Source organism: Cryptomeria japonica, chromosome 2, assembly GCF_030272615.1.
Source record: "Cryptomeria japonica chromosome 2, Sugi_1.0, whole genome shotgun sequence".
Lineage (NCBI taxonomy): Eukaryota > Viridiplantae > Streptophyta > Pinopsida > Cupressales > Cupressaceae > Cryptomeria > Cryptomeria japonica.
This window is the reverse complement of record NC_081406.1, coordinates 672,782,886-672,854,974: the sequence shown is the minus strand read 5'-3', so window position 1 is coordinate 672,854,974 and position 72,089 is coordinate 672,782,886. Positions and strand designations below refer to the sequence as shown.

General features: G+C 35.3%; 2 protein-coding genes across 3 annotated transcripts in view; one reads left to right on the top strand and one right to left on the bottom strand.

Moving 5' to 3' along the window:
- The first annotated feature begins 38,849 nt into the window (after positions 1 to 38,849).
- On the top strand, positions 38,850 to 51,163 carry LOC131034009 (transcription termination factor MTERF9, chloroplastic). 2 transcript variants are annotated; one of them, XR_009103730.2, is made up of 5 exons: positions 38,850 to 39,386; positions 47,959 to 48,786; positions 48,932 to 49,648; positions 49,799 to 50,544; positions 50,661 to 51,163. XR_009103730.2 is itself a non-coding variant. In XM_057965338.2 (4 exons), the coding sequence occupies exons 1-4, from the start codon at positions 39,105 to 39,107 to the stop codon at positions 50,126 to 50,128; spliced, it is 2,157 nt and encodes a 718-aa protein (XP_057821321.2). In that variant the 5' UTR covers positions 38,850 to 39,104; the 3' UTR covers positions 50,129 to 51,163. The 2 variants fall into 2 exon arrangements, 1 of the variants encoding a protein (XP_057821321.2); XM_057965338.2 differs by having other exon boundaries at positions 49,799 to 51,163.
- A 19,150-nt stretch (positions 51,164 to 70,313) lies between these two features.
- LOC131034045 (transcription factor MYB82) overlaps positions 70,314 to 72,089 on the bottom strand; it is a 2,718-nt gene continuing 942 nt past the window's right edge. The window contains exons 2-3 of the mRNA XM_057965391.2: positions 71,298 to 71,427; positions 70,314 to 71,054 (exon numbers count right to left, since the gene is read on the bottom strand). Coding sequence (XP_057821374.2) covers positions 70,559 to 71,054; positions 71,298 to 71,427 — 626 coding nt within the window. The 3' untranslated portion in view covers positions 70,314 to 70,558. The remainder of the gene's footprint in view (positions 71,055 to 71,297; positions 71,428 to 72,089) is intronic.

Here is a 72,089-nt window from a genome sequence, read left to right as displayed (position 1 = left end):
TAGCCTCTCATCTTCACTTTCCAAAAGTCATAGTGGGATCCTTCAAAGATAGGAATAGTCAATTTATGTGCCATCAGATCAGGATCTACCTCAATTGGTTAAGCTCTTCTCCAAGGAACCAAAGCTTTGATACCAATTGTCGAATATTTGGGCAACTGAGCAGGGAAGTGAATCAGTTGATAACTAAAATCAATTTCTTAAATCCTTTCACACATCCAAAATAATCAACAGATTGAATAAGTGCAGATATAACATAAAAGCACATACACAACATAGATCACACAAAGGACACCAGATATGACGTGGAAAATCCACAAAGGGAAAAACATGGAGAATGTTAGTTCTCAATATAAACATCGGTTAAGGTGATTTTTACAAAGGGTGGCTCATTGTTAGAATTCTCACTGCAAGTGGGCTTATTGCCTAGAAAAAGGCTCACAACCGAAGAAAGAAAGAAAGAAAGAAAGAAAAGAAGAATCCACCATAGTAACACAATTTACAAAGTCAGGTCGCTTTTGGTGCCTCAATACCAACCACAGACTTCATACAACATCAAATATCAAATCCTTCCTTCTTAATCTCTCGTATCTTCAATAACAATATCACACATTTTTCATCCTAACACAATCAAATCATCCTCGTATAAATACTGTCTTCCAGGAAGCATAATCTTCCAAGTCGGCCAAGACAAATATCTAAGATAGGTCAACACTAAACATTTTGATGAGTGGAAGGGAGTGAGAAGTGGACCACATCACATCACACAACAACATTAGATCAACATGTTACATCCATTACAAATTCCGGACCCAAATCACGACGCACATGCTATGTCAATGTCACTATTCATCTTCGAATTCCAAACTTAATCTGGACCCAAAAAGCACTACCCAATACACCAAAAATAGGAATAGAATGAAGATACACATGAATACACTTGATCAATATCATATCCAATAACCAGAAATATCCAATCACCAATAACCTACTTAATCCTTGTTGAAACACAACTTCTAGAGCACCAAAGATTCTGAAGACACATCTTTTGGATCACGAACACTAAGGAAATAAATGACAACCATTATGTTGACATCAATGATAACCAATCATAATCATCAACATCACATTTGCAGCAAGAAGGATGTCTATAGTTGTATGGTCGATCAGAACTATGTAAGACACCACACCAGACTTAGATGACATACCTTGACCAATTCCCTTGTCTATACCCTCGTGAATAGGGCCACTTCCAATTGGAAGGTTTGTGTGAGATCGTCAATCTATGGTTGGAGGAAAAAAATTTGGATGATTCTCTTCCTCTTGTAGCAAATCGAGGCTCAAGCTACAAATCATTTTATCCATATACCAATAGGTTCTACAATCTTTATCAGTTGCTAAGTTATTTCATTTTCTTAAATTGAATGTATGCTATTATTTGAAATGAAAATAGCATATTTAGATTCATGATGAGATATTCATAACTGATTTAGAGTTTCTTATGTAATGCATTGAACCATATTGATACATGTTGAAAATTTATTTCATAAAGAAGAAATTTTTCATATGGAAATTTACATGCATCTTTTTACTTTACCATGTGGTGAAATATTTAATTTCCTATGTCAAGTAGAGTGAGATGTTACACTTCTTTCTTTTGTTTATGATAAAATATAAAAAGAAGATTAAGAATAATTAAATCACATCCCGCAAGTTACATAAAAATGTCAAAATTCATAAAGGAAGCATGAATATAATTTAGGGCAAAAGAGAGCATCCAAGTAAATCCCTTAAGACCACTATGCACATACAATATCCAATGATTCTTTAAAATAGATAAAAGCACATACTACTATGCCATAAAAACACAAATAAACATAGTTGATTTCCCCCGATTAAATCCTTAAACGAAAGATCATGCAATTTATAGATCTTAGAAAATTTCAATTTCATTGTGACATACAAATTCAATACTTTAGAAATATGAAATAAGAAGAATGAGATATAAGAGAGAACACACATATGTGTGGGGAAAACCCTTCGGGTAAAAAAATCCACACTCCAAAACATTGAGCCAATATGTTATTCAACAACAAGTTACAATATTTTTTCAGGTTCTAAACATAGAGTTTTAAATCTTGCTCTTCTTTGGAGGAAATCTGACAACATAAATCCTGTAAATGAACACCTCTCCTCTCTTCTCAACTCCTCAAGCAAACACTTGTATTTATAAAACATCATGTTGTAGATTAAGCTCTTCATGTCTCTTGATCTCATCCATATGCTCATTGTAGTATTGAAATATACTTTTGATTGATCGTTTCTCATCACCAAGGCTTTGCAATGTGCCTTTTATCTTGCTAAACTCTGAAGCATACTGATTTGGATCAAAATGACCTTTTTGAAGCTGATTGTAAACATGACTAGGTTGCCATGAGGACTGAGCGGGAATGGGTGGCTAGTAAGCATGATGAGCATGTTGGTTATCTGCTATTGTAGGGTTATTTGGATTAAAACCAACACTATGGTTGCTTTGATATGGCTTATAAGAGAGTGTAGGAGCAGTATTCTCATGATATGGGGGGTAATAATATGAATTTCCTTGAAATGAAGATAATTTTTTTATCATATAAAGCGCTGGAAATTTAAAATATGGAATTGTTTTGAAACATACCAGCACCTAGACTGCTGAAACCAATAGATTTTGAGATCAGAGTCACCAGTTGTGTGTAGATATTGCCTCCAAAGGCTAGAATAATTGTTGTTCACACCAAAAAAGTAGCCAAGGTGGCCTTCTATGAACTAAAATGGTTCAACAATCCCACCAGGCGTGCCAAAAAAGATGTCACCAAGATTGCACCTGTGATGATTAAGTTGAAACCTCGACAATCCTGTGAAACAAGAATGACATGAGTTGAAGCATGTTGTAGTCATGAATGTCAACATTGGTCAAAACATTCCTCATGAATGTTGAATTTCTGAAGGTCAATGCAAAGAATGATTAAAAGTAAGACTTTTCAATAGCTTGGAAGAAGGTTGGTTATCAGTCAAGATGTATAGTTCCACTAATTTTGAGCATCACAAGGCAGTCATCACAATTTCACTATCACAAGAAACAGTACCTTCAAACTCATAAGAAAATCATTAAAAGACAAAGTTTCAAGCCAATCCAATAAGCAGTGAAACACATGAATAGAATGCAGTCCTTGCTATCAAAGAATAGTGCCAAAGATGAAAAAGGCAGTGAGAAGATACATCTTCTTATGAACTTGTATACATAGTCCTAAAAGAGAAGACTGTGAATAGACTTATAGAAGCCCCAAAACAATCCTTTTCTCTTAGAGCATGTAGTGTCGTAAATTGTACACCCTTGCTAGGGTGGTACAATTTCACACTTAGTTAGCACCTGCCTTAGTGTGTTTACATCTTGCATTATTATTTCTCTTTAAGAAAATTAATTAATTAAATTAAATCTAAAGTCATATTTCATCACTTCATGCATCATAAAATTGGGCCCTTTACCCTAAGTGTGCCCCTTTTTATTTTATTCCTCCAATAAATCATTTAATCATAAACCCTAATTATGTCTTATTTCGACCTTTAAAGCTTGATTTTGCATATCAAAACACCCCAAAATCAGTTGTAACTTTGGGATTTGCTCTAATATCATCATATCTAATAGCCCTGAAAAATTTGGTGAAGAGTTGGTCGGACCGTGGCAGGAGTGCACATGGTCCTCAGCTTTTTTTTTCAAAATTTCAGGAGCACAATTCTATGATATTATAATGCTTAACCCCAAAAGATTGGTGGAAAATTCAATTCCTAGGTTGACCTAAAGACAAAATTAAGATCTAGGGTTTCATACATGAGAGTTCTCTTTCTTCATTTAAAGGGATCTTCCTAAGAATCTAAGAGCAGTTTTTTAGAGCACAAGGAGCCTTCTATGTAGTGAAAGAGAAGCCTATATGGAGTCTTCAATAACATTCAACAAAATTCATCAAGCATTTGTCAAGCATTCATCATCAATTGGGAGCCTTGAAGATATTGAAGAATAATAGGAGATCTAGTGGCAATATCTCTCCCTTGGGGATTGGTATGATTTCATGTCTTTGTATGAGCTTCTTTACATCAATTTGCATATTTACATTCATTCTTTAGATCATTTAAAATATTTGGTTTGAAGCATTGTTATTTACATTCACATTTACATTTAGGTTTTATTCTCATGCGTAGGGTAGCTCTAATTTCTTTCATTTTAGGATCTTGCATACACACAAGGTTCTAGCACACACATTTTTAGTACATTATTGACTATTTGTAGAGGTGGAAATCACCAACAGAGGGGTTTGAATAATGCAAAACCCTATATAGCCACCCAAACCTTCCCTTTTTAGTTGCAGGTGCAGAAACAGGTACCTAGAAGCAGTTTTGGATTAGGAAAAGGCATCGGAACCACCCAAAATCATCAGATTTGCCCTAATTTGCCCAGGACAGAGGCGTGGCACCCTGGTCTTTCCCAGGATAGGGGTGTGGTGCCCTGGTACCTCCACTTTGCAGTGAAATTTGATAGGTTGCAGCTTTAGGTCATCAAATTTGCAGTCTTTTAGTTGCAGCTCTCTATCAGATTCTCAGGGATAGTGGCATGACACCCTAGTCCTGGTTAGTTTGGCTTAGTTTTTAGCATCAGATACACATACAAAATCCTCCCCCTCTCATTCTTTCAGTATCTTAGTTTCATATCTGCAAGTTTGTGCAATTCGAGTTTATTTATGCTTCATTCTTTGTCTCATAATTTAAATGATCATTCAAAACCAAGTTTTTCTCATCATTTGCAACAAAAGGAATAGAAACCCTAAGAGATCATCCTTGGCTCTCTCTTTTTCAAAAGAAGTAGCCAAAGTGATCTATCTCTGTAGGCTCTTTCGTATTCCCAATGTGCTGGCAAAAGTGGGATTAGGTCCTAGTCACTCGATCTCGCCTTTCCTACCTCCATAGTGCCAAAAGCATAAAACTCAGTCATTATGATAAGAAATATGAATACAACTATAAAGGAAGACAACAATTTGGATAATCATCCTACGTGATGACTTTTTAGAGCAGCCTAAAAGCCAAAATAGTGAAAAAGGCTAGTAAATGGAGCCCTAATGGTGATCAAAACAATAGAAGAAGATGCTATGAACAATGGTCTCAGTCATAAATAGTAGAGAGATAGAGCAAACAATCCGATCATGATAAGCCATGATGGTCATGCATAAAATATAGTGAAGGCATCCTCAAAAGAAAGAGTGGGTGCTCACAGGGCAGTCACAAGGACCTAGTGCAGACCCAGAGATTAAAAGTTTAGAACAAAAACCTTAGTAGCAGTTAATGATCAAAGAGCAGTCAGGCCACAAGTCTCAAGGACAATATCAACATATGCAAAGGGTAGTCCTTTGACTGATAAAGTTATTGTTTCAAAAGCAGAGCAGTCCAGACACACAAGACAATCATATTGAGAAAATCTTGTGACAGTGATCTTATGCCTCAAGGACTTAGATCACTAAGACCCGTAGTAGCAACATCTAGGTTGAGACAACCAAATCAGTAAACAACCCTTGAGAGAAATGAGAACAGAGGTGACAATCATCAAGGAGACCTTGCTGCAATATATAGAAAGAGTCATCAAAATACAGTCCAAAAGGTAGCAACCATTAAGTAATGATACTGTGCTAGGGCAGTACAAATGGCTTGTCTCAGTCACAGTGTTCAAAAAAGTCATAAATGTAGAAAGTACAGTCACAAAGATTCTATTAGGGCGGTGACAAAATGAGTAAAGGCAAAGAATTATAAAGCCTATAAGAATATAAGGATAACAACATTCTACAACTAACAATGCAAGGTTTGGTGCATTGAAGCCATGATGATAAAGGAAAGGGGTTCATATAATATAATTCAAAGATAATCATGAGGTGTTCACATGTATCTAAGGTATACTCAGTATGTTAGAATATCTAAGACAAGTAAAGTGAGAAGGAGCATCTATACACAATGAGCTTTCAGTTTAGAAAAGGTTAGTGATCAAGAGCTTCACTGAAATATACATATCACAGTCAAAGATGACAAAGTGTACCAAAAATACAATCATAAGGCCAAATGACAGTGAAAGGACTGTTATGACAGTACCGATCTATTTCATAGCATTCAATCATAGTGACAAAGTTTTAGTGACTAGCATCATCTTCGGGTCTTTATATTGAACACCAAAACATTAAGGTCATCAAACACAATAGGGCAAATACAATCTCAGAGGCATAAAATGTAGTTATATATACAATTCACACAGTCCTAATGAACAATATACACTTGAATTCAAAGAGAAGATTGAAGAATAAGAGGGTCAGTTTCAACTAAGGCTACAAGTTAAAGCTTAAAGAGTGAGTTGTGATAGCTAAGGGGCAATTCCACCTTAGTTTGAGCTCCCTAACGAGTTTATCAACAATTTAAGCCTTAAAAAAGGGATTTTGGGTCAGTTTGTAGTAGTTATGGACCTCACATAGGTGGTATATCACTTGAGATGACTTTTCCAGCACTTTAACCTCAGTTTCTAATAACTCCACCTCTTTTATTGCATGTTATTTCTTCAATTTCAACCCCAGGGCTTCACCATGCAAAGTTGAAGATAGAAACAAAAAAGAAGAGTAGTTGTTCATGCTCAAATTAAGGAGGCATAGTCAGTTCAAGCTCAATCTCTTCTTTCAGTTAGGGATGCAAGCTCTTTTCTATATATTTTCTTTTCTATTCTTTTATCTTTTTCTAGTTCCTTTTTCTCTGTCCTTTGCTTTTCAGTTGGGCATGAAGATGGTAGCTCATTTTTTAGTATTTTAGCAACAACACTCTTTCATTTTTTAATAAAATAGCAAGAATTTCGCTTCTTAATACATTGTATATTCTACCATGGATTAATGATTTTACATTTTATTGTGATTTATGCTTAATCCTTTAAATATGTCTCATTCAAATATAGTTGGTGTAGAAAGATACATGATAGGTGCAAGTCTTAGGTTGTGCTAGCTGATTTTAGTAGCCTGTAGCTGTGAAAAAACATTATTTTTCTCCAAGAGAGCTTTGAATTCAGTCCTTTCTAGGAAATACTTATGCATCTAATTGTTTAGTTGAGCTGTGAGAGGTTCAAGTCTATTTTCTTGAAGGGTTTTGTGAGTTAAGCTAGTTGCAGATCTCAGATAAAATATTTGGTGTATCACCTCTTAGGATAGGTTTCAATTTAAGTTTTCTTCTTATCCCTTTTCCCAAAAAGTCAAGTTTGCAGGAGGTTTCATCAAAGAGAACCAACTCGCTCTAGAGATTGATTTCCATCATAAGCAACTCACAAGCTTGGAAATTTTCAATGTTTCATAAGATTATTGAGGTTTCAGCTTAAGCATCAGGGGTGCAATCTTGGTGACAACAACACTCACCCTCCATGTAGGATACCACATCACCAAGAGGTCCCACAAAGATGACATGACATTAGGAAGTTAGAAACTTAGAATATATCAAATAAGTTCGCAACAATTAATTAAATAATTCAACATGCTAGGACACTAAGGTTGAGACATCTTAACCCAAGGTTCTCCCACTTGTCGAAGACATGTCAAAAGTCACTGGAAAGAACAAGATTTAATCTGCTATGAGACAAATGATGAAACCACATCATCACAACCATTTTTGACACCACATAAATCTCAAACGTGCTCTCGTGCTCCAACAAGACACTTGCAACAACTATTGGAGATTATTGGTAGCATGAGCTTGTATGGTTGTCATTGATCTCAAACCTAGTTATTTGAATGGATGTTGGTTCAGATATACTCTTGGTTGGTGAAAAATTATATTTTGTGTTGTAGTTAATGTTTTTGGTTGTAATTATGTCATCCTATATTCAGGATGGTCCGAAAAGATTTTGTGCCCTTCGCATATGTTGCTAATTGTGTTGTGGTTTAGTGGATCATATTATTTTGGTCCAGATATGTGTTGGAAGATGTGTTGAGATATTGTTTTAGGCCTCACCATGGCGTGTTGAGATCCACATTGAGCATTTTGCATCAAAAGAGGTTATGTGGCCGATTGATTGTTATTTATATATGTTATGTTTGGTAATGGCTTTGGAGTATGTGTTAGCATGTGCGGATTGCTAGATCAATCATGGAAGGATGTATTGTAATATGTTTCGGTTCCCTCTTTCCCCTGGAGTGGACCGATTTAAGTATTTTTGGTCTAGGTTTCTTATTTTACGTACTATTGCTTATTATATTTTGGTCGAACCTTAATTATGATTTCAATGTCGTATCTCATATTTAAGATGTGAGGATGGATGAATTGTAGTGTAGATGAGAAGTGTATGCGAATGATTTGCAAACATATTTGAGTTTGTTATTGTGCGAAAGTCAGTTTGAGAAGAGCTTCGAAGGTCTACAAGACAACATGTTGTGACAATGAAGATTGTCAAATATGTTTGTTATGATGTTGGTTGCTTGATCCAGTTGTTCAAGGACAAGTTCAAGTTCAAGAGAATCCTTTTCAATTTTAATTCAGTTGTTTCATTCATTGTTGACTGATAGTGAGTGCTTCAGCAATAGTTTGTATCTTGTCCTTAAGAAGTGATCTTCAGTTGAGCAAGTCCTCTTTGTATCTTGCCTAAGGTTATGTGCCTTATTTCTGCAAGTCCTTCAGGTGTTGGTGCCTCTTGGCAATAAAACTAAAATGTTGCAAACATTGTTATTCATATTGTGAGTTAGATTCTCACCGTGGTTTTTCCTTGTTTGGGGTTTCCACATAAATTTGGTGTTGATGGTTGATGCTTATATCTAATGGTTAATATGTTATTGCCAAGTAAAATAATGTTGTTTATTAATAATCTATTTTGAAGTTCTGGACTGATTCACCCCCCTCTTAGTCCAATCAGGTGTTCAACAACAAAATCTAAGATGTCCACCATATCAAGCAATAATTCCCATCATCCTCCAACATGCCACCTATGGAAAAAGGAACAAACCAAGATGTAGATGCACTAATCCAAATAACATAAGTATCAAATCCAAGTGATAACAAAAGGTTATAAGATATTGCTATACAAAAGCATAACCAAATTCAAAACCCATGACTAAAACACAATTCTGAAGCCATAAATTCCTCTTATAATAAGATAAGATACAATTAGAACAACAACCAAATTTGATTGCTCACATCCAAATGATAAACCCATGTGACTGAAAATAGCACCCACAATAGATGCCAATCCATCCAATCATCCATACCTTAAAGGTATCTAGAATTATTAGCATAACTCATGCCAACAACATAACCAACCCATAAACTACAATTACAAGCTCCATATATCAAATTTGTTAGTGAAGAACATGCACATCCAAGAAATCCCACTGCATGCGTAATGTCGAATCTGAAAAAGATCAAGGTATGCCAAGTTTGATAATTAGAATCACATAGAGAGTACAACCCTATAGTACCAAGAGATATCCACAAAGATATGCAAATCCTACAAGCAAAACTGTTGCATAACAGTCTAACTTAACAAGTTTCTAGAGCTCCCCACGTTCTCCACATCCAACAGAGGAAAGAGATAAAGGAAGTTCCATGTCATCACCAAAAAATAATATAGTGTTGAGGTTAAAGTTGAACTCCAAAGAAATGTCCTCAAACTTGTTAGTCCGTCATACAGTATAAAAACGAAAGCTATAGGAAACTTAACTTCAACCAATGAAGTAACATGAAGTAAATGAAATAAACAAGATTATACCTTTCATGATTTACACCTCATTGTGTCCTAACTCCATTGTTCCTGGTTGCAAATGATTTTCTCTCAGACAAGCATTGGTAGCTTCCAAGATGGCATATGAAGAATGGACTGATAGTTAACTGAAACTGTGATATGCATATGCAAATGATTTAGGCTAACATGATATTAAGCTATGATAAGAATTCTAAAATTGCTAATTGCTTCAAACTCAAACTCACATATGAAAGATAAAGACTCCTATAATGACTATATGATTAGCTATTAGTCTAATAGTTTCAAAATGGCTTAGGAGACCTCTTTTTATAGATTTTTGAGTGCATGAGCTTAAGTGGTAGAGATCAATAGTCATGATCGAATCTTGAAAATTGGATGGCTATGAACAAGAAGTTGAAGGTTGAGAGAAAGGGGGAAGGAGAAGACAAGTGTCACTCATCTCACCTTGACTGAGTTGAACACTTGAGAGGATATAGGATAGTTGGAGAAGATGTAGGAACGAGAGGACAAGTGGACTCAAGTCCTCCTAAGATATAGGGATGTTGGAGAGAATATAGAAGAAGGCAGGCCTGGAATTTGACAGGCAAAATGGCTGTTTTTTAACTTTTGAACCGTATTTGACAGCTTAAAAAATTAGTAGAACGTATGCATTGACATGCTATTTTTTTCTAAAACCGTATAGATGACATTTCAAATTATAAATAAACCGTAAAAAAATATAGTAGGTAATATATATAAATTAGTTTAGATTGTTTATTATAAAATATAAATTTATTTAGAATATTTTGAAATGGAAGGATTTAGAATATGGAAGGATGTAGTTGTTTCCAATTTTATAATATTTTAATATGATTTTTTAGAATAGTTCTATTTTTTTATATGAATTTAGAAACTTGTCATAATTGAAATGATAGAATATAATTGATAAAATATTTTAATATGAATTTTTACAATATATTCTATTTTTTTATATATGAATTTAGAAACTTAGTCAATTTAATTTTTTAAATATATTTAATAAGATTATTATAGAAACTTTTCATAATATATATAATTTTAAAATTTTAATGTTTATTATTACTAAATTAGTAATTATTAATTGATTATTATTTAATGTTAATATATAATATATATTAGTGTATTAATTTAGAAACTTATTTAGTAAATTTAAGATTTTTGCATATATTACTAATTTATCATTATTTTCTCATTAAGACAATGACATTTTGGTGTGGCTTCATTCTTCTACTTTTATATTTTTTGACAGTTAATATTTTTCTTAAAACGTCAAATGAAAGGCATTGAAATGACTAAACCGTCATCAAAAATTCATATGACAGGTAGGGGTGACCGTCAAATTTCAGGCCTGGAAGAAGGTTAGGAAATATGTGTATGTACACAATATTTTATTTATTTTGACAGTTGGAGATAAGTAGCTAATTAATGATTTTATTTTATTTTATTTTGCTGAATTAATTTAGCCACATGATAGATGAGTTGGCAAAGTAGAAGTGATGTGGAGATGGTAAGATGAGTTGGAAAAGGGATTAAATAATTAACAAATTATTTAAAGAATGAGACTATAGGATAGCAGATAGAGGAATAATTAAATTGATTAGAAGAAAAGGATATAACGAATTAATTAATAAAATGTTTCAATTAAATTACTTAATAGAAGGACATGAAATGAATTAAATTAATTAATCTTTTCAAATTAACTATTTAATAGAAGAATAATTATTAAATAAATATAAATATTTATTTAAATGCTCATAGCCATTTTTATGTGTATACATTTTGCCCCTCTTTGAAATGATGTTGAGACAACATTGTTTCAAATATTAAATCAAGTCTTGATAATGTGCTCGATGGAGATAAAAATCCTGATTGTGTGCCCCCTCGAGAGATTGATCGTGAAATTGTTCGAAAAAATTGAATGATTAATCTCACGATAATTGAAAAGGTCCCTCAATTAAATTCATGTGTGAAAAATAAATAAAATTGCCCCACTTAAAAGCATTAATTACCTTTTCAAATGGTAATTATAAAATTAAAATTAACCTAGGTTAATTTTATCCTCATTTGCACCCTTGTCAGCTTGTGGAGTGAAATTTTTTTTCTTACTGAGCTGGCAAAATGGTTATCTTGTTTGAGAACCATCGATTTGAGCATGTACGACGTTATGAGCGACCTCCTGAGTATGGTTATCCGGTATGTACCTTATCCCGAGCTTGTTTGCAACTTTCTGTACAAATTTCCTTGTTTTTCGACACGTGTCAAGCTATTTTAATTTTATTTTATTTTTGCCATTTTGCTTTAGCGCTTTTGTCTTGTATGTTTGTGCATATGCATTTTATGTTAGCGCTTTTGATAGTTTAGTGAAATTGTTTATTTTGTTCATGCTTTTGTGATGTATGTTAGCGCTTATTCTTTGAGTGTTCGCACTTTCGTGAAATTTTTTAGCTCATTTGACTATTTTCACACTTTTACTCCAAGTGTTAGCGCTTTTGTGAAAAAGGTTCACACATATGTGTGTTTCAGCGCTTGTGCTTAATAGAATAGCGCTTTTGTTAAAAAAATGAATTTGTTTGATTTTGACTATGTTTAAAATTCATTTAGACGATTTGATTCGATATTTTGATGTGTGGATTTGATAGATAGGTATGTTGATTGATGTCTGATTGATAGAGAATTTGATAAATTTTATTGATAGGATAAATGATTGATTGATTTGATTGGTAGATTGATAGATTAGCTCTAAGAGACAGATTCAGTCTCTGATAAAGAACTTGATAGAGTTAACTGAACTAAGTGATTGATAGAAAATTATTTGTGATGATTTAAAAGTTGATTTGATAGCTTGATTTTCTTTGTAGAAAATATTTGACCGATTGTTGATGTGATTAATCATTTGTTTGATAGATTAGCGATCTGTTAGATTTGATAGATAGATAATTGATAGAGATCAAATTCTCTTGTTAAATAGGAGAAACTTGATGTTCTCTAGTGTCGGGAGAAATTCTTGGTCATGCGCCATTTAGTACCAGAGCTTATACAGGATGAGATTAGACATATATATGCCTGTGGATTATGCCATTTGTTGTACATGCTTGATATTACCTATAATAGGGGTTTGTTGACTGCCTTAGCAGAGAGATGGCATAGCGAGCATAACACTTTCCACCTGCCCACTAGTGATATCAGTGTTACACTTGAGGATGTCTACAGGATTCTACACATCCCCGTGACAGGTGAGTTAGTCCAGTATAATTTTTTAGGATCTTGGAGGGACAAAGGCTTGAAGAGCCATATTTGGTGATGAGAGCATTTCTAGAGGAGAGATCTGATAGGAGGATACGATCATGTACTACGAGACTCCCCCAGTTATTCTTACAGGACTGATTGGCGGATTCATCTATCTAGATAAGAGATCTCAAGGTTTCATTGTTGGTTGGGGTGAGATTATGCAGAGCATGATGCAGCATCGGACTCAATATGCACGGGGTGTTTGCATGCTTGCTCATTTGTATTATGATCTTCATCAAGTTGTCTTTGATGATGGTGCTAGTCTGTCTATAGGATGTACACTTTTACAGATCTGGTGCTAGGAGAACATTGTTGTTACTCGACTTATCCATCATAGAGTTCGTGGTGATAAGCAACCATATGTCTATTTATATGCAGGTATCCTTACTCAGCATAAGCTGGGTAAGATGGAGTATTGGCGCTGGGTTCTGGATTGATTGGATAGCATCATTTGGAGACCCTATATTGAGTGTGAGCCATGGATGGATGATGCACATACATTACCATATATTTTGCAGAGTAGATATTTGATTGGTCGTACTCCATACAATATTGAGCAATAGTTGACCAGTCGCATTTTGAGACAATTTGGTATCATTCAACACATACCTACTGGTGTCGCCATGTATGCACAACGATACAAGGATAGGCAAGAGTGGGGAACTTCTTTGTCTTTTGAGATAGTACGCATGGAGTTTTTGGCATCTCCTATGGTAGCTTATGATTTGAGATTACACATTTTGGATCCCGAGGTCAGTGCGGATTATGCTCAGTACATGCTTGCACACCCTTTTCCTTGTATCACTGATTCGACAGACCCTCCTCCCAGCTCAGGAGATGAGGAGGATGACTCAAATGATCCCATCATTAGGAGACAAAGACGGAGACAAGAGCTTAGAGTTGCTCGAGAGGCCAAAGATGAGGGAGATGAGGGGGGAGATGGAGGTGGTAGGAGACCTGGTCGGAGAGGAGGTTGATTGAGAGTACGTGGAGGACCTTTTGGACCGATTGGCAGGGTTGGGAGACCACTTCCCATGGGAGGGAGAGATGCAGGACATATTGGGAGGGATACAGGAAAGGCATGTATGAGATCAGCTAGAGGATTACCCTCTATAGGAGGAGGCAGGAGTACTGGATTGGACAAGGGTCGAGGGAGGGGCATTGATTTTGGTCAGATTCGTCTAGATCCTAGGGTTATTGCAACTCATGGCAAAGGGGATGAGGCAGAGGAGGATTCAGAGGATCATATTCCTCTCATTAGATGATGGCTCTTGAGGGCTACTCGGGTTGAGGTTCTAGCAGGTGGAGAGGGAGGTGGAGATGAGGGGATTCAGGATGCACCTCAACAGGAGACCTTGGATGGTCTTAGAGCACAGATAGATCAGCTTAGGGCACAGGTGCAAACACTTATGATAGAGAGAGACAGGGCTGTTAGGAGCTAACTGAATACTCAGGTCCTTCTTGATCACATTCAGCAGGTTGGATCTGACACTCTCTCAGTCGATACCATCAGAGCACTATTTCAGGTTGGGAAGGAGACAACACACTGGCGACGATTACGAGGATTTAGTATCAAAGAGTCAAAGAGCAGGGAGCTATCAGACTATTGTGAGGATGGATACTAGCAATGGTGGGGTCATGGGACCTCCTCAGAGGAGTGGAGATCAGGGGGAACATCCATCTGGAGGATCTTCTCACCCACAACCACATAGATGAACAAAGTCAGGTGGTAGTGGCACATGACAACCTTGACTTTTAGACGTGATTTATATTGATGAGGCACTTGTATTTTATTATTGATCTGATATCATTGTATAATTGGACTTTTTTTTGTTTTATGATGATCAATATGTAGACATGAACTCTATATGATGATGATATATGGTTTATTATTCATATATGTAGTGATTAGATGGATGATGTTATGATGATCTTTTCTTTCCTTTATTTTATGATGACGATGTTCTATATGATGCAATGATGATGAAATCAAAATGCATTTGATTTTTGATTTTGATGATCATGGATGCAAATGAAAATGATTACTAACTTAAATGACATGCTTTATTTAAATGATGTAAATGCAATGATCTATATGAGAATGCTTCGAATGATTATGCATGCAAATGAATGTTGATTTTTTATTTATTTTTTAATGTGTATGCTTATAACGATTTAAAATGCAAATGATCTACATGAAATGTTTTTGATTTTGATGATTTAAAAATACAAATGATGATTATGAAATGCAATTTGTGGATGCTTATATGTAATGCTTATAATGATAAATAAATCTAAGTGAAAAGATGCAATTAAATGACTTTAATGGCAAAAAATGAACTAAAATGATAATGAACCTAATGCAAGTAATAATGATGATATACTACACGATTACGAAATGCACTTAATGGAATGCAAACTAATGCAATGATTGAACGTAACTAAATAAAATGAATGATGATAACTTAAATGATTCCAAAGATGAATGAACCTACAATGATCAAATGCAAATTGTTTTTGTTTGTCCAAGTATATTCAATCTTTATTTATGACCGTTGTTCTCTGTATGAAATGAAATGCTTATAATGCAACTGACAATGAATTCTTATAATGCAGATGAACAATGAGCTAATCTAAAATGAACTAACTAAAATGATACTTCCATTCTTCATATGTTGTCTTATAACAGTGCTTGATTTCATCATTGAGCTTTTGATGTTGTAAGAAAATACAAGCAACTTGACATAATGATTCAAGTTGACCTGAGTATTTCTTACATGGATTTTGATATAGCAATTTTATACAAGAAACTTGATATGATGAATCAAGTTGATCTAAGTATTTCTTGCAGAACAGACAAGGATTATCCCCTTTCATGCATGACTCGGAACATCCTCGTCGATATTTTGCCGATTATATCCTTAGACAAGTACATATTTTAATAAGAGATAAACCACAGACAACAAACAAAAGAAAAATAATCATGCCCCATCATAGCTTCTCTAGTCATGGGCATCCTTGAGTCGCATAAAGTACATGATTAGCAATAAAATCAAGATATAAACACTAAATCTTGTATGTCATTCACATGTTCTTATCGTCATTAACTGATATAATCATCTTGATTAATGATCATTGATGATCCTTCATTACTTGTTGGTTTAATCCTTGTATTCTAAGTTTCACGATTCAGTTGTTACAAAATGCCTTGATCTTTGTTGATTTATTGCTCATTATCTATTTCAAAACCCTAGGTTTTTTTTTTTTTTTTTAATAAGTTTTCCGAATGTTTTGGATTTTCAAAGATTTCAAAGATCACCTTAGCAAAAGGAATTAGGATTTTTCCCCTAGAAGAAACAAAACTTTATTATGGATGTACGAAGAATGATCCAAACCATGGTAGGATAAATGCAAATTGATCGATTATGATAAAATCTAAGATAATGACTACACTAAGTATGTCAAAGATTGATAATTGTTGGTAAGCTGCATATTTCCTGCTAAATGGTTCAGAGTAATGGATACGAAAGATGAAATGGATAAGCTAGGATAGATGGAAGCAATATATGCAATAGGATGGATAGATGGGATAAGACAGATAGATGCACAAAGCCATCTCATAGATGGAAGAACCCACTTTTAGATAGCACCTGTTTACCAGGTTTTCACTATCTAAATTTATTGCATTTTTTCCATATTTGATTTTTTTCTTCTGTTTTCATTGTTTTATGCTTTTTAGGGATTTTTCTGCTTTTCTGATTTTTACTGATTTCTTCAGTACTTTATATTTCAATCATAGAACTTCTTGAGATAGATGGAATTGATGGGCTCATCAAACCAATCACCTTCATTGGTACATAACTTGTATGCTCCTGAGCTATATATTGCTACTATAACAAAAGGACCTAACCAGTATGGTTCAAACTTTCCCTTCTTTTCTCAGTCTTGTTGATTTCTCGGATTTTCCCTCAGAACTATATCTCCAATCTGAAAATGCATGGCTTAACTATGTGATTATAACTTCTTGCCATTCTCTGTTGATATGTCTTCAAATGATTTATTGCATTTTGGCGATGTTCCTGAATAAACTCAAGTTCTTGAAGTCTAGAGACTCGTTCTTCTTCTTTTGGTATAAGACCTTTCAAGGACACTCATAAAGAAGGTATCTCTACTTCTACTAGTAAAATGGATTATGGTCCATAGACTAAGCAATATGGAGTTGCCCCCATTGGTGTGCGAATGCTAGTTTGGTATGCCCAAAGATCAGGATTTAGCTGAATGTGCCAGTTTTTACCAGCTTTGTTGACTATTTTCTTCAGGATTTTCAAGATTGTTTTATTTGATGCCTCAGGTTGACCATTTCCCCGTGGATAATATTGTGTAGAAAACCTATGTTGGTTATGGAATCTCTCACATAGTTCCTTCACATCTTGATTCTTAAATGGTCGTCCATAATCGGTGATAATGGTCATAGGGACTCCATAGCGATAAATTATATAATTCAAGATGAATGATGATATTTGTTTTCCTGTCACTTTTGTCAAAGGTACTGCTTCAATCCATTTAGTGAAATACTCAGTAGTAGTTAGAATTAACTTGTGTCCATTAGAGGATGAAGGGTTTATCTTACCTACCAAATCAAGACCCCATTGGGAGAATGGCCATGAACCTGCCATAGGATGCAATTCTTGTGCTGGTGCGTGGATGAGATTCCCATGGATCTAGCATTGTTTGCATTTCTTGGCATATATAAATGAATCTCTCTCCATAGTAGACCAATAGTAACCCAAACGAATAAATTTCTTAGCCAACATTAATGTACTTGAGTGTGTGCCACAAATACTTGCATGAACTTCGTTAAGAACTTTCTCAGATTCTTATTATTCGAGACATCTCAATAAAGTTCTATCTAGACCTCGCCTATATAAGGTATCAACAATGATAGTATAACATGATGATAGATGGATAAAATTTATTCTTTGATTGTGGGATAGGCCAGGAGGAAAGATATTCTCTTTTAAGTATTGATAAGATTGGTTGTATAAGGATTGATCAGTTCTAGATATATGTCAAATCATGTGGGTATTTTGGGATTCAATGGTAGGATTCAAGATATCTTCCACTAGGATCATAACGTTGTTGATTCTCCTTATTTGCAAAAGAGATACTATTGTAGTCATTGCATTTACTACTTTATTCTCGTTTCTTGGGATACGAGTGAATGATATTTCTTCAAAATATTCTTGACACTCTTCAACCAACTGTTTGTAAGGCATGAGATTGTCATCCTTAGTTTGATAATCATCATTTATTTGGTTGATTATAAGATGTGAATCACCATCAACATGTAATTCCTTAATGTTCCATTCAATAGCCATTTTGAGCCCAATAGTCAATGCTTCATATTTTGCAGTATTGTTTGTGCATGGAAATCGTATATATGATTTTGGAATTGTGTGTCCCTGAGGCATGATGAACAAAATTCCAACGCCTGATCCATATTGTGTATAGGAACCATCAAAGTACAACTCCCAAAATTTTATGCTTGTTGTCAGAATATCTGCATCAGGAAATTCAATGTGCAATGGTGTGTCATCTTGTAAGGGTGCTTCAGCCAATTGATCAACAATGACCTATCCTTTGATAGCCTTTCGATCAACATATTCTATATCAAACTCACTTAGTACCATAACCCATTTTGCCAGTCTGCCTATCAAAGTTGACTTGCTCAATAAATACTTTAGTGGATCTACTTTTACTATCAGTTTCACATAATGAGTCAGCATATAATATCACAATTTCTGAGTTGCAAATGCAACTGCTAGGCATGTCTTCTCAATTGATGTATAGTTCAATTCATAGCCTACAAGTTTTCTACGGATGTAATACATTGCTCTTTCTTTCCCTTCTTCATCATGTTGTGCTAAAAGAGTTCCTAGTGATACATTTGTTGTTGAGATGTAAAGCAACAATGGTTTCCCTTTGATTGGTGATACAAGCATTGGAGGATTCATCATATATTATTTGATTTGCATAAAAGCCTCTTCACACTTCTGATCCCATTTGAATGGAACCTTTTTATGTAAAAGATGAGTGAATGGATGACATTTATCTGCTAATTGAGAGACAAATCTTCTAATTGATTGCAATCTCCCTGGTAGATAACACAATTGACTTATGTTCCTAGGTGAATCCATTTCCAGGATGGCTTTGACCTTTTTCTGGATCTACTTCAATTCCACGAGCTGATATATTGTATCCAAGATTTTTTCCAGAGGTTACTCCAAATGCACATTTTTTTGGATTCAATCTTAACTGATATTGTTCAAGCCTATCAAAGATCTTGCCCAAGATGTTCAAATGTTCTTTCATTGTATGAGATTTTGCAAGTATGTCATCTACATAATCTTCCATAAATGTATGCATTATATCATGGAAAATTGTTGTCATGGCTCTCTGATAAGTTGCTCTTGCATTCTTAAGCCCAAATGGCATAACATTCCAATAGTAAGTACCCCATGCACAAGGGAATGTTGTCTTTTCTTGATCTTCAGGGGTGATTCTTATTTGATTGTTCCCCGAGAATCCATCCATTAATGAAAACATCTCATGTCTAGCTGATAAATCTACAATTATATCAATGTTGGGTAGTGGGAAATCATCTTTGGGACACGCCTTGTTCAAATCTCTAAAATCGGTGCAGACTCTTATGCTTTTATCCGGCTTTGACACTGGCACAATGCTTCAAACCCATTCTGGATAGGCAAAAGGTCTTATGAAACCCACATCCAATAGTTTCTTTAGCACTTCTTTTACAAGGAGAGTGATGTGTGGATGCATCTTCCTTAGTTTTTGTTTAACCGATTTTACTTTTGGATCCACATTGAGATGATGAATGATAAGTTCTAGATTAAGTCCTGGCATGTTTGCATATGACCAAGCAAAATTTATCTGTCTTTTTTTTAATAATCCTATGTATTCTTTCCCCTCTTCATCTGATAATGATGCAACGAGATGAAGGACCTTGGGATCCTTTGTTGTGCCAATGTTTATTGCTTTTGTTGGCTCTATTAAAATAGCAGATCTCTCCTAAAAATATGCAGGGAGGGTGTCAAAATTTTCATCTTCTGGCGCCTCAAAGAGGTTTTCACTATCCGATACGTCCTTTATTTTTCCTCTTGATTGATCTAGTGTTGCCATGAAATGGTTTTCAACACGAGGTCTTTTTCCTTGTTTTATTTCAGTTTTGCGACTGGAAAGTTTGGCATTCTCCCGACTGTAAGAAGCGCTACTCGATTTTGCACTGGAAGATATCTTAGGTGTCATGGGTTTGACAATATTAAGATATATGACTAAATCATGATCATTGGAAAAGACATCCATTTCAAGGTTTTTTAGGTTATCCCAATCAATTAATTATGGATGAAGCAAGGGTAAATCATAGTCATCATCATTATTAGATGTTTCAAGGTTCATGATGTAATAGTCACAATTTGGCATAGAGTGGGTAATGGCATAGATAGAACTCTCTTGAGGATAGTCTCTCCCAAGTGCTCTCCAATAAGCTCTAATGAAATTAGGATTGGTATTTTGTGATTCACAATCAAGTGACTTGTCATCTGACATTTGTCCCTCAAACGAATGGATTATATCAACACATACATCTTTGATACTACAAGTTCCTTCTTGATTAATTTTAATACATTCATTTGTGTCTTGAAGTTGGCATACTTGTGCACATGACATAGAGAATTCTTTTGCTATCTTTTGTCTTCTCTTGAACTCAGCTTCTTCTGGACTAATAGTCAATCCTGCTTGACTATCTATTAGTTCTTCCATGGTTCTTCCATGTCTTGGTATTTCTTGGTCAACATTTTATAGAAATCTGATATTTTGTTGAGCTTCTGATATTTGATCAATAACTATTTGTGTTTCTTGTGGTGTTACTTCTTGTTCTTTTTCATCCTCTTTCTTTTGTTTTTTTGCATATGCCTCTTTCCTCTGAATTCTGATTTTTCTTGTCTTCTTTCCAATTCTATTCTTTGTTTTGTGAAAGATGAGTCTTCATTTGTAATAGATGCTTGTTCTTCATCCTTTTCTTCACTTGATACACCAAATGATAGATCTGGACCCTATTCATATTCGTTTGAATCTATTTTTGAACCATTGTCTAGAATTACACCACTATATCTAACAGGAATATTATATGGTGAGAAAAGTTCTTTGATTTTGGTCATCTGTTCTTTCACTGCTTATGGAATATCTTGATCAGATTCAACACTTGTTTGTTTTACTTGAACTTGTTTACAAGATTCTTCTTCTCTTTTGATTGCAATTTATTCCTGTTGTTTCTCGTATTCTTCTTGTTTTTGTTTGTTGGCTACTATTTCTGCTACTTGGTGTAGCTTTTCTTGCCATGGTTTTTCTTTGGGACTGCTTTCTTTCTCCACCTTGGATGTTGATAATTGTGTTGTTTTTGCTTTGATTTAGGATATCCAAGCCCCGATTTATCTTCTTTAGATTGTGTGTGAGGACAAATAGGTTTCGAAATACCTTCTTGTCGCTTACCAATTGGTCCTTTTCCTTCATATCCCATTTTTGCATGATCTTATAACCATTGCCATATTGTTCTATGGGAATATTAACTTCTGCAGATGTTGCTATAGTTTCATTTTCATCTTTGTATAACCAACTAAGAATGTCTTTGTCTTCGGTTTCTTCTGCAAGTGTTCCAGCTCTAGCAAATGCTCCATCAAACATTTCTACTAATTTTTCTGAGATCCGTGGTTGAACATTTGTAGGCTTTCCATATGATTTAGGTGAAAGTGGCAAGCTATGTAAAGAATATTTTCCCATTCATTCATCATTTAGTTTGAGCTTTTTCTCAAAGTTTTCCCATGATTTTTCTTTATTTTTTTTGGTGGGATAGACTGATTCTCTGTTATGTGGGACTCTTGTATCTTGTGTTGGTTTCAGATTATTGCAATATTGACTGGAGTCTGCAACTATAGTGACTTCTTGTCCCTCATGAGGAAACTTTACACACTGGTGATATGTAGAAGGAACCGCTTGCATGTCGTGAATCCATGATCTTCCTAGAAGAATGTTATAAGACAGATTCAAGTCTGAAACCTAGCATAATGTATTCCTTTCTATAGGTCCTATTTTAATTGGTAACACCACAATTCCTTTATAAGAACACTCTTCTTCATCATAAGCCTTAATAGTTATCTTCTTCTTTGGATCTACTTCATTTTCTGAATATCCCAAAGCCTTTATTAAACTCAATGTACAAATGTTTAAGCCAACTCCACCATCTATGAGTACGCGTTTGACATGAGTTTTATGAATGGTGACTTCAACATGTAAAGGAGCATTGTGAGGATCTTGTAAGGATGCGTCATCATTTTTAGAAAATGATAAGCAACGAGGGGCTATAAGGTGTTCCACCATGTTTTGGAATTGATCCACACCCAGGTCTTTTGAAATTGTTGTTTCCGTTAGAGCTTTTTCAAATATTTCCTTATGCATAGGTGAAACTTTTAGGAGCTCTAAAATTGATATTTGAGCAGGTATCCTTTGCAATTGTTCCACTATGTTGATTCATTTGTTATATCCGGAAATGTAACCTTCGCTTTGCTTCTCGTAATGACGTTGATTGGTTCTGAAGGTGTGCTATCTTTAACAATGATGACATTTACCACATCATCATATGTATAAGTGTAATTCACTTTAGCTTTGCCTTTGTCATCTTTTGATTTAGATTGTTCGTCTTTTTCATAGTTTGGACGTTGAGTTTTGAATGCTAGATGTGATTCGTTCATCTTATGACTATCCACTGTGATAGTTCTCTAGACACCTAAAATTGTCTTGTCTAATTAAATAATTTTTTTTATTTATTTAATTATTTTATCCTAAGTCTTCTATTAATTAAATAAATCTTTATTTAATTAATTAATTTATTTATCCTTTTCTAGCCTTTTTCCTCATTTAAATAAATACTTTTATTTATTTAAATTGTCCTTTTCCTAGATTAAATAAATACTTTTATTTATTTAATTGATCCCATTTCTTTTATTAATTAAATAAATCTTTGTTTATTTAATTAGTTCATCAGCCTTTTCTACCCATGACACATGTCATTCATCTCTTAATTCTTACATTACCTACCCTCTCATTATTTTCTTATTTCTTCTACCTACCCTTTAATCCTAGCCGACCATCTATCTTTTACACCTCTTGATCTTATCCCTCCATTTCCTACAATGTCTTCTATATAAGGAGATGCTTCCTTCATTATCAACCTTGAACTACACATTCATAACTTTCATATGCAATCAAGCCTACTTGCAACCACATTTCCGTTCTTTATTGAGCTCTTGTGCACACATAAAATCTGAGAGCAAATATATCAAGCAAGATCAATGGAGATAGGAAAAATAAAGATTCAAACCCTAGTGGACATGTGATGGTATAATCTTTGTGATTTTGTTGATTTACATTGTCTTAGCTAATATTCATATGTTATGGTGGATCTTTGTTGTTGTTAGGCTAGGGTTTTATGGTTGAATTCATTTAGTCTTTCAATATTGTTGTTTTCATCTATCCATTTTTACCATATACAAGTTCCATTATCGATTAAATCTTGAATAAGGTGCTTTAATCTTTGACAATAATTAGTTTGATGTCCTTTGTTTCGATGGTAATTGCAAAAATGATTGTCATTCCACCAATTAGGTTTGACTTGAGGTTCATAATTTCTTGCTTCTGGTAAAGTAATCAATTTATTTGCAAGAAGAGTTTTCAAAGCTGATTCCAAGGGTTCTCCAATGTTTGTGAATTTCCTGCGAGGATTGGAGAAGAAAGACTTGGATTTACTGTTCTCTTGATTGTTATTGCTTGGTATTTGAATTGATAAGTTGAAGACTGGTTGTTGTTTGGTAGCATTATTGTCGTCATATCCTCCATTGGTAACATTCCTATTCTTTGACCAGAATTTAGGTTTGTCATTGTTATTGTTATTGTTGTTATATTTGTTAATGTAGGAATTGTTATAAAGTTTTAACTCTCCTTTCTTTACCATTGCATCTTCTATCTTTAGACCATTTTCAACCATCTTAGCAAAAGAAGGAGGACATTACATTTTAAGATGATAACTCATTTCACTGATAAGGTTGTCAATGAATATGTCCATTTTCTCTTGACCGGGTACATCTCTTGGATATCTATTGAACAATGGTTTCCATCGTTGTAAAAAGACCATGAAAGATTCACCATTCTTTTGCTTGACATTACATAAATCTAGCATTGTTATCTCATTTCTTACATTGTAGGAGTATTATGAGATAAATCTGTTCACAAGTTCTTCAAAAGATTTAATTCTAGATGGTAGTCTTGAGAACCATTCCATTGATTGTCCATTTAAACTCCTAGGGAATAGACGCATCAGGTAAGTTTCATCATGTGCAAATTCCATACTCATAGTGTAAAATTCCCTAATGTGATATTGAGGATCAAATTTCCCATCGTATTTATCATATTTAGGGATTTCACAATATTGTGGGAATGGTATCATGTTTAAAGTTTTGTCAAAAGGATATGGACAGATGTCCTCCAATGAATATTTTTTGGAACTCGTTCCATTCTGCATATCCTATATTTGTTGTTGTAAGATTTGCATTTGTTGAGCGAGAGTTAACAAAGGATTATCCATACAGGTTTTCCTTGTATCCTCATAAGTTACTCTATCACCACGCTCTATTCTCATATCATCATGGTTTTTTCTTGTTTTATCTCCTCTCATTTCCTCATGATTTACTCAATTTACATCCTCGTTAGTTGGATAATCTGTGTTTAGATTTTTACTCATCTTTGCATCTTGTTTCAAACTTTATAGGTTAAAGTCTTGTGGCAATTTAGCTCCTAATTTTTCCAACATTAGAAGGTATTTTTCCTTTTGTTTCTCCAATAACTTATCCATTAGTTTGTGAAATTTAAAATCTTGTTCAAAGTCTCTAAAGGTGTTATTGACCGCTTCTTCATCAACATCTATGTATCCAAAAGTTTGAAACATTGAATTATCTTCTTCCATTTATTTTTATTATTTTCTGAATTGCTCGTATTAAGCTCTAGTCCAAACTGGCATGTGATTGGTTTGAGAACTTCTCAAATTTTTGGCCTTCTAAATATAACTCAATAAGTGATTATTGGTTTAGGAAGATAAGATTTGTTGATTTTACCACTGTTATTGGTGTGTTGTGATAAAGCATCTTGTTGTTGTGTTGGTGTAAATAATTATTCATCTTGGATATTATTACACCTTACTTAAGTTTACTTAGGTACATGCATTTCATAGTAGTTTGGGTATGAGACACATGGGTGTTTGTGCCACATTGGGATGGTGTGTGTAGGAGAATTTTCACCTTTTATGGTGTGATATTGTTGTTACACTCCACATTCAATGGGTGATATTCCACCTTATGTGGAATATTATATTGTTTCTCCTACCTACCCACACCTATTTCCTACCTACCCTTGTTTCTTATTGAGCCACATGTCATGTTTTTGTGCTCACATATCCATATAGCCTTGCCTATATAAGCATGCTCATATTCATTGTATGTAACGATTGATGATCCAGTTGATCAGTATTTTCATCTTGATAGAATATAGTTTATTCCTATCATATATTTTGTTCTCTCTTATTTGTGCTTTCCATTGCCTCTAGATCTTGGCAAAATCTCACATGTTGAAAGGCACGTGCTTGCAAAAGTTCTCCGTCAAATTTTGTTCCATAACCACGTAAATAGTGATGAAAATAGTGTAGGAATGTCTTATGTTTTAACAAGATTTTGCGATTGATATACAAGAATCTTATCCTCTTCTGAGTAGCCTTATAACTGAGTTTTCTTTTCTTAAGGCAATATTTAAAAGTCATATAAGCATATGATGGTTTACAAGTTTGTTTGATTCTAGTGTGAGTACAATTCTGATTTTGATATAACTCGGGTTCAAAATATGAACAATATATGCAAGATAATGAACAAAAGGTGGATATGATCAAGTTTCGTGATAGAGGATTCGATATATCCTGATGAGAAACTGATAATGATGTTGATTTTTTTGCACTTAAGGTGGTTGAATCACTTAACTTGTTGTGAATTGTATGCTTATGAAGCCTTTGGAAGTAGCCTATTTGATTGATAAAACCTGATTATCAGACTAGTTTGAAGATCTGTGATAGTTTAAAGAAAACTCTACTTGAAAAGGGTATCTGAAACTAGTTTTGAAATTTTGGTCTGATATGTAGAAATGCCCTCTGTCTCAGATGCGAGAAAACATTTGCGCTAACCTTTTTGTCAAAAGCGCTAACTTATGGGACAAATGTGTTGGCATTTGTGCAGAGTATGTTGACATGATGATATTATGTTGTCATTGATGTCAATATGCTGAAAAGTGAACTGGTATAATGTGGTGAACCAATATATGTGCAAAGAAGTGAATCGGTATATTGGAGCTAAGCTACTGGCAAAGAGAACCGGTATGGTGGTGTAAATCGGTATATGAGCAATAGGTGAAGCGGTATGCTTGTCCAAGTGAACCGGTATGATGAAATGTGAACCGGTACATGAATGTGGTAGGACTACCGGTTGGTAGTCTTAGCTTTGGGGTTTCTGGTTGAAGTGTTCCAAGCCCGTGTGATTCAACCGATGACATCATGGGAAGAGTTAGCATTATAATGAAGATCAGCTCATGTTGCCATGTTAGCCTTGTGCGCATGAAGGATCTTGCATGAAGGAGATTGATCCTATCTATCTCGGGAATGTGCGAAGTCCCTATAAACGGTGGAGAGCGCGTGATGGGTTACTGCCTCCATGAAGCGGTGAAGAACGAATGATGGAGAATGTCTTGAGATATGTTCAAGACCATTGTATTCAAATGCAAAGTGTTCAATGGTTAGGATTGAACCGTTCAATTGCTTAACCTAAATGTTTAGGGTTTAGGGTTTATGCTACCAACCTATCTGTTTCCTATAAGGTCGACGTTGTGTTTCATGCTGAGGTTGTTGGCAAATGGTGTGTGTGTATCTAAGTGCAGAGATACATGATTCTTGCCAGACCAGATGAGATAAGAGGATTGATACCTGCATAATGTGTGTGCAGAAGGAAGGAACTAAAGCGGATCTGCATTGACATTAAGTGCTATTATCAGATCATTGTTATACCTGTTGATCTTTAATCACTTCAACAGTTAGAAAATCCCTTAACCGGGTAGCTTTAACCAGCTTGTTGTAAATCCTTTAACATGGTGACTCAAATTCATTGAATTCTTGAAATCCTCTAACAAGGTAACCTCTAACAGGGTTTAACCCTTAACCGGGTATTTAGCCATCCCTTAACCTGGTGATCCCTAGTAGGATCGGTTCGTAATAAAACCTGTTGTAACAGTCTTTAATCGGACTAGGCTCCTAACAGAGCGGACTTCTAAAGAGTTCAAAAATAGCTTGTGGGTATTCATCCCCAATGTGGTTTTTCCCAGTTGGGTTTTCACGTGAAAAATCTATGTTATATGTGGTGTTTTTCATGTGATGATTTAAGTGATTTGTGTCTAAAGGTAAATCATGCTGAACTAGTTGTTATTATATTTCTGATGATAGATTACTTGTTCATGCATAAGGGTGAAATGGATGTGTAGTATTAAGTTGAGTGGAAAGCTAAGTGATCAACTAGTTAATGCTTGTCACAATCATTCTTAGCTTTACTGGTTGTACTTCGTTTCAGACAGGTGTTACTGTTTGCCAGTCATTTGCAGTGTTTGCTGTCTAACCAGTTTTTGGAAAGTGTTTTTGACTGTACTGATTCACCCCCCTCTCAGTACCAATTTGGTACTTACCGTTCATCATTAAGTTATCAATTGGTATCAAAGCCTCCTCCAGGTCCTCTGTGTTGTAAGCTTAACCGCTTGAGGGAAAGATCCTATTGTAATGATGAAGAGGGAAGGTCCAAAGTTCAACAGAAATAACTTTAAAATATGGAAGGACATAATGAAGATTTACATCAGAAGCATGGGTGCTCAACACTGGAGCTATGTTGAGAATGCTTTTGTTATTCCTACAGGTACTCTCACCGATGATCAAAAGAGAGAGATACAAGAGAATGGGCAAGTCATGGAAGCCCTAATCAGCAGCTTATCTGACATTGAGTTTATTGATGTCTAGGATAAAGATAATCCCAAAGATGTTTGGGATACTCTCAAGAATATCTATGGCAGTGATGAGCATGTAAAACAAGCTAATTAAGAAAGCCTTAGAGGGAAGTTTGAAGACATGCAGATGGTTGAAGGTGAGACCATTCAACAATATGGAATAAAAATCAAAACTATTGTTGGAGACATCAAGAGTGTGGGAGGAAAAATGGAAGATTCTATTGTTATTAGTAAAGTCCTGAGGTCCTTATTACCAGTCTATGCAATAAGGGTTGCTGCTATTCAAGAGTTGAGATCAATAGACAAGACTAAGGTATCCCTAGACTCCATCATTGCAAAGTTAACAGCCTATGAGCTAAATAGTTTTGATGATAGTATTCAAAAGACTGAATCGGCTTTTAGAGCTTCTGCTACACCATCCAGAAAAGAAAAGAAGCAAGCATCAGTGGTGAACCAAGACAAAGCAGAGAAATGGATGATGAGGAGATTCTTATGGAATTTGAAGCTCTTCTTGCCAGGAGATTTCCTAAGGGAACTGGTAAATACAGAGGTAAGCTCCCTTTGAAATGCTTTTCTTGTAACCGGATAAGACATATTGCTATAAACTGTCCTAATGGTGACAACAAGGACAAACCGGAAAGGTTCAAAAAATTCAAAGGAGGAAACCGGAGAAACTGTTTTGTAGCAGTTGATGAAGGTGTCACAGATGAGGAATTAGAAGATGAAGAAAATGAAGATATTGTGTTTGTTGCAGTAAAGGAAGATGTGTCAGAAAAGAAGGCTCGTCTCCCGCTTTGATAATTCCAATGAGTGGATATTGACTGTGGTTGTTCTCACCATATGACTAGTGACCAGAGCAAGTTTCTATCTTTGGAAGAATATGATGGCAGTGTGGTTCGCTTTGGTAATGATGCACCATGTATGGTCAGAGGAAGAGGGTCCATCTCTTTGAATGGAAAGAGTAGTGCTGACAATGTGTATTGGGTGGAAGGTCTCAGACACAATAAATTGAGTGTTGCCCAGCTGAATGACAGTGGACTCACTCTGAAATTCAAAAATGGAGTATGTAGAATCAAAGGAAAGAACGGTGAATTGGTGGCCACCGGTATGCAGACCAAAGGTAACTTGTTTCAACTAAATGCAAATATAAGTACATGTCTTATGGCTAAGATTGAGGATAGCTGGATATGGCATAGGAGACTCTGCCATGTAAAATTTGATAACATAATAAAGGCCAGTAAGATCAAGGCAGTTAGAGGACTGCCGATGCTGAGCAAACCGAAAAATCCTTTGTGCAGAGAATGTCAACTGAGGAAAATGTCTTCCTCAACCTTCAAAGGTAAATCTTTCATTGCTGACAACTTACTTGATCTTGTGCATACTGATTTGTGTGGTCCTATGAAAACTAGGAGTGTGCAGGGAGATAGGTATTTTATGATTCTTACATATGATTTCTCAAGAATGATGTGGGTCACATTCTTGAAGGATAAGTTTGAAGCCTTTGGAAAGTTCAAAGCTTTCAAAGCATTGGTAGAAAAGGAAAGTGGTAGAAGAATCAAATGCCTTAGAACTGATCAAGGAGGGGAATTCACTTCCGGCGAATTCAACAAATATTGTGAAGAGAATGGCATCAAGAGGCAACTGTCTACCCCCCGGACTCCACAACAGAATGGCTTAGCAGAAAGAAACAACGGGACTGTGGTTGAAGCGGCTAGAACCATGTTGATCCAAGGAAAATTTGCTCGCACCTTTTGGAGAGAAGCGGTGAGCACTGCAGTCTACACAATGAACCAGGTACTCATCAAAAAGGGAAAGGATAAGACTCCTTACGAGTACTGGACCGGTAAGACACCAGTGGTAAGATACTTTATAATGTTTGGTAGCAAATGTTATATCAAGAGGAGTGAACATCAGATCAAGTTTGATGCAAAATGTGATGAAGGAATATTCCTATGATATTCCACCAAGAGTAAAGCTCTCAAATGTTTCAACAATAGGACTCAGAGAATTGTTGAAAGCATCAATGTTAGAGTTGATGAAAACTCTGGGAAACCTGAGAAAACTGGGAGTGAGCAAGTAGGAGATGAACCGGTAGTAACCTTCTAGGAACCGGTTGCAAATCAGCCTAGTACCAGTAATTGTGCTCCTACACCGGTGGGTGTTGATGCTGATGAAGATGAGGATGAAGAAGAAAAGCAAGAGGAATCTTTTAAGAGCATACCCAGATATGTCAAACTCAATCATGATCCAAAGCAGATCATAGGAGACAAAGATGCAGGAATTCTTACAAGAAAAAAGGTCAGAGAAAGCTCATGCATGATCTCTGGATTTGAGCCTAAATCATTCAAAGAGGCACATAAAGATGAAGACTGGATCAAGGCAATGGAGGAGGAACTTGACCAGATAGAGAAGAATGGTACATGGTCTTTGGTACCTAGATCGAAGCATAAAAATTCATTGGAACCAAATGGGTTTTCAGAAACAAGCTAAATAAGGATGGCACAATGGTAAGGAACAAAGCCAGACTAGTGTGTAAAGGATACGCCCAAGAAGAAGGAGAAGATTATGGAGAAAACTTTGCTCCAATAGCAAGATTGGATGGAGTGCATATGCTTCTTGCATATGCAGCTTTTAAAGGATTCAAGGTATATCAAATGGATGTAAAATCTGCATTCCTAAATGGAATACTTGAAGAGGAGGTGTACATAGAACAACCAGATGGGTTTTCCATATCAGAAGACAGTGACATGGTGTGTAGACTAATAAATCCTTGTATGGACTAACGCAGACACCTAGAGCATGGTATGAACGCTTGCACTCCCATCTTGTGAAGATTGGATTTGAAAGAACAAGTGAAGATAGCAATATCTATTTGAAATCAAAAGGAGATCAGATTCTGATATGTGAAGTATTTATTGATGACATCATCTTTGGAGGAGATGACAAGATGAGTCATGATTTTGCGGATGAGATGAAAAAGGAGTTTGAGATGTCACTCATAGGGAAAATTAAGTTCTTCATTGGACTGCAGATTCAGCAAATGAAAGAAGGAATCTTTATTACTTAGTCCAAGTATGTCAAAGAGGTGTTGAAGACCTTTGACATGGAAGACAGTAAACTGGTTGGTACACCAATGGTGACCGGTTGTAAATTATCAAAAGAGGATGACTCGACATTGGTAAATGAGAAGGATTATCGATCAGTGATTGGTAAGTTGCATTATGTAGTGCATAACAGATCGGACATTGCACATGCAGTGGGTATTACCGCTCGGTTTCAACAAAGCCCAAGAGAATCCCACTTGGTAGCAGTCAAGCGGATTCTTAGATATTTGAAGGGAACAGTTGACTATGGGTTATGGTATCCATACAATAATGATTTCAACCTGAAAGTGTTCACAGATGCTGATTGGGCTGGTAATGTAGATGACCAGAAGAGCACAAGCGGTGGTGCATTCTTCCTCGGTGGTAGACTGGTCTCATGGATGAGTAAAAAGCAAAGTTGTATCTCTCAGTCTATAGTAGAAGTGGAGTATGTTGTAGCTTTTATGAATTACACCTAGACTATTTGGATGAAACATGTATTGAATGGCTTCAAAGTTCCTGTATCTGAACCGGTAAGCATATTTTGTGACAATACAAGTGCAATAAACATTTCCAAGAATCCGGTTTTGCATGCTAGAACCAAGCACTTTGAGCTCAAGTATCATTTCTTGAGGGAGAAGGTTCAGAACAAGGAGGTTGTATTGGAACATGTTTCCAGTGAGGAGTAGTTAGCAGACATATTCACCAAGCCTCTACCAAAGGCTATATTTACCTATTTGAGAGGTGAATTAGGGGTGCTACCCCTTCAAGAGGTGAACTGAAAGTATGTGCTCCACATCAGTCAGGTATTGCAGTGTCCAATATTTTTCAGGATTGATGTGTTGAAGGATGCTACTCCTCAGGGGGAGGAGCATAGTGGAATAGGAAAACTTGTGCCTCCACTTTGGCATTGTTGTCAAAGGGGGAGAAGATGTGAAGTGGAGAAGATATCTGCAGTAGAAGATGTGATGCTAAGTAATATCTTTGTATATTGCCATCAATGCTAAAGGGGGAGATTGTTGGAATTTGTGCAGAGTATGTTGACATGATGATATTATGTTGTCATTGATGTCAATATGCTGAAAAGTGAACCGTTATAATGTGGTGAACCAGTATATGTGCAAAGAAGTGAACCGGTATATTGGAGCTAAGCTGCTGGCAAAGAGAACCGGTATGGTGGTGTAAATCGGTACATGAGCAATAGGTGAAGTGGTATGTTTGTCCAAGTGAACCGGTATGATGAAATGTGAACTGGTACATGAATGTGGTAGGACTACCGGTTGGTAGTCTTAGCTTCGGAGTTTCTGGTTGAAGTGTTCCAAGCTTGTGTGATTCAACCGATGACATCATGGGATGAGTTAGCATTATAATGAAGATCAGATCGTGTTGCCACGTCAGCCTTGTGCGCGTGAAGGATCTTGCATGAAGGAGATTGATCCTATCTATCTCGAGAATGTGTGAAGTCCCTGTAAACGGTGGAGAGCGTGCGATGGGTTACTGCCTCCATGAAGCAGTGAAGAACGAATGATGGAGAATGTCTTGAGATCTGTTCAAGACCATTGTATTCAAATGCAAAGTGTTTAATGGTCAGGATTGAACCGTTCAATTGCTTAACCTAAATGTTTAGGGTTTAGGGTTTATGCTACCGACCAATCTGTTTCCTATAAGGTCGACATTGTGTTTCATGCTGAGGTTGTTGGCAAATGGTGTGTGTGTATCTAAGTGTAGAGATACATGATTCTTGCCAGACCAGATGAGATAAGAGGATTGATACCTGCATAATGTGTGTGCAGAAGGAAGGAACTAAAGCGGATCTGCATTGGCATTAAGTGCTATTATCAGATCATTGTTATACCTGTTGATCTTTAATCACTTCAATAGTTAGAAAATCCCTTAACCGGGTAGCTTTAACCAACTTGCTGTAAATCCTTTAATAGGGTGACTCAAATTCATTGAGTTCTTGAAATCCTCTAACAAGGTAACCTTTAATAGGGTTTAACCCTTAACCGGGTGATCCCTAGTAGGATTGGTTCCTAACAAAACCTGTTGTAAAAGTCTTTAACCGGACTAGGCTCCTAAGAGAGGGGACTTCTTAAGAGTTCAAAAACAGCTTGTGGGTATTCATCCCCACTGTGGTTTTTCCCAGTTGGTTTCCACGTGAAAAATCTGTGTTATATGTGGTGTTTTTCATGTGATGGTTTAAGTGATTTGTGTCTGAAGGTAAATCATGCTGGACTAGCTGTTATTATATTTCTGATGATAGATTACCTATTCATGCATAAGGGTGAAATGGATGTGTAGTATTAAGTTGAGTGGAAAGCTAAGTGATCAACCGGTTAATGCTTGTCACAATCATTCTTAGCTTTACCGGTTGTACTGTGTTTTAGACCGGTGTTACTGTTTGCCAGTCATTTGCAGTGTTTGCTGTCTAACCGATTTTTGGAAAGTGTTTTTGACTGTACTAATTCACCCCCCCTCTCAGTACCAGTTTGGTACTTACCGTTCATCATTAAGTTATCAAAATGCACTATTCTGTTGCTTGAAAGCGCTACTCTACGATACTAAAAGCGATATACTGTGTTACAAAAGTGTGATTTTATGCTTAAAAGCGCTAATCTGCTGATCAAATGCGTGAACCTATGACATAAAAGCACTGTACTGTTGTTTAAATGCACTGTTTTGCGCAACAAATGCGTGATTTTGCGCAACAAAAACGTTGTTTTGACTGTGTTACAAGGATTTTTCAATTTTTCCAACAAGTTGTCAGATTTTTGCTCATTTCCAGATGATGATTTTTTTTTCAAGTTTTTGACCATGCTGAGCATGTTATAGACATAAAAGACACAATGTTTGAAAAAAAAATGCACAAGCAAGCACGAATCCTATGGTAGGCGGGGATAATAATTATCCAATCTCACATGGGGTTTCCCTCGAGGCTGCGCTATTCAGAGCGGATATTTAGATGCTTGACCCCACTGGCTCCACCCTCGACACTCACTTCTCTGGGGTAGCCAAGCACCAGTTTGCATGAGAACTCCCCATGGAAAACTTCATATCTCTACTAAGAACTGTATGTGTGTGAGCCGCTTTAGAGGTCCGACCTCCTGTGCCAACAATTAGAAGGATTTTGGCAACTAGTACAAGTAGTTTTTAGTAAAGGCTTCCGATCATGTGACCATACATGTGGCACTCTACACTCTGTAAATACTGAAGGTTCCCAACCTATAGAGGTTACGCTCCATAGGGTTTATGGGGAAACATAGTGTCGGTATGAACTAATTAGCACATGTTGTTTATGACTTTCATCACAAACATGATTTATTTAGAGTGGATTGGAAGGACTTGGTATTAGCCCGTTTCCACTTGGGTCGTTCTCCTCTCACTGGCCCCTTCAAGGTAGCTCGGGAAGACAAACCCTCTAAAGCTTACACATAAAAGAAAGTAGGTCTAGTTTTCTGATCACCATATGAGGGTGAGAGCATACTTGCCTACTACTTCAACCAAGCACGAAAGACAAAAGTTTATTTTAAGCCTTCTAATAATTTATGTGCCACTACTTTAAGGAAAACACTCAAATGCAAGTTGCACGCTATTGATTTATCCTCTTAGTTAAGCTAGATGAGCAAGTTTTGATGTTTTACTTTCCAAAATACTCCTAATTAACTAGATGTGAATAAATGCATGAAATTTGCTTCAAAAATAACCCTGCACACACAAATGTCAGTAGTTTGCAAAATTTTAAGTGTTGGACATTCAAACCTGCAAAAATTGTTAGTTTTGAGTTTTTAAAAATTCAAATTTTAAGCACTGTCAGGACAGAAAGCGCTAAAACAACAAAAGTGCTATCCTAATAAGCAAAAGCGCTAGCCTGAAAGGCAAAAGTGCTATCTTAGACAACAAAAGCGCTAACCTATGCAACGAAAGCGCTATCCTATTGCTTAATTGCGTGAATTCATGTTTAAAAGAGTTATTTTATTTAACATAGGCGTTAATCTAAGCAACAAAAGCGCTAACCTATCTAACAAAAGCGTTATCAAATTTCATAAATGCGTGAAACTGATTTACAAAAGTGTTAAACTAGCTCTGCGAGAATAAGACAGGATATTAGAAAGATAAGTTCAAGGCCTGAGCCCCACGGTGGGCGCCAAAAATGTTGAGGTTAAAGTTGAACTCCAAACAAATGTCTTGAAACTTGTTAGTCCATCGTACAATATAAAAATGAAAGCTATAAGAAACTCAACTTCAACCAACGAAGTAACATGAAGTAAATGAAATAAACAAGATTATACCTTTCATGATTTACACCTCATTGTGTCCTAACTCCACTGTTTCTGGTTGCAGATGATTTGCTCTCAAACAAGCACTGGTAGCTTCCAAAATGGCATATGAAGAATGGACTGATAGTTAACTGATACTATGATATGTATATGCAAATGATTCAAGCTAACATGATATTAAGCTATGATAAGAATTCTAAAATTGCTAATTGCTTCAAACTCAAACTCACAAATGAAAGATAAAGACTCCTAGAATGACTATATGATTATCTATTACTCTATTAGTTTCAAAATGGCTTAGGAGACCTCTTTTTATAGATTTTTGAGTGCATGAGCTTAGGTGACATAGATCAACGGTCATAATCGAATCTTGCAAATTGGATGGTTATGAGCAAGAAGTTGAAGGTTAAGAGAAAGGGGGAAGGAGAAGACAAGTGTCACTCATCTCACCTCGACTGAGTTGAAGACCTGAGAGGATATAGGATAGTTGGAGAAGATGTAGGAATGAGAGGACAAGTGGACTCAAGTCCTCTTAAGATATAGGGATGTTGGAGAGAATATAGAAGAAGGTAAGGAAATATGTGTACGTACACAATATTTCATTTATTTTGGAAGTTGGAGATAAGTGGCTAATAAATGATTTAATTTAATTTAATTTTGTTGAATTAATTTAGCCACATGATGGATGAGTTGACAAAGAAGAAGTGATGTGGAGATGGAAAGATGAGATGGAAAAGGGATTAAATAATTAAGAAATTATTTAATAAACGAGACTATAGGATAACAGATAGAGGAATAATTAAATATTAGATATTTAATTAATTGATTAGAAGAAAATGATATAATGAATTAATTAATAAAATATTTCAATTAAATTAATTAATAAAAGGACATGAAATGAATTAAATAAATTAATATTTTCAAATTAACTATTTAATAGAAGTACAATTATTAAATAAATATAAAATATTTATTTAATTGCTCATAACCATTTTTATGTGTATACATATAGTATGAGTGACAACACATGACCACAAACTAGTGATCAAAATAGCTCTACCCAAGATCTCAAAAAACAATGTTACATGAACCCAAACATCCGAGAAGATAACCAATATCAAAGAGAGAACTTGCAAAACACAAGCATGCAACATTTAGTTCTCCATACACCTCTGAATGCAAGATGTGTTAAGCATGATCTCCTTTCCAACCCTAAAAGAAAAGCTTCACAACACTCAATTCGTTCAATCTCCAAGATCAAACACAACATACAAATCATTTAACCAACATGGATGTAAGCCTCTCAAACCAAAGATCAAACTAAATCCATTTTCCATATCAAGAAATTAGTCGGACACACCATCTACTATGATCCTCGTAAATGAAAAACACACACCCAAGGAGATAAACATGCTGAACACTCCTCAAATGAACCCTCCACAACTAGTAACTATAGTTGAAGATCCATTTCCATGAGAAGACGAAGCATAAAAAATAATATATTTGAAAAACACAATGGGCTATACTTTTCATATGATTATCTATCAATAAGACCAAGAGTGGGGAATGAGATTGCACCTCCATGATATGCAAGCCATCATGACTCATCCAAGAACAATCTTCTCTTAGGTCTATCATGAACTCACGTCCACACTTGGGTGAAAAAGCTCCACAGGCTTTTTGATAAAATCTCAAAAGAGTAATTGCGTCAACAAATGCCTCACTTGAATCTCCAAGTATCCATGAGCATCGACAATTAATCAACCCATGCTAAGCTCCAAATATAACACTGCACTCTCATGAAGCTCTCAAGCACATGGCCAATGCACTTAACACCGAGAGAACTAACCAAACCATTGCCAAATATCCAATCATGAATTTAAGAACATAAACATGACAACATGATCTAACCATCTCCAAATAGTGGACATGCAAATGTGAAAAAACCCTTATGCAACAACAGGATCTAAGAGCTCCTCCAAAAACATATACAACACTAAAGAAGATCATCCATCACTAAGAAAAGAATCCACAATCATTGCGAAAGCTCCCACCGAATCGTGATACCGAGCTCTCAAAGCATCATGATAAACCATCTCCTAATCTGAAGATCATATAGGCTCACACACATGCAATTGTAGTGCTCATAACACTAAGTGGAATCAAGATCTCCAAGCCAAGGAAATAAACAATCATTGTTAAAAAACTCACACAAAAAGTGTATCCAAGTTATCCATGACATCATGATAAACATGCTACATATCCCCAAAACTGACTATCCAAGTTCTCAGCCATCATCCATCTTCTCATTTGAAAGCAACATACTAATGCACAAGTGACCAACAAAAAGGCCAACTAACAAGTCTGCATCAACACCAAATCAATCACTTGGATATAAACAATCCACAACAAGTCATTCCACTGCAATCAACAGGTTCTGAAAGCCTACAAATCACATAACTCATAGATACAATCACTAAAACATGCAAACTCATCATCACACCAGTAACCTACAAACCAAGACATCAAAGAGAATAATCATGTAGACAACGTAACTCAAACACCAGATCAAGCACATATTTGACTTGCTAGGGAACAAATTCTCTTAATCCAGTTCCTCAAAAGTGTCAATGATCAAGAATAGCAAATGCTTCTAGGATGAATGGGTAGATTTAGGTTTGTTTTAATACACCAATGAAAGTGTTCCTAATGTACTTTTCTCCTTGAATGTAAATGATATGTAAATTGTTCTTGGATAACCTTATGACCCAACCCAACTACTTAACCACACCTTGCTTGGGTCTTTTTTTTGGTCAAGTTTTGGGATATGGAGGCGGCAAATTGAGACGAGAATCCCTCCACACCCAGTCGACAAGAGTTAAACCTTAGTCCTACATGGGAAGAACCCAAAGCCTTAGCACAACCTTACCAACTGTTTGAGCTATGGGCTGAAGCCCTACAATTATTTGACCTTAAACACAAGTACATAACAATAATTTGTATAAAACATATATTTGATTGACCTTTAAAAGAAATGAATGATCATTATTCATTGAAATCATTACACAAAAATTTAAAAAACATTTTAGAAATAAAATATTATTAACTCTTTCCTTTCCTCTCATGATTCTTTTCCTCCATATTTAATGTTTGAGAAAATCCAAACACAGTAAATTGCATTTTTGTGAAGCAAAACATGTGTTTGGGAGGGCCTGGGCAGTAATTTTTTTACTCTCGCTATGCTCTCTGTGCAATTAAATTTGATGTCCGGCAAAAACAAAGTGCTTTGCTGGCATTTATGTTGGGAAGCGATTGAGATAAGTTAATGGTTTCGGACGCGGCTTGTTTTTCCCCACTCGATAATTCAGAATGGATAAGGTTCTGGTTTTGTAAGATGGTGAAGACAGTCTAATTATTTGTTTTTATGAGAGGAGAAGATCGTTGAGGCGTATGTGTATTTGCATAACGGAGGAAGACATATTTGTTCATATGTTATCTTATAACTGTTGCCTCTGCTTTGGTCCTGCGGTGGTTATTAGCAAGTACAGGGAAGCGGGATCATTCATAAGGAGGAATCAGAGCAATGCCTTTATTTGTTTTCCATACAAATTCAATCTTAGAATGGTCAAAAGTTATGGGCGTTATGACTATGAGTACGATTATAGCTACGACAACGACGATGATGATGAAGAAGATTTGGATATTGATTCCGATGGATATTGCAGCGAGGAAGTAAGTTCAATGTTCTGTGCCTGCAATTTACATTTTCTATTTTCCGTTTTTTAATGTTATAGATATTGTTGAATTTATAGTTTTGGGTTACTGGGTGCTTTTATTTTGGTGTGGTCAGGGGATTTGAACTTGGGTTTTAGGTTTCGTACATTGTTTGAATTTTGTATGAGTGAGTTATTTTGAGTTATGTTGCCTTTGGGGGATTTGAACCTGAGTTACGTGTTTTAGGGGCTTGTTTTATAGTGTTGCGGGTTGGCTTTATAGTGTTGAATGAATGCGTTACTTTGGGTTGCGAAGGGGATTTGAACTCGAGTTCCGTATTTTGGTGAATAGGTTTTATGCAGCTCGGCTAACACAGCAGACTGGGGTTACCGTAGTTTTCGGAGTTATTAATTTTTTATATATTTATTGACATTTCTCAGGAAGGGTGTCACATTTTATCTCCAGTTTGATTTGTTTCCAACTATTTTTTCTGAAGTTTATATCTGTATTTATCTTATTTTCGGTATCTATCTAGTTGTCAATTTTTTTTGCTGCACTAGGTTTAAGTTTTTTCTTTGTGATGAGTCCAGTAGTGAGTCCTGAAACATCTATTTTTGAAGCAAAATGATCCTGTGGCACATTGATCTTATAGCTTTTAGCTGCAATTTTCCTGGACACGGCATCGGAGACTAGGAGTAAAAAATTTTATCAGAAAATTAGTTAAAATCTTTCATTTTCTACTACTCCATGGACATACTAACTCTTTGGTCTTACGTTCTTATTATTTCATTTTATTTCAATATAAACTTCTAGCTCTATCATTCCCCTGCCCCCACCTGCCACTCAAAGTCTAGTGCCATTAATTTTATTATGTATCTCGATGTGCACCTCTTCATAAGGCCACTGTTAAATCTCGGTAACCTCTTCAACCGTCTGACATTACTGTGAGTTGAAATTATTGTATTTACCCAGAGACACAGGGTTGTGGGTAGATATGCCATTTCAAACGAGGGTGCACGAGGAAACAAACATGGACATAACTATATTATTTACAAGTTATTAAATACTGTTCCAAGAAGATTTGTGCAGTACAGGAATGGGGTCCTTGTCCTATCCTGGGTGTCGCAGCTGATAATTGCCCTGCCGGCCGAAAGATTCAGAAAGAATTAACTACTTGAACACAGAAAACAATCAGGGTGAATCTGAAACTTTCATTGTTGGTGCAGGCTTTACATAAACACTGCATTTAGCATCCACATACTCTTATGAACTAACATTATTTATAGAGAATCCGTAAGAAATGAGTTGAATCTCATTATTTTCTAGCCTCAAACAAACATCAAGCTAAAGCATACCACCTTGAAATTGAGGTTAACCGAAATGTTTGATTTCAATGCTTGTTCGTTTTTCTTGCATTAAGAATTTATACAAAAGTAGGTGAAATATTTATTTTTTAACTTATCTCTAGCAGTCATCTTTAATCTCTCAAGTTTTTCATGCTTGCTGTAAATTGGCCCATCGTTATACTGTCGAACTTGAATTATACCAAAAATGATAGAGATAGTCTGTAGGCTGTGCTAGAATTAGTTTTATGGAAGTGCTGGAAGTAAAATAAGTATTCTAACTCTACAGACAAGGTGGAAGCAACTGTGAAAAGAACAAGGTATGATTACTACACAAAGTTGGAGCGTCACCATTCAGGAATCTCATGGCAGAGTTGTCTCTTCTTCGCCAAACAAAGAGAAAAGAAAATTGAAGATTTTTTCACCTCGAGTTGGTAAGCTGAGAAGGGGATTCTCATACTCCCAACTTTTTTCTCCATGTGGGTGATAGCTTGCTGCTCTCTTCTGCTTCTTGCAAAAGGAACAAAGAGATCTTGTTGAATCTGGCAGCAATCTTACTAAAGAGAGATCCACTGTTGGTTTTCAGAGCTCATTGGAGCTCTTTGGATTCAAGTTGCCTTGAATGGCTAATTGATATATCTGTTAAGTCTCAGCTACTTGTTTAGGAGATTTTCCCCCCCTCGAGCTGGTAAGCTGAGAAGGGGATTCTCATACTCCCAACTTTTTTCTCCTTGTGGGCGATAGCTGGCTGCCCTCTTCTGCTTCTTGCAGAAGGAACACTAGAGATCTTGTTGAATCTAGCAGCAATGTTACTAAAGGAAGATCCACTGTTGGTTTTCAGAGCTCATTGGAGCTCTTTGGATTCAAGTTGCCTTGAATGGCTAATTGATATATCTGTTAAGTCTCAGCTACTTGTTTAGGATGGTTTATTTGGTTTATACCTGGTGGTTTATTGCAGGTGTGCTTTTGAATTTGCATTGGCTTCATGATTGTTGGTTGGACTGTATTGCTATATCTGTATACCTTGTTGTAAAAGGGTTTGGGCCCTTTCAAAAACCCACCTTTACCCTCAATCAAAAAACATTATGATACAAGAAGCTTTAATCTGATTTCATTAAATATTTTCAGTTGTCTCTTTCAATCTTCCTCTCCTAGTTGGACTATTGATCACCCAATTAGTGAGTGATTTCTTGTCCCTCTTGTTTAATTTCACCAGGGTGGTCATTCACCATGTCTTTAGGGAGTGCAATCAACTAGGAGATTTTTTTGCAAACCGTGGAGTTCAAATTGAGGATATGTAAAGATGGATGTTCAATGATTACTTTCCCCAGGAGGTGGCAGCTATCTTCCTTCGCGACTATGGAGCCTTCTCATGACAATAGGACACTATCTGCTCATTCTTTGATGACTTTATTCATCATGCTCTGTTATGGTGTAAGGCAAGCAAATTTGACAGCCCTGAACGAGCTTTGATGTTGTGTCCTTCCTGTTTTTGTTTCTGGTCTTATATGGTTTTTATTTCTAGTTTTGCTTGAGATTGTGGTCTGCTGTAATTATGCTGAATCTATGCTGTTTGACAGCTGCCTTGTATAGCTTTTTGCTAAATTGGCTGTAAAAATGTTTAGGCCCTTTCAAAACCCTTCTTTACCTTTATAAAAAAAAAGGCTTTAATTTAGAAAATCTAGTATGAATAAAATCAACCAGAAGTGGCAATTCCTGAGCTGCCTCTCCTTTACAAGGTCAAACAGTTACAAAGAATTATAGTATGCAACAACAATCTCTCAGCTACTATGCCCATTCAAACTACTCTCTGTATCAACGAGTCTTACAACCAGTTGAACTCCCTTATGCTTTCTCACACTATTGCCCATTCAGGTCTTAAAACTAGGCTTATGCTTCTTACATATTGCAGTGTTGGTGGTGTTCTGTAATGCCCGCCAAAATACACTAGAGAAATAAACTAAAAACTACTAACAATTTTTTTTTTTTAAAACTTCCATTACAATATTCCAACATTAACATACATCGATACAGCATTATCCATTTGCAATAACACATATAACATCAAATAGAAACATTGTAAACACATTCTACACAAGTGGAATAAACCTTCTAACATACTCATATTTCAAATATTCTCTTGCAACACAATTATTTCCTAGGGTATCTTAATGTCACAACCTAGCAACATACTATCATAACATACATTAATCAAGAATATCAAATTCCTAACTACTCAAGTGAAGCTTCAATGCAACTATTCTGTTCTTTCCATCAATCATTCTAAGGCATGACATAACTCAATTTTCAAAGCATGAATATATATATATACAACACAAAATCACATGTTTACTCCATTTCACAATCACATAGATTCCATAAGCACTTTTTACGTATTAATCATTCTATACATTAAAGAGACATCGAAGCATTCTTCCTAACCTCTACAACATATCCTTCTACATTTATATACAGAAACCTATCACCAAGAATGCATATTCTCTTACATAATCAAATCATCATTATTATCTTATACAAAGTCCCAAACACATAATATTACACAAATAATTTAACCTTTAGTATCCATGAACACCTAGTTACTCAAGTATAGATAAATGCTATCCATTTCATCTATCTATCATTCATTTAATAACATAATACTATCCATCTCATGAATGTAATACATCTCAAGTACAAATAAATCAATCCATTTACATGATTACTTTTAAACTCCTACAAGCATCTACTACAACATGAATTATCTATAGATCAATACTTATTCTAACAACAAGTCCTATTGCAACTTCTTCCTCAAATACATGATAGTACAATATAAGAATACATCATCTATTCTACATGCATATTGCATTATGATACAATGTCTTCTTTTCACGAATCATAGGAATCCATTAGCGCAATCTCATGAAGAATCCAATCCACACACGCAACACAAGGAGAGCATCCCAATGGAAGAAGGCAATCAACCACCCGACCATGTGGAACCAATGAAGGAACCACCCCCCATGCTAGGAGATGACAAAGGTTCCAACTCACACTCGAGACCTAAGCTGACACCTATCGACCAAAGGATACAACATGACTTCAGGAGACCCAAACACAAGGATGCAATACCGAAGTACAACAAGTGCTAAATCAATGCAATCATCCTCCAAAGGGCAAATCAATAAAACAAGGCATATGGACAATGGATACATGTGGGGTAGAGTGTCATCACTTTCTAACCTCATGTGGAATTTGTCTCCAGCTTGGAGTAACTCAAGGGAGATTGGGTATACCGCTTTAACGGTCTTCCCAACCTAGGATCCCAAAAACATCTCCCTGGGTTCGTCCAATTGGGGCATATTCTTTATCTTGATTAGATGTATTCCTAATACCCAACCCTCTAATCAATTATTATTATGTTATCACTTGCAATTATACCATCAACTCTTCATGTGGTATCGTAGGTTTAGGCCCCCTTTCTAAATGTCTAGTACTCTCAACCTAGAATCAACACATGTAAGAGCCCACTCCCCCATCCATGAACGAAGGCCATAGGGTAAAGATACAAATCAAATGAACAAATAACACCATCATGAAATCTCAAGAAGGTACAATAGCCACAACAACAACTGAATACAAACTGAGCAACAAGGACTCAAGGGTCAACTCAAGGAAGGAGACCTTCACAACATCAACATAAGCCAATCATGGATGCAAATCATAAAAGAGGTACAAATAACATCAAATCCCCAACAGTGAGGCATAGCACATCCCATTGGAGTCATAAACTCAATCCCTCAACAGCGAGGCATTCTCCCTCTCGCCGGAGCGTCAAATCGCATAGGAATCACCTCATCGGTAAGGCATGAACCTTCTTACCAGAGAACATGAAACAACATAAGGGATCAAACATCATCATAATCAACTCTGAAAATTTCAATATATACTGCGCAAGCCTCTTGAGTACTCACACAGACCAAAGATGCACTCAAACAAGCTAAAAACTGACTTCCGAAAACCTCCGGGACAGCTCAGCGTTCCTGAAACCAAGGGTAGCATTCTTGGCAGTTATGGTAACGTTTCTGGCATGTATGGTAGCATTTCTGGTCAGTATGATGGCGTTTTTGGTCTCTAGGGTGGCGTTTCTAGTCAATATGGTTGAATCTGCAAATCAGGACCTCAGCTCTCCTAGTCAGTTTGACAGAGCATATGGTACAAACAGTGGTGTTCCTGGCATGTATGGTGGCATTCTTGGTATGTAGGGTGGCGTTTCTGGTAGTTCCCATGGCGAATTTTGGGTGTTTCCATGGCGTTTCTAGTAAAAGTTCAGAGACCAGTTCATTACAAAGGCATATGGCTAAGGAGGGGTCTCAGGAAGACTCAGGGGTATAAAACGATCCTCATACCAAACACAAGAGGTCTGAAACATCAAAATATCATCATAGACCATCAACATATTCATCTCATGCTTCCTAGTAAAAAGATGCAGAAGAAAATCTCTCTCCCACTGATAAAAAACTGAGAAATGAGAGCCAAAACCACAGAGGACAGAGGAAGGAAAGTAACCAACAACAAGAAGGAACTCAAACAAGATAGACAAGGTCCGTAAACATGTAAGACAAGTGAAAGGAAAGATCCACACTTCCACATAACAGTCACAGTGAAAACACAGTAATTCACAAGGAACCCAGAAAGCCAAATCTGCACTTCCCCCATTCCAGACTTGCACAACAACTGAAATTCACTAATGAAGATCATTTTCGCAATCAAATTAAACTCCAAGAGCAAATAAAATTCAAGAATTCCAGACACGGAGAAGACAAACTGTTCTGGAAAGAAAATGTAGAAGTAAGAGCCAACCAACCTGCAATTCGCAAAACCAAAATTGAAGAAGAAATTTGAAAATGCCAAGCCTTCCAAAATCCAAATTGCAATCCAAATTCCAAATCCAATTCCCAAATTCCTCTTGCAAAGATTTGCCGAATGATTAACCCGTGCGCAGATCAGCAAGCCAAAATAAATAGAAAAATTAAATTTTAGACTATAGTTTTCTCGACCAATAGAAAAATTCCAAAAACCATATATCATACTTACCTTTACAAAATTCGAAAAATGCATAATATAAATATATATTTCTTACCTACCCAATCAAGCCGACCAATCAAAAATAGAGGTTAAATCAAATTCAATTACTTAGTACAGGTCAGACAATTAATTGGGAAATACAAATATTTCCTGAAAATTAGATGGTAGGTAAAAATAATATTATTCACCCATACCTTATTAAATAATTCCCACATAATGATTTATAATTAATTATCATTATTAATATCAACACCAATAAATAAATAAATAAAATAAAATACAATAAATAGAACTCAAATAAATAATTAAATTAAAAACAATAAATAAATAAAAATCATCAACAATAAATTAAACAAATTAAATATTTAAACAATAAATAAAGCTCAATTAAATATCAATAAATTAATTTAAATAAATTAATTACTAAATTAAATTCTTAATTAAATTAAATAATCCAATCATGCAATAAAGCCAATAATCAAGCCACGACTGATCAAAATAAGAAGCCAGAGAGATTTGACTTCAAGACCTATGAAACAAAGATAGAAGAGACTTAACTAATACACCACATCTCTTAGTTGACCCTAAAGGAAGATCGACCAAGAAAGAACATCAAGATAAGCTAACAAGGTATACATCTTAGACCAAGAGTGTGTGAGGGAAACTATGTCATCTCTGACAACTTGCCATTGGGATAAAGACACGCTTAGATCTGTGGAGCCAGGTGGAGTCGATGTCTGGTACCTGCAAACCTGCATCAAAAGCCAACACGACATATACAATGCATATACCTTACAAAATAGACAAGTGATAGAGAATCGCGACGACATATCCCGCTTGCAATGAGTGATATGGCATCGTCTCTACTCACGAAGACAGTCACGCAATACAATATCAAAACAACGCATAGAATCATCACCATGAAGCAGGGTTAGTATCACCATCAATCTCTTAATACATATAAATGATAATCATATGTGAATCCATGAATCATATAAATCCATCCTTCTAGGAGATACCGAATCAACATCCACAAGAATCAAATATCATATAATAAGTCTCGCATCACCGATCATAAAAGTAACCAATCATAAAGAGTCATCACAAATACCATGAGTCCACATAAGGTCCTAGTATCACAAATACCATCTCAAAATAGCAGAAGAGTCATAAACATCCATCCAAATAACCATCAGAAGTCTAAATAAGTCTATCAGTATGCAAATCAAAATGCAAGTCTAGGAGGGACACTACATGTTCTCTCGTGCAAACGAGTTTATCCTCTGATTTTACTTAATCTTTTTGTTTTAAATGGTCCAAACCATCATGAGACATAAAACGAGACTATCTTCTGCTTTTCCTCTATCTTTTTGTTTTAAATGGTCCAAACGGCCACAAGTATTAGTATGTAACCACCAGGAAATATTTGTATGGTTGCTTACTCATGCAAACCTTGTCTCTATCTCAACTACCTCTAGCCATCTTGAGACATAAAACGAGACTACCCAATTCTTTTACCATCTTTTTGTTTTAAATGGTCCAAACGGCCACAAGTATCAGTAGGGAACCACCAGGAAATATTTGTATGGTTGCAGACTCATGCAAACCTTGTCTCTAACTCAACTACCATATTGAATCTGGTGATTTTGTCACTGTACAAAATGCTCTCACATTCAGTTCTGTTTGTTTGGGTTAGCAGTTTTTATGGATCCTTATGGATCAAGTAGTGCGGGTAAAAGATCAATGACAGGTTGTTTTGAATGTTTTTCTTTTTCTTGCATTCGAGAGTATAGAAGGAAAAAGTAATAAGTGTAGGGATTCTAATGCTTTTCTTATGACTGTTTATTGAAAGTATGCACAGGTGAAGAATTTGAATGCTAGGGCTAGTTTTACTTTGGGAAGTTCAAATTTTCATAGAATGTTTTCAAATGAATATGCTCAGCCTGTTTAACAAGAAAATTAGCCTATTTACTTATAAATTTCATCACATTTTTCTTGGGTTGGAGATGGAATGAGTAAACATGTAAGTTCTTGCCTTTCGTCAGATGCATCTCTCACAGCATTGAAATAGCATTTTTCATGGCAATAAAATATGTCATAAGTTTTGTTTCCTGAACAATGTATTTCTTTTTTCCCCTAATTTGTTTATCGTTTTTCAGGATCTTCTACCAGACCTCAATAACTTGAAATCTGAGAATGCCAAATCAGTGGGAAAAACCTCTGATCCCAGGTATCTGAGGGCAGTTAAAGGTCCACCTTGCCCCGAAAGAGAGCTGAAGCATGTAAATGAAAAGAAAAATGTTCTTCCAATGCATGAAACAAGCCTATCTAGTAGTGTTCCATCAAGGGCCGATTCATCACTCCTGCAACACATGTCTTTGAATTTATCTCGGAAGGGATGGGAAAAGAGAGCCATCAAGAACATCCAGCAGCAGAAACTAATAGGTATTGCAGTGGAAAAAAAGAAAGCCAAGCAGAAAATTATGTTTAAATCTTCTATGCCCAAAGATGTTAAAACTCTTGCAGAAAGTATTTCAATGGAAAAGAAGAGAGCTGAGCAGACTGTTATGCTTAAATCTTCTAAGTTTGAAGATTTTGGCCCCCTAATTGGAAGGATTCCAGCGGGAAAGAAGAAAGCTGAGCAGAACATTATGTTTAAATCTTTCAAGTCCAAACATGTTGACTCTCTTATGGAAGGTATTGCAATGGAAAAGAAGAAAGCCAACCAGGAAATTATGATCAAATCTTCTAAATTAAAAGGTTTTGACCCTGTTACAAAAAGTATTGCAATGGAAAAGAAGAGATCAAATCAGAAAATTATGCTTAAATCTTCCAAGTCCAAATGTGTTGAGCCTTTTACAGAAATTATTGCAACGAAGAAGAATACAGAGCAGAAAAATATGCTTAAACCTTCCGAGGCTGAAGATGTTGAACTTACAGGAAGATCTAAGTTAATGCATTCCACAAGTGCAATCATGGATGCCGAGGTATTTCTTAAAGCTGCTCACCAAATATGATAGATTTTCATTCTTGAATTTTTCTTTCAGTCATATGGAATCTCATTCGAATATTTTGTTGGCAATTCTTGCTTGTTGTGAGGTTGAGGATTGCTTTATCTTTTAATATGAGCAGATTAAAACAGTCAATTATGAGCAGATTAAAGCAGCAAAGGTTGAAGATATCAGACGTTATCATATGGCAAAGCAATTAGGATATGAAGCGAGAGGTGGACCCTTAATTCAGTACTTGAGGAGCATGGGCTTTAAGGAGTCTCATTTGGCTCGAATTTATGATAGGCACAAACCTGCCCTACAGATAAAAGTAGAAGCTGTTCGGAAAAGATTAGATTTTTTAGTAAGTGTGGGGGTAAAATCTGAAGACTTGGTGAAAATTATTACAAGGCATCCTCAAATATTGGAGTACACTATTGATGGAAAAATAAAATCACACATTGAATTTTTGCGAAGCTTGGGTGTTCCTGCTTCCCGATTAGGTAGAATACTTACAGCTGCTCCATCCTTGCTCTCATATAATGTGGAGCTTTCTTTGAAACCAAAGGTAAGATTTTTAACTGAGGAAGTTGGCATCGAAAGGAAGAAATTGGGAAAAATTGTGGTCCTAAGTCCTCAAATACTGATTCAAAGTGTGGAAGATTCAATGAAATGTAGGTTAGATTTTCTATCAAAGGAGCTTGGAGCTTCGAAGGATAGTTTAGTGAAAATGGTCACAAAACATCCACAGCTTCTCCGGTACAACATTGAAAACGGTATAAAGCCAAGAATTGATTTCTTAAGGAGCATTGGGATGAGTAATGGTGACATTGTGAAAGTTTTAACAAGACTCACACAGGTAAGTTTTCAATTCCTTGTCTATTTTGCCTGAATTTTTCAGAGGGAAAACTATATAATCCAATCTTGTAATGTTTACCTATTTACATCAGGATTGCATGATTTTATTTTTTGTTAACCCAATGTTGTCAAAATGATACCTGCTTTGCAGATTTTGTCTCTGTCAGTGGAGAAGAGCTTGCGTCCCAAATACTTATATTTAGTCAAAGAACTCAACAATGGAGTTCAGTCATTGATAACTAATCCTGCATATTTCAGTCTTTCACTTGAACAACGCATCTGGGCTCGTCACAGATTCTTGATTTCCTTGAACAAGGTGCCAAGAGGCCCTTTTCCACTCACACCCTTGCTTGTTGCAGATGATTCTTTTTGTGCACAGTGGGCTAACTCAACTCTTGAAGAGTATGAGGCATTTCGAAAAGAGTTGATACTAAGCAACTTGAAAAGGCAGGTTTTACAGAAGTATGGTTCTTGTCTGTAGGGAAATCTATGGCAAACAGAGTGTTAGTTTGGTGATGTGACTATCCAAGCTCAGCTGCCAAGAGTTGACAGAAACAATTGCAAGATTACTTTCTGAAACACAAACCAAGGCAGAATGTTGCTGCTCATTGGAAATCAGGAGATCATTTGCATTTTGGATTGGTCCTAGAAACAAAAATATTCTAAATATGTTCCTTTGCAAAAATGACGATTCTTAGTGGTAGTTTATGTGAAGCCGCAACTTGTTATGCTGATGGGAGTTGCTATGCTTATTGACAGTCTCATCACAAAATTCACAGTTGTTACATTTACCCTGCACTGCAGTGTGCACAAAAGGGAAATGTGGGCCATGCATGTTCAGTACCACTTCAAGTGGCAGATGGACGTAAGTTTGGATGTGCTGGTGCTGGGGTTCTGGTAAGGGATAAATCGTGGTTTCATATCTAGTTGATGATTTTCGCTGAAGTGCACTGTTGAGTTGCTTACTTGCAGTTTTATGTCTTCAAGAAAATAATTCATGGATTGGTATCCAGGATTGCAAGCAGTTTTGTTTCTCATTTCTCATTGCAAGAAGTGAACTGAGCCAATAATGCAGAGTATCCAGGATTGCAAGCAGTTTTGTTTCTCATTTCTCAATCTTAAATTCAGATGGATGCATTTGGTGACCACCACGTGAGTGGCATATCATTTTAGATGACCAGTAATAAAACTGGTTGGCTGTCAACTCTTTTTGAGCAATATCAAGAGTGAGTCTAGAGTAACTTCTACAAGGGATTTCTCATACACCAAATAGTTACCTTTACCTTGTCTTTATATCCTTATTGCTGTAGACCTCAGGGATCTAGAACTGAATTTCCATAGACGAGCATCAAGTTTATAATTGTAGAACTGAATTTCCATGGACGAGCATCAATTTTATAATTGTAAGTTCTGTAAAAGATCGATTTTGAATGATGTGAACACAATAAACCTCTATGAGAAATGCTCAAACTAGCCAACACTTTTATCCAAGTTATGACAACATTGGAATTGTTTAGAGCATAGTTGAACTACTTGCCAAAAGCAAAAACTCACCAAGCCCTGAAAAAAAAACTCGGCAACTTAAAAATTTGCTTAAATTTAATTAGAAATGCATTTTTTTGCAAAATTCAATGAGGAGATGCATCTAATTAGTCAATAAATGAGTACACAAAAGAAACAAGCTGAGCCTAGATATATTTGATTGATTTAAATACAAATTGGGTACAAAATGACATTCTCTTGTGGAATGTTGATGGTCGATAGACTGAAACAAAATGAAATAGCAAATTGTTTTTGTAAAACTAAAAGTCAATATTACATCAAAACATTTTACATCTTCCTCTTCCCAACTCTAGTAAAAACTAGGGGAGAGATAGAACTAGAGGGTCTAGTCCTAGGAGTTGGATGTAGTTCCTCCACCTTGCCAAAATGAGGTTGAGGGTAGCACCCTTCGTGGGGGTCTGAAAGTGTGAGAGAGAGAGGTAGAGAGATAGGTCTAGTTCTTGGGGGAAATAGGAGAGAGTGAGATAGAGAGTGGTAGAGAGAGGGGATAGAGGAAGAGTGATAGGGAGATAGATAGGTCTAGAATTCGGGGCAGATATAGTGGGTGAGATAGAGAGAGCGAGAGAACGCTGACAAAAGCCTATTGATTACCGAAATTTGTGTAAGTTTGAAAATTTAAAAGATCTTCTAAAACCTAGAATTTGCATTATAACTCCTAGAGATTTGAAACCACTCTCAAATATCTTGCCAATATATACATAAAATATAACTTAAAGTATAAATGTAACTTATATTTAAATGTTATATTTCATGTATATATTTTGATGAAGAGAATGAGACTGACTTGAAAAAAAAGAAATTTAGATAATTTTTGATGTGTTTGGGCCTCTGTTTTTTTTGTGCAGCCAGAGTTTTTGCCGAAGACTCACTCGACAAGTTTTTGTGCGAGCTAATGGTGTAAATACTTGCCAAGCAAAAAAACTCGCAAGTTTTTCAAAACTCGCCAAGTACTCTGCGAGTATTCCATCTACTTCAGAGAAATATTGAGAGGTTCTGTTTTAGATTACCATTTCTATCGGCTGGCTATCATAACTATAAAATGCTAAGTTTCTTTCAATTATATATCTTCTATTTGTTGGAGATTTGTTGGAGATTTGGTGAATGTTGTGTTAGTATTAGGATCCAATGCTGACAATTGATACCTATGTAGACTGATGCAAGCATCCAATCAGTCTGACAAAAATCGATGACACAGCTAGAAAAGTAAAAAGAGTAGATCTATTATATGACAAAATTATATCCTCTAACTCTGCTCTGCGTATACAACATGGTCTATTTGATAGCGTAGTCTATTTGATAGCGAGACTTGAATAACTTTTAAGCTCGTGGATATTTCTTGTGAATATTTGATCACAAAAAAAATGACATCCCATAAAATAGCTCTTATTGTGAGCTATTCTCACCGCTTTAGTAACTGTGTCTTAACTGCAAGTCTAGCTGCTTTGTTCCTGTCCTGAGCACCACCATATCAAAAACAAAAAAATAGGTTTCTTATTAACCAAAATGCCTACTTTGACTAAACTTGAAGAGTAGCTTTTGCGATAAATCTGGTTTTAAACAAATTCTTTGAATCTCCTTGTCCCGACTTTAAACGTAGTATGCTTATTTGAAAACTTTATGTGCATAAGCAACAAGCTCAGTTCCCACGAAGGTACTTAAAAGCTGGAAAAAAATAGCCCTTTTATCTCAATAGAAAAGCTTTTGATGTGCACAGATGCGCTATTGTTGTTGGACTTGTCCAATCTAATTTAACACTGCACCCAAGCGATGGATTGAACGGTCCTTTCACGCATTTTGACAAAGCTGGGGATAAAGACAATCCCCTGACTTAAAAGAGTTTTTTTTCTTTGCTTACTAGACCTTTTGAAAATAATTTTATAATGAAAATTAATAATGATTAGATGACAGTCTAAGAGCTAAAATTAATAATGTAGCCCAAAATTTTACAATTAATATTATTTTTATACATGATTTATCGCTACAGATTGGTGAACAAAATCGGTATCTGCCTAATTTGTCTGTTTGATTATCAAAGAATCTGTTCCATTATTTCGTTGGTTTTCGAAGAGCATATGACGTTGATGAGAGGCGTTTACGGAGGCAGCAATCTATGGAGTGTCATGTTAACATTACAAATGTATTTCAGATTTAACAAAGAACACTGCCACAAGATTACTGCGAGATGGGAATAGAATTTGGTGCTTTGCTACCGCCACACAAATTGTCCAGGGTTCGAATCTCTTTGTCTTTACCTAGAGATTTTTCTATTGAGGCCGCGGCTATGTTCAGGTTGTCGAGTAATATAAGAAGATTAGAAAACATGGGAATACATCTTTGGTCAAAAATGGTAACGGAAAACAAACTAGATAGATGGAAGAGCACATGGATGAAACAAAACATAAAATTGATCAATAAAATAACAATGGGGAAATAAAAAAGTACCTGCGAGAAAAATTCAAAGAAATAATGTGTGTTGATTGTAATTAGGGATGGCGGACAATTAGGGATGGCGGATTCCAATTGCCTTGGGCAACATTGGAATCCGCCCAAGGGGCTAGCCCCTTCTCCAACGTGTAGGGCTGGGCTCTATACCTCACAACACCTCATAAAACTCCACGCTACTCCACGCCACATGCAAATTAATGTGCCAAACATGAATAGGGACAACCCTATCTATAATGCATTTTGGTTAAAGAAAAACAATAAATTAAAGGTCAATAATTTAGTATAAGCCGACATAAATGGATCTTGCATCATATAAGTAAAGACACATTCACCTCAATCAAACATATTCAATATATCATTCCATGCGAATTATATACATCTGCCTAATGCGAACTTGATGAAGGAGTATTATAGCGAATTATATCTGCCATTACAACGAAGTATATCTGTCATTAAAGGTGCAAAATTCAATCATAAGAAGAGTGAACTGAGGTGCTAAGGTTGCAGTCTAGCAAAGTGCACACTTCAGATGCAATATAATGTAGACCTAGGGTTTGGACATGATTGCTGTTGGAAGTGTTAAAGGGGGTAGACTTGACAACTTGATGCTCGTGAAAGTGCAGTCTTGTGAAAAACATTATCAGCCCTAAGTGAAATCATCTTCAAGAACTTGAGATAAGTGTTGTAATCTTCATATGAATATAATCCATAATCAGATCTGAGGATCTTTTCTGGCTGGGGTTTTCCTCCTATGAGGTTTTCCCAGGGTAACCGTGTCCTGTTTTTATTTTTGTTCATTTATTTGTTATGCCTAAATCTAGAAAACTATAAATCTTTCATCTAATCAATTTAGTTATCAACTAAATTCCGATTTTCTGAGTTTACATTAATTTGAAAGTGTTAAAATTAACATGGTATCAAAGCTATAGGCTAGATCAACTTTCAGATTTCAGAATTTAGGACTTCTTTATTTCCAGATTTTTATCTCATTCACAGGTCAGGTCAATGGGGCTGAAAAATGAAGATAGGCTTGATGGGAATCTCAATTTTGCTGCATGAAAGGTTCGAATCATGTTGGCTCTAGAGGAACAAGATCTTCTTCACTTCATAGAAGCGAAGAGCTAACTGAACCTATAGATGCAGCTGAACTAAAACAATTCAAAAGGGATGCTGTCAAGGCCAGAAAACTTCTCATTGATTTAGTTAAAGACCACCTAGTCACCTCTATGGCCTCATTCACTAATGCAAGGGAAATGTTCAGTCATCTACAAGGTACCTATGAAATTAACAATCTTAGTAGGGCAATTACTTTAAGACAACAACTACTTAATATCAAAATGTCAAAAGAAGATTCTGTTATTTCCTATTTTATGAGAATTTCAGAACTAAAGAATCAGTTAGGTTCAATTGGACATAACATGGAAGACAAGGACCTTGTCATGATTGCTCTAAATGGTTTACCCCACTCATGGGAGTCTTTTATTCAAACCATAAGTGGTAGAACTGAACTATCTACCCTTGATCGCTTTAAGAATGATTGCATTCAAGAAGAGTCTCGCATGATCATAAGAGGGCAAACCAAAAGTCCTCATGTAGATGACCAACACATGCTTGCTACCCAATGCAAGAAATGACGAAATTGGAAGAAGCATCATCCAAAGAGAAATAGAGAATTCAAACCGTCTAGTTTTGAACACTCTTGGAAGAAACCAAGAGATATCTCTCGTGTTCGATGTTTCAGATGTGACAAATTTGGTCACTATGCTAAAGAATGTCAGAATGATCCTACTCAAAGAGAAGCCAACCTAAATGAAGTCTCAGAACAAAATGATGACTTCTTATTCATCTCTGCTCTGTCAAGCAGCATACCTACAGACAATAATACGTGGCTGATTGACAGTAGTGCTTCCAGACACATCACAGGCTACCTTGACAATTTTTCAGACTTAGTAGAAAAAGATACCAGCCTCCACATGGTAATTGATGATGATGCTCGATATTCAGTAAGAGGTTCTGACACTACTTTAAATTTAGACTTTGGTATTTCACTTCACCTTAGTGGCATCTTGTTTGTTCCTGGAATTAAAAGAAACTTAATTTCCATTTCTGCTCTAGAAGATAAAGGTTATCAAATTGCATTTTCTGAAGGAAAAGTACTTGCTTGGCCTAAGAAATCTAGTTTTAAATCTGCTCGTGTAATTGGTAATAGATATGATAGTCTTTATAAGCTCTCTACTGACCCTGTTCAAACCTTCATTAATGAGGCTCTCGAATCCTGTGAGCTATGGCATAGAAGACTTGGACACTTACACTATCAAACACTTCCCTCTATTGAAAAGTTAGTCAAAGCTATGTCTAAACTCAGTCAAATTCATGATAATACTTGCAAAGGTTGTGCTATAGGTAAAAATGTTAAAAGTCATTTTCATAAAAGTGAAAATAGAGCTAAAGATAAACTAGAACTTGTTCACTTTGATTTATGTGGTCTTATGTCTATAGCATCTCTTAGTGGATTTCTTTATTACGTAATCTTCATAGATGATTTCTCTAGGAAAACTTGGATCTACTTCTTGAAATCTAAAAAATCTGATGAAGTCTTAAGTAAATTTAAAGAGTTTAAGACATTAACTGAAAAATCCTCTTGTAAAAGAATTAAATGTTTAAGATCTGAGAATGGAGGTGAGTACACCTCCGATAGCTTTTATGATTTTTGTGTTGAGTCAGGAATTAAGAGGGAGTTTTGTGTTCCATACAATCCTCAGCAAAATGAAGTTGCTGAAAGGAAGAATAGGACTATTGTTGAGGGTATAAAGGCTATGATTCATGATCAAGATTTGCAGACCTTTCTATGGGCTGAAGCTTCTAGAACAACGATATATATCCAGAATAGATGTCCGCACTGTGTTCTAAAAAACATGACCCCTGAAGAAGCTTTCACCGGATCCAAACCGGACATCAGTCACCTCAGAATTTTTGGAAGTCCTATTTATGTTCATGTGCCCAAGGAAAAGCGATCCAAGTTGGAGCCCTTCGGGAAGAAAAACATGTTAGTCGGATACAGTGAATCCTCTAAGGCCTTCAGGATCTATATCCCTGGTCAAAGGTATGTTGAGGTAAGTAGGGATGTTACTTTTGAAGAAGATATTGTTTTTAAGAAATCAAAAAGGTTCTTCTGTTATTGATGAAGCTAATGACAATCAAGATATGAATGTTGATACTAACCCCAAGATTCAGAGGGAGCCCGTTGAACCTCCACCTCAAGAAGAACATAATGATCCACTCGAGCCCATGAATCTCACTGATATTCCTAGTGACGTTGTTACCAAAAAGAGGTCTCTTTGGGTAAGAAATGCCATTCAAGAAGTCGAAAGATTTGCTGCTCCCAGTGGCACCTTCTGTGAAACCAAGAGACCTCAAGTATTCTCCAACTACGTTGCATTGATGTGCAATCTCATTGAATTTGAACCTTGCAATGTTGAAGAAGCCTTGAACAATCATGCCTGGAAGCTTGCTATGGATGAAGAGTATCAGTCAATCATCAAGAATGATGTTTGAGATATTGTGTCCAGACCCAAAGGTAAATCTGTTGTTTCCTCTAAATGGTTATTTAAAATTAAACATAATGCTGATGGTAGTATTGAAAAATATAAGGCTAGATTTGTAGCTCGTGGTTTTTCTCAAAAGGAAGACATAGACTATGAAGAAACATTTGCTCCCGTTGCTAGATATATTTCTATTAGAACTATAATAGCTGTTGCTGCTGCTAGAGGTTGGAAGCTACATCATATGGATGTTAAGATTGCCTTCCTTAATGGTGTCATTGAGGAAGAGGTCTATATTGAATAACCCGAGGGTTATGAGATTCATGATAGAATAGCTCATGTGTGCAGGTTGAAGAAAGCTTTGTATGGCCTTAAACAGGCTTCTCGTGTTTGGTATGAAATAATTGATAAATACTTGTTAAGTTTAGGCTTTTGTAAAAATGATGTTGACTCTAACATCTACTTTAAGTTATCCAATGATGAAATGCTAATTCTAGTTCTGTATGTGGATGATTTATTTCTTACTGGTAAAAATGAACTTATCATTACATGTAAGAAAGAACTAGCTTCAGAATTTGAAATGAAAGACTTAGATCTAATGCATTATTTTCTAGGTCTAGAAATATGACAAAGATCTAATGAAATTTTTCTAAGTCAAGGAAAGTATACTATTGATATTTTGAAAAGATTTAGATTGATGGATTGTAAACCTATGTCTACTCCTATGGAATCTAACTTAAAGAAGTTAAGTGTTTCTGCAGCTAACTCTGATTTTGCAGATCCATCGGAGTACAGGCAGTTGATTGGATCACTAATGTATCTAGTTAACACTAGACCAGACATATGCTTTGCAGTGAATGCTCTTAGCTAGTTCATGAGCATGCCCAAACATGTTCATCTTGTTGCAACCAAGCACATCCTAAGGTACTTGTGAGACACAGTTGGTTATGGGCTGAAGTATCCACTTAACATTTCAATAACCTTGGAAGGTTATTCAGATGCAGATTGGGCTGGAAGCGTCAAAGATAGGAAAAACACTTCCGGCATTTGTTTCAGCTTAGGATCCGTAGTGATCTCTTGGGCTTGTAGAAAACAATCCTCAGTGGCACTAAGTACTGCTGAAGCTGAGTATATTGCAACAAATGTAGCTTCTAGAGAAGCAGTGTGGCTTCGTAAGCTTCTTGCTGGGCTGTTTGGTCAACCTTGAGATCCTACAGTTATTCATTGTGATAATCAAAGTTGTATCAAAATGTCTATCAATCCAGTGTTTCATGATAGGTCAAAACATGTGGAAATTCATTATCACTTCATTCGAGATATGGTGCAAAGAGGCGCCATTCAGTTGAAGTATGTCAACACTGATGAGCAGGTTGCAAATATTCTTACCAAGCCTCTATCCAAAGTGAAGTTTGAGTACTTCAGGGATAGACTCGGTGTTGTGGAAAATGAAACCCTGATTGAGAGGGAGTCTCAACCTCAATGATACATTGTGTTGTATCAAACCACCCTCTACGGGCAATGTAAGGTGGTACTATAATCTTCTCAGGGAGAAGAGTAATTGTTAACCATCATTTGCGGGCAACGTAAGATGGTAGAAAAGATCCTCTCCACCCTCTGCAGGCAATGTAAGGTGGATCCAGTCTATGCTTGTGTGCGAGCTGGAAGATTATATTATGTAGTTCTATTATATGCTTGTGCAAGATGGAAGACTACAATATTCTGATTATGTAATCCATTCTTTGCTTGTGTGCAAGATGGAAGATTATGGTTATGTTTCTCTTCCCTAATTAAGAGGGAGTGTTGATTGTAATTAGGGATGGCGAATTCCAATTGTCTTGGGCAACATTGGAATCCACCCAAGGGGCCAACCCCTTCTCCAATGTGTAGGGTTGGGTCCTCTACCTCACGACACCTCATAAAACCCCACGCTACTCCATGCCACATGCAAATTAACATGCCAAACATGAATAGGGCCAACCCTATCTATAATGCATTTCGGTAAAGAAAAACAATAAATTAAAGGTCAATAATTTAGTATAAGCCGACATAAATGGATCTTGCATCATATAAGTAAAGACACATTCACCTCAATCAAACATATTCAATATATCATTCCATGCGAATTATATACATCTTCCTAATGCGAACTTGATGGAGTATTACAGCGAATTATATCTGCCATTGCAACGAATTATATCTGCCATTACAACGAATTCAATCATAAGAAGAGCGAACTGAGGTGCTAAGGTTGCAGTCTAGCAAAGTGTAGACTTCAGATGCAATATAATTTAGACCTAGGGTTTGGACCTGATTGCTGTTGGAAGTGTTAAAGGGGGCAGCCTTGACAACTTGATGCTTGTGAAAGTGCAGTCTTGTGGAAGACATTATCAGCCCTAAGTGCAATCATCTTCAAGTACTTGAGATAAGTGTTGTAATCTTCATATGAATATAATCCATAATCAGATCTGAGGATCTTTTTTGCCTAGGTTTTTCCTCCTAGGAGGTTTTCCCAGGGTAACCGTGTCTTGTTCTTATTTTTGTTCATTTATTTGTTATGCCTAAATCTGGAAAACTATAAATCTTTCATCTAATCAATTTAGTTAGCAACTAAATTATGATTTTATGAGTTTACATTAATCTGAAAGTGTTAAAATTAACAATGTGGACAAGACAACTTGCGAGGAAAAATGAATACTATATCAAACATTTCAATCCCACACATGATCATACGCAAAAGAACTACATAAGAATGGAAATAAAATGGAAAGCAAAAATTTTATTGCGTAGATAAAAACCAACTTACATCAACTTAGATGTGATATCGGAAGATGAATGATACCTAAAGAGGAGTGGGTAGATAGAAGATGTATATATTGCACTCAAGGTGTAGTGGAGATAGAATGGCTTTACATCATGGAAATTTAAACACCTTGAGTAATCTATTTGAAGAAAAAATGATAACAAGAGTTGCAAACTTCCTAATCAAGATACATAGTAGAAGATCTATTGCTTAATTTTGATGTTTTGTTGTCTTATTTGGAGCCCATGATATATAGAGCAGAGGTATGTTGCAATGTAAAATTGTATTTATTTTTATTTGAAGCTTAAAATTTTGTTTGGCTTCAAAGAGTATTTGGGTAAAGAAACTTTAGTAAGATAGATAGACAGATCTTTTAATGTTGACCAGGCTAAAAATAGTCTATTAGATAGTTACCTTTGTCGTTTTGTTCTTTTGCATTTCAGTTCTTTTCTTATTCGAGAAGATGATAAGTATCCCCATCTTCTCAATGGTCTCTTGGCTAAATAAACTAGGTACAGAAACGATTGTTATTAGATTGACATGCATGTCTCTGATGTCCTTGAAGGTATCACACTCCATAATAAAGTGTTTTTTTGATTCTATTGCTTTAGTATTACAAACAATACAAACCCTTTCTTCCCATGCTTCTTTAGGTCTTTTACACCTACTCATTTCACATTGGAGTTGATGAGAGTTGGTTCTTAATTTGACAATAAGAATCTTGGCTCTCCATGAAATATGAGTTGCTATATATATATATTTGTTGATGGTCATACGTGGGGTTGAACTCTTAAAAATAGTACTTATTTTTCCTCCCTAAAATTTCATTCCACAGATGTTTGTGAAACTTATCTAAAATAATATTTTTTATCTCTTTGTTATTTGTAGGACAAACTTTCAAGTAAATATTCCATTCGCTTGTCCATTTGTTGTTTTGTTTCATCCACAACCTTTTGCGTTTGCTCATGGTGTCATTGCTAATAATCTTAGGTCACCTACTAGCTTCCATTTGTTTAATTCCTTTTAAGTAACTTATGAGACACACCATTGCAATCGCTTCAATAGGCTCAACTCCCATTTCACTTAGCATAATCTCAAATGCAACTAAACCTTTTATTTTGAACTTGCTTGTGGTCGAGTGCTTTTAATCTCTCTCAATTTGTTTCCATTTAGCATTTGATCTACTTCTAACCCACATTTCAGACCCATAGATCACCACTAGAAGCACTATGAGCCCAAAATGAATTTGAATGGTTTCTAGTCCCATAACATTGCCTCCCAACATCTATTTTGGAGAGCATATAAATCTTTCCAACCTCCCAAAGTTCTCTCTTTTATAGCCATCCCAACTAGGCTTGTCATTGAAGTCAATCCTAAGGTATTTGCATTCATTTACTATTTCAAGCGTGTTGCCTTCGAAGTAGAACTTGTGTTGGATCTCTTTTCGATTGTCAAATAAAATCATGATTTTGGTCTTACTGGTATTAGCTTACATCCCCATTGCTCTACAAAAATGTTCAAGGGCATTTAAATACTCTTGCATCCTGTGAGCTGATTTAGTAATCAAAGTAAGGCCATCTACTTATAAAAGAAGCTTGATCACAAACTCTCCCAAATTGACACTATCTCCGCCTTGTCAATTCAACCATTCTTCAAGCTTATCAATATATAAACTAAGAGAGGAGATAGGGACACCCTTGTTTGACCCTAATGTCATTCCTAAAACCTTTTGAAATGCCTATTGAAGTTCCGATTTTGATTAAATGCATAGGAATTCCAAGCTCTTCCATTCTACACGATAGCTTATCCTTGGGGAGTGTGTCAAAAGTCTCTTTGAAGTCAACAAAACAACAAAAAATGTCTTTTCTTTCTTCCCAAACTTTTTCAATGATGTGCCTCAAAGTGATTCTTCATCAATTATAGATTGCTTAGGCCTAAAACTTGCTTGACTTTTTGCTCACTTGCTCGTTCTATTTTCAACCATAATTATAAAAATTTTCACAAACAAGGGGTTGATCATTATGGTCTTATAATTGGAAGGGTTGTTAACATCACTACTCTTAAAGAGAGGTATTGGTAAGCTTGTTGTTGAATTTCTTGGGAACCCTTACAAAATGATTTTGAAAATTCTCATAATGTGTAGCGCAAGAGTTCTCAATACCTATTTTAGAAACTCTGCTTGAAGTTCGACCAAGTCCTTTTCTTTTACATCCCCAAATGTTTTGATACCAATTTCAACGTCATGTAAGGTGAGAAGCTTTGTACTTATGTTGAACAAGGGAGGGGGATCCACTTTTGATTCTTGCTCATAAAGTTGTTTTTAATATTGTTGAAGTTTGAAGTTGATCAAATCCTTAAAAGTAAATTATTGAAGTAATAGTCTTCCAATAAAACATGTTGTTGGAGTTGTCCTCATTATTGTCAATATTCACTCGGTTCATCTCCCATGAACTCTTTTTTGGGTTTTTATTATATTAGTATTTAATAAAATTTTAAATATATTCAATTAAAAGAAAGGCTGCAAGTTGTTTAAAGGCTATTTTGAATATATATTTAAGGGGAAGACTTTTGTTTTTGTTTTATATATTATTTACTTAAGAAATTTTGTTTTATTTATTAGTCAATAAGCTATTTAGTGTGGGCATTACCCATCAAAATTAAGTACTTTTCACGCTTGAAAAATTCAGATTAGTTTCTCATTGTTGATTTTTTTGTATTAAATATGTGTACATTCTATTTTCTCTCGTAGATAAACATGTAGAATTGACAATGCTGCTTTAATTCTATCATCTGTTCTTTCAATAGCAGGTTTTTAATTTTAATGTAAAAGTCAGTTTTCTTAGCAACTAATAGATAACGATAACCTACATGGAGATTCATGTTGCCTTCCATTTTCCTTCTATTCCTCTAAGACTGTGCTTATTTATACAATTTTCTAGAAAATGTTAAATGGATTACAAGTCCATCATAGAAAAGTCAAGAAGGGATCATGGGATGTCTACATGTAAGGATCATAGATCTTACAAGAAAATAAAGAATTTGGCTCAACACTTTCACTACCACTCAGGAAGCCATCAACGCTTATGATGTTGCAATTTGTTTGATAGGTCTAGGGGCCAAAATCATTTTCTCTTACATTTATTCACTTTTTGTTGTCATTATAGTTGCACCTTTCTTTTACCAAATTAATTCTTAAATAAAGAATTTGGCTCAACACTTTCACTACCACTCAGGAAGCCATCACCGCTTATGATGTTGCAATTTGTTTGAAAGGTCTAGGGGCCAAAATCATTTTCTCTTACATTTATTCACTTTTTGTTGTCATTATAGTTGCACCTTTCTTTTACTAAATTAATTCTTAAGTAAATAAAATAAACCAACTCTTCATTAAATTATATAACCATAAAGTAATTCTTTAATAAATAAAATAAAATGTCCAAGGGGTTGAGCTTAACTGTATAAAACAATGGGTTCTCATTGTGGAGACCCAAGTTCAATTCCCAATAGGGACATCTAAAGTGAAATTCTAAGTTGTGACTCTTGGCCTTCCAAAAGATGGGGAAGGTCTTGGGGTCAATCTAATCAAACACAATCATAATAATCATAATAATAATAATAATTGTTCAAAGATATGTAATGGGGATGGGGCCCCCTACTGTGGCCCCACTGGTTCATAGCTCCAGTCAAAAGCTATTTAGGCTTTGGCCAATTACCAATAAAAAAAATAAAAAAAAAATAAAATAACTCTTTGTGTCAAAATGTTCTATCAATGTAGATTTTTTTTTTTAAGTAAATAATTTTTTTTAGACTACATCTTTTGACGTTTATTAAATGGATGTATTTATGATATTTATACTAATCTATTAAATTTTTTTTTAATACATGACTAAATTTGTTTAAAGTCTTAAGCTAAATAATAGATTTGTGCTTACAATTGTGATGGCATAAATATTCAAATACATTTAGTAATGGGATATAATGATATTAAGCAAGTAACTTGAAAAGAAGAACCAACATAAGAATTACCTTTAAGGAATTTTAATAAGAAAATTATAGAGGAGTGGGGTTGTGCCTCATATCCATACTTTAGCAAGCTTTCCAAATCAAGTTTGTTGGGTTCCAAATTTGATGCTCAAAAATATTAGAACATAATTTATTTTCAAATCTTGGGGGTGTCTTCATGAAGGTAAAATTAGGGTTCATCTACAAATTATGGAGGTTTAAACAACAATGAATGAGATAAGATAAGCTTTCTTGCACTTTGGGATCAACTTAAACCTAAGGGTTCGTAGAGGTATCTAAATAAGATTGAAGGTGCTAAAAATATGTCAATCTAATGGTTTGTAGTTGTATCTAATGTGAGTTTACCTAATAAAGTCACAATTCACAAGAGAAGGGAAACACCTAGAAGCATAGATGATTTGACCTAAACATAAAATGTCTAAAAAATAATTATCAAATACAAAATATACCTAACAGTCCAATATTGTAATGCATAAATCCACAAGTAAGGAAGATATGATCATTACAATGCTTGCAATGTTTTAAAAATGTTATTATATTTATCAAAATCTTCAATACATTCATATTGATGTGTGATAAACGGGAACCTTGATAGAATGTTGTACATTCCCTTGAAATAATGCAAACAAGTTAAATACATTCAATCTAACATCCATTACAATATTCTAACTTGTAGATGCTTTAGTAATTCATTGTCCTACCATAATTGGATGTTCAACACTTGAAACTATAAAATCCACTTGGCACATAAAGAAATTTGTTGGAAACAATTATAATCAACCCTTCACATGGAGGACAAAATTCTATGTATATCAATAGATAAATTTATGCCCTTAGTTGCTCATGGGAATCGATTGTAGATTTGGATGTTCAAAATAACTTATTGCACTGACGATGGTCTGCTAGTGTGAATGTGGTTATTTCCTATCTAGTTATTAGTGAGAATCTATTTACATGTTAAATTTACTTAGGATCATGTTAATTATCTATATATCCTAGGTGTTATTTCTAGAAGTTAGCTATATTAGGGCTATGCCTTATTATTTTATTTTTAGTCATTTAAGCATTTATTATTTTGCATTAAGCATTTAACGTTTGTATCAAGGCTAGTTGTCATACCTCACCACACCTTGCCTATATATTCAAGGTGCGTGTACGTTAACATATATCTCTATCTCATTACATCTCATTCATGTAATACATCATTTCTCAATATTCATGCAAGCTCATGTTGCGACACTTTGTTGTAGAAAGGTATCTTTCTTGGCTAATCCTTTGAAATTTGTAAGTTCATTATGGGTCTATTAGCATTTCAACATGGTCCATATGAGAGATCTTCATCCACCCTTAAGAAATATGTTTGGAGTCACACTTTAGGTGGTAGAACATCTTTTGAATGTTGCAACATTGAATTTAGCATTATTGTAGAGATATGGAAGTCATTGGAATAGGTAGGATTGATTGTTAAGGGTTTCTAAGCGTGATAGGCCCCTCAGTGAGATTTTGAGTCTAGGAGAGACCTTGGAACCAAATCTGGGAGTCTAGATGCTGGTGGGAGTTTGGGTCTAGGAGGGACTTAAGGATTCACACTTGAGTGGATGGGAGTCGAGAGTAATAAGGGAAGTGGAAATGGAAACATTAAGGAGAGTGAAGAGGAAGGTGGAGGTTTAGGTCTTAGGAGGGATCACATAATAGGGATAAGAGGACTATGGGTATTGAGACTAGGGAGGAAATTGAAATTGGTATCTAAGGAAGGAGTAAGGTGATAGTTGAGGTTTGGTTTAGAAAGGGGAATGAGTATGAGGATTGAGGTAAGTGTGGGGATTGGATTGTGGAGGGGAACTTGGATGGGGACTGGGAGAAGGGACACTATGGGGAGGGTGGATTTGGATAGACCTAGCACTAGGGATATGGTTTATGGTCTAGGATTACTTTTGAAGTTGAAACTCTAGGGGAATAGAGGCATTATACGATGGGAAATATGGGGGTTGAAGAATGCAAGGATTAGGGCATTGTGGGAATGAAGACCTTCTGTGGACTTGGGACCTCAAGGCTTGGTCTCTTAGTATCAATTTTTTTGGTGGACCCAAGACTTGTTAAGACAAAGGATGGTTGCAAAGGGAAAGGATTGGGGTTTTAGGGGAACTTGGAATCTTGGGACCTAGTCCTTAGGTTCTAGGTTTTCTTGCAAGCCCACAACCCTTGGAAGAGAGAAAATCAAAAGAACAAACAAGAACTAAAGACTCCATATTGACCATTGGACCTCCAAAACATATGGGGAGCCAAACAAAACAAGGAAAAAATGGACAAAATTTGTAAGGAGTTAGTTAAATTTTATAGATTTATTAAGAGGTCCTAATAGTGGCTCTAGTTGGTTATGTGTGTCACTTGTTGGCACACCACAAATCTAGAAGAATTCTTCGTGAGTAGACTACAAGGAGAACGACTCAACAATGAGGGATCGAGACAATAACATCCCATCATGACAACCAATGGTCATGAATAATCAGTGACAAAATATTATAGATAACACATGCATTTATCAGTCAAAATACTAGATATTAATCATGAAAAGTAATGTTTCAAATGCTAATTGTGTACAAGCTCCATCAATTTATCTCTAACTAAAATTTAAGATGATACACATTTAGATCATACCTCTTAGTGGTCTCATATGGACCAAGCGATAAAGTTTCAAACTTTCTATGCTTTCCTTTGTCCTCTATTTTAGTATTGTACAAGAGGACAATATCACCAATTTGGAAGTTTTTTTGCAAGGTTTTCTTATCAAAGAGATGTTCCATTGTTTGTTTTTGTAGGAAATTTTTTCATGTGCATCTCTTTTGCTTTCATCCAACTTTGTCAATTTTAGGATCCTTTAAAAAGCTGCATCATCTTGTTCCTCTTCAATACCATGCAAGAATTGGTGTATAAGCAACAGTAGGATTATTGTTGTAAACACCTAAAAGTTGCACAATCAATTAAGTGAATTTTATTCATTTAATTATCCCTAATTCTTCCAATTAATTAAATTAAGATTTAATTAATATCCCTATTCTTCTAATTGACCTTTTAATCAAATTAAAGATTTGATTAAATCTCATTCTTCTAGCCCAACCTATTAATTAAACTAAAGTTTGATTAAGTACCCTTAGCCATTTGATTGAATAAATCTTATTTATTTGATTAAAATCCCCTTTTCCCCTTTTGATTAAATTCACATTTAATTGAAAATCTCCTTTGCAAATAAATAAATCATTATTTATTTGTGAATAGTTCCCCCACTTGCAAAATTCTACAAATGCAAGTTGCATCCCTTTTGGCTAGTTTAAATTATTTTAATTTAACTAAAATATCTATTTTCCTCACCCACTTGCATTCTCCTACATCTCCCACTTGCCTCCATAATCATCCTTCTAGAAACCTCCTAATCCCATCCTAATCATGTCTAATCTCCTAATCATATCCTTTCTCTAAATTTGGGGGAGTCACTTCTCCAATTTGGAAGAAAGTCTTCAAAATGCATTTAAGACTTTATCTATTTCAACAAGTTAACTTGTTGAGTCTCCCAAACATGTAAGGCTCTTACATAAACCACTAGTAGTTTTCCTCTTTGAGCAAGTTAGCCTTCAAAGTCTTCAAAAGGCATTTAATGCCTCTTACAAGCCCACACCCCTTAGCCATGATGGTTATTCCTTTAACCATTTTCTCATGTTGCACAAGAGTTTACCTCTTGGGTAATAACATGCCTCCCTGGTTAATGACATTATCTAATGATGTCACTCCTTGAGGTTATCCCTAATTGCTTGCTTAGCATCTAATGCTTCTTTAGCATCTCTCAAGCCCTCTCAAGGTGACATTTGTCAACTTGGGATTGGATTGAATCTCTCCCATGGATTGATAACTTTCAATCCTATCCCTTGTTGAGATTATTCAATCTCAACCATCCATTTCTCTATTTTGCCTATAAATAGAGCTCAATTACTCAATTCAAAAATCCCAATCTTGTGCATCAAAATTATAGTCTTTTGTAGGTTATCAAAGGAGCTCAATGGTCACCTTCAAGCATCCAAGCCTTCTATCATTAGCATCATAAAATTTAGCTTAATTGCCTTATGTTTTAGATCATATCAATTACATGGTTTTTCATATTCATCTAGCTTAATTAGCTCATCATAATCTTCAATTTGGAACTAACTTAGTCTCATATCATCTCCACCATCTTGATCATAACTAGCTTTTCATCTTGCATCCTTAGCTTTCATTCATCCATCATCTCACCATTCACTAGGATCTTAGTTGCATTCATTTTGATCCTAGAATCATCATTTAAATCTCGTTCTCTAGGTTGACATCCAAGAGATCAAGTGCTCTTCCAAGTGAGGGCCACCTTGAATCTTAAGGATCTTTAGGGATAGAGGAGCATGGAACGATTTTGAGATTTTTTGGTTCACTAACATGTTTTTTTGATTACTAACTCTAATGCAATGTTTCATGTGTGTGTTTGAGGTATTTTTTCCCATTGTAGGATGATGCCACATTTCTGGCATACAATTGTCATTGTAGCTTGCAATCCATATAGCGACTTAAAAGTTACTTAATTTATGTGCATAAGATAAAGAACATAGGAATATAGAAAATTTCTAGAAATAAGATATATAATACAATACTTATATCTTATAACATTTAATCTAATATAATTTGTTAATTCTAAATTATTATTTTTTAATTATTTTTACTTATAATATTTTATTTTAAAAAATAAAATAATATTGAACATTTATTCACTAAAAAAATAATAATCATAAAACATTAATATACAAAAAGACAGACAAATAAGATAGAAGTTCCATAAAATTCAAATGCTTGTTGTTATTTTATATTCTTAGTATATTGTAGAACTACTATTAGAGCTATGTGACAATGTTAAAGATACAATTTTTTGGTGTGGCCATGTGTTGTAGGGCAGTCTAGGAAGATGATAAATAATAATCATAGTACATTAATATACAAGAAGACAAACAAATAAGATAGAAGTTCCATAAAATCCAAATGTCTGTTGTTTTTTCATAGTCTTAATATATGGTAGAACTACTATTAGAGCTATGTGACAAAGTTAAAAGATACAATTTTTTGGTGTGGCCATGTGTTGTAGGGGAGTCTAGGAGGATGATAAATAATAATCATTATATATTAATATACAAGAAGACAAACAAATAAGATAGAAGTTCCATAAGTTCCAAATGCTTCTTGTTTTTTCATATTTTTAATAAATGGAAGAACTACTATTAGAGCTATGTGACAAAGTAAAAGATACAATTTTTTTTTGGTGTGGCCATGTGTTGTAGGGGAGTTTAGGAGGATGATAGACGGCGTGAAAGTATTTTTTTATCATTTTATTTAATGGTTGAATAGTTCATATGATTTTACATTTCATTTACTAAAAATACATTTTTATTGATTAAAATTAATTTTTAATTATCAAATTAGATTATTTTTAAGAATAGCTCTTCTCTATATCGCAATTTCATTAGTCTTAAATCTCAATAGATAAATAATATGACATTTGTCATAAAATTAAGGAGAACAATGATCCCATCTTGACTATATAATTAAGCAAGATAATGATCCTATGCTTATTACAAAAATAGATAGAACAATGATTCAATATTTACTATAAAACTAAGTAGAAAAATGATCCCATGTTTACTATAAAATTAAATGGTCGAATAGTTCATATGATTTTACATTTCATTTATTAAAAATATTTTTTTATTCATTAAATTTAATTAAAAGAGGGGTAAAAATTTATTACATCAAAGAAAGAGATACAAAGCAAGAAGGGCCACACGCCCAACAGAGAAAATTACACAACTCTGTCTGTTTCCACTAAATGGTCCAACGAACGAGACATATCAGAAACCCATTTGGCCAAACAATCAACAATCGACAACTCCATTTTTATTTATTAAATTAGATTATTTTTAAGAATAGCTCTTCTCTATATCACAATTTCATCAGTTTTAAATTCCTATCAATAGATAATATGTGATAATTAAATCCGAACAATGATCCCAAGCATCAAGATGTCAATACAAAAATCTAAATAGAGACAACCTTCTAGTGTAAATCACAAGAAGATCAGAACGAAAAGCAGTCTCAAATTCTTCTCTTTTTACTTCACAAAAGATGAAAGTAAATGCTTCTACTTGTTCTTCCCAATTAAACAACAACAATGTTTTAACAACAATGTACCTGTTCTCTAAATTCTTCATCTTACACAATGTACTAAATTTCAGTAGAAACTTGTACAAGAGCAACTATATTCTTTCACCTATATAAAGAAACCTTGACATACAAACTAAACTAAAGATATGAAACTTGACTATAACTAGTTCAAATACTAAAATAATGTGTGAGAGCTCCTCAACATGAGACTCTTCCTATGATGGCACATTGCTTTAAATGGCTTGTTCCCCACACAACCAATAGTTGAAATAGGAATACATATGGTTAGAGGAGTGATTATAATTATAATTCATGTTGGAAATTTGTGGTGCAAGTTCAACCCCATTTTGCATGTGGGCATCCCAACACCATCAAAATTTGTTGGAGACATAGAAATGGCATTGAGAGTTTCCACTGCAGAGATGAGTGATGATGGTTGAGAATAAAACCCTTCATCATTAACATTCTTAACAGTGGGTGAAAAGTTTTTCATTGTGGGAACATCTTTTGCCATGTTATGTTGTTGTGGGGATTGCCACTCAAAATAGGGCTCCTTGTTCTCCTCTTGCTGATGTAATTCAGAGTGATTTGCCAAATGATTGGCATCATCATTCCAATTTTGGGCACCAATTTTTTCTCCATATCTATCCTGAGAGAGAATTATTTCATTAGAAGATGACTCATATTCCAGGATTTTTCTCTCTGTCATGTTTGTTCTGACATGTTTCTTGCTCAAACGGGAATACCATGCATTTTTAATCTGGTTATCTGTTCTTCCAGGCACGCGAGCTGCTATCATTGACCACCTGCAGTTCAAGTGAGATCATTTTTTTATGTTTATTTCAGATGGATTGTAGTACACAAGTTACTAAAATATGATAGAGAAGCTCTCATATGTTTTCTATGAGAATGATCCAATTAATATCTATAGAAAGTATCTATCTAACTTATAGCTAAAATATTAATATACTTGTAAACATGAAGAGATAAATGTTACAACTTTTACTTAATCATGCATGATCTTATGACAAGATTTATGCAGCATATACCTGTTACCCAATAAGTCATGAAGCTTAATTATAAGCTCTTCCTCAGCTGCAGAGAACACACCATGTTTAATACCAGGCCTAACATAATTCATCCAACGTAACCTGCAGCTTCTTCCACATCTCCCAAGACCTGTAAAATATGAAGCGACATAACTTATATCCATTGAGTTTAAAGCAGAGTTACTCGGGGACGTTTCGGGGACTTGGGGATGGTCAGGGGACGTTTCCCCCCGTCCCCAAAATGGCCTGCTTTTTGAGGGGATGTCCTCGAAACGGGGGAACGCCTGCCCTAGTTCTGGGGGACGTCCGTACGTCCCGGGGACGGCTGGGACGTCCCCAATCCGTCCCGGGGACGCCCAAACGTCCCCCATATTTAAGGCCTTTAAAAAATATAAAAAATATTAAAAAATTGAAATTTTCAATTTTTAAATTTTTTTTTCTAATATTGGCCTTTTATTTATTCAAATTGTTATTATACTTTGCTTTTTTGTATTTAGTTTCTGTTTTACTGAGTACTATTTTGATTTTCATATTGTAATTGACAATGCAACTATATGGCAGCAGTGTAGCCTTTGGGCATTTTGACATTTTGTATGTTATTTCTTTAAAGTTTAATATCTATTATGATATGCATATTGACAATGTGAATGAACTGAAATTCTGATTTATGAATGCATAATTCTATATTGATATTGTCTATTGAGTATTAACAATGTTGTATGTTCAGAATTTACATCCTAAAATGTTTTCAACTTTTCATAGTATCATACACATGCTATATCCATGTTTTCA

Excerpts from the sequence above, each read along its gene's own strand:
- LOC131034009 (XM_057965338.2), top strand. The coding sequence starts at position 39,105 with ATGTGTATTTGCATAACGGAGGAAGACATATTTGTTCATATGTTATCT. Across the intron at positions 39,387-47,958 it reads ATGGATATTGCAGCGAGGAA|GATCTTCTACCAGACCTCAA; the intron begins GTAAGTTCAATG and ends ATCGTTTTTCAG. Across the intron at positions 48,787-48,931 it reads GTGCAATCATGGATGCCGAG|ATTAAAACAGTCAATTATGA; the intron begins GTATTTCTTAAA and ends TAATATGAGCAG.